General features: G+C 39.4%; 1 protein-coding gene across 2 annotated transcripts; it reads left to right on the forward strand.

The window, feature by feature from the left end:
* Positions 1–6,388: 6,388 nt before the first annotated feature.
* On the forward strand, positions 6,389–32,668 carry LOC145786704 (VWFA and cache domain-containing protein 1-like). 2 transcript variants are annotated; one of them, XM_082598424.1, is made up of 27 exons: positions 6,389–6,622; positions 7,408–7,470; positions 8,605–8,769; positions 9,206–9,414; positions 9,755–9,914; positions 13,402–13,528; positions 15,609–15,689; positions 16,770–16,913; positions 17,466–17,561; positions 18,153–18,281; positions 19,272–19,415; positions 19,793–19,998; positions 20,138–20,335; positions 20,830–21,013; positions 21,637–21,814; positions 22,450–22,579; positions 25,414–25,520; positions 26,615–26,718; positions 27,021–27,156; positions 27,324–27,435; positions 27,882–27,980; positions 28,272–28,382; positions 28,735–28,876; positions 29,430–29,597; positions 30,044–30,168; positions 30,705–30,873; positions 31,428–32,668. In XM_082598424.1, the coding sequence occupies exons 1-27, from the start codon at positions 6,485–6,487 to the stop codon at positions 32,048–32,050; spliced, it is 4,248 nt and encodes a 1,415-aa protein (XP_082454550.1). In that variant the 5' UTR covers positions 6,389–6,484; the 3' UTR covers positions 32,051–32,668. The 2 variants fall into 2 exon arrangements, with proteins under 2 accessions (XP_082454550.1, XP_082454551.1); XM_082598425.1 differs by having other exon boundaries at positions 16,773–16,913.
* Positions 32,669–72,089: the final 39,421 nt, after the last annotated feature.

Consider the following 72,089-nt stretch of genomic DNA (forward strand, 5'->3'; position numbering starts at 1 on the left):
TAAATATTTGGTTAGTGGCTGCCTCAAGCTGATCTGCCTGTCTCGACTTTCCTCTTGCTGATCTTGGAGCAGACTAGGAGATGGCGGGTCAAGCATGAGAACTAGCGCGTTTTGGTAGATAATTCATTTTTTAATTTTATTTGGGTTTGTTTGTGTGTGTGTATCTTCTTGTTGCCCGCTTCAAGAAGGGCACCTGTTTGGAGGAAACGGGCCACTGCAGTCTGACACCTCATTTGGCGGAGATGCCAGAGAGGAGCGGCCAGAGAGAGGGTAGCTTTCGCTGACCCCAGAGTCGTCTTGGAATGGGCCGCTGCAATCCTGTCATCCCAGAGCGAGTGGGACAACGGAGAGGGACGGTTAAAGATCTCCCGCTGCAATCACTCTTCCGGCATCAGGCCGTTGTAGATGAGTGAGAGGGACGGGTTAAAGGTGGGTTGTTACGCCCTTGGCTGTCTAAACTTCTTCAAAGATGATCTACGACCGTACTGTGCTAGTGAGATCCACCGCTGCAATCAGTCATCCCTACCACCGAGGACGACTGAGAGGGCGGTTGAAGAGTGGATCTCGACTGGTTCTTCTTTCTTCTGACCGTAGGAGGAGGTTTGGAAGGAGTAGAAATGTCAGATGACAAAGGAATGTTATGCTTTTGTGTTATGTCTTTCGTTTTTGTCATGATGACCCACAGGGCTTGAATGGTGGACCGTTTTGTGTCCTGTATATATGTGTCGCCTATGTCCAGAGATTTCTTCTTTTGGATGATGGTGTGCTTGGCGACATTCATCATGGTCAAAAGAATCGGGTTGTTCTTTTGTCCTCCAGGGAGTTGATTGTAAAGGATCATGTCCTTTGTTATTTCTATGTCTTCCTTGGTTAGGCCAAGATATTGTTGTTTCAGGCGCTCCCATATTCCTTGTGCAAAGGAGCACTTGGTGAGGACGTGGGTCACATTGTCTTCTGGTTTTCTGCAGAATTTGCAGTTTGTTTTTCTGTCGGAGTGTATTGATCTATTAAAATCTCCCCATTTGTATCCTCCATGTGCAATCCGAAAGGACATGGAGGATAGGTGAGGTGGAAGGAAGAGTTTGATTCCCTTGTTTTTCAAGAGGATCTCATTCCAAGGAATCTTCTTTCCGTTTTCATCAATCTTGTCAATTTTCTTTTCATTTTGCGTTTTCAGATTGATGTAGATATTTTTGTAGGAAGTGTTTTCCCAGTCGTGTTTCAAGCCTTTGAGTTTGCAAAAGGACTTGAAGATGTCCGCATACATATCGTTTGGAATTGGGGCATGCGGAATGCTGTTGGAGAACAGATGAGGATTAATGTGTCTCATTCTGTAACTCAAATTGAACATGGCCCATTCGTGCCAGATTTCGGTGGCGTCTTCTAGTGAGAAGAGGTGGCGAATTCTGTCGATGCGGCTTGTTTGAAATTTTGATTGGATGTCCACCATGTTGATGCCTCCATCTTTGACAGGAGGAAACGTCTTGCTTCTCTGGAGCTGTTCGAATGGTGAAGGATACCAGAGGAAGTCGAATAGGATTTTGTTTAGTTCTTTGATGTGTTGTTTCGTTGGCATCAGCACTCTACTGAGATGCAAAGTGACGGGTACCAAGAGAGTGTTGATGATCGAGATCTTTCCATAGAGGGAGAGTCTTCGTGGTTTGTGGATGTTGGCGATCGTTTGAGTTTTCTTGATGGCGGTCTGCCAGTTCATCTTGTCAAGTTGTGTTTTGTTTGTGCCTAGCCAGATGCCCAGGATCTTGACGTTGTTCAAGATCGCAGCTTCTGGAAAGAGCTGCTGAGCTCTTTGGGCCAGGTCCGGTTTGGACGCCAGGATCTGGGTCTTTCCCTGGTTCACTTTCTGGCCGGACATCGTCTGGTAGATGGCTAGTTCTCTGTTGATTTCTTTGAGAGATGGAATATCTCTTGTGATGAATGTAGTGTCGTCCGCATATTGCTGGATTTTGATTGTCAGCTTGGAAAAGCGAAAACCGTTGATCAGATGGTTTTTTTCTATGCGACGGGTCAACACGTCGGCACAGATTATGAAATAGAGCATGCTGAGGGGACAACCTTGTCTTATGCCCCTTTTGACGTTGATTCGTTTTGTTAAGGCTCCGTTGATTTCTATCTTGCTTTTTGTTTTGTTGTATACCAAAGACAGGTAGTTCATCATTATTGGTTTTACTCCGAGTTTCTTCAAGATTCCATAGAGGAAGGAGTGACTAACTCTGTCGAATGCTTTTTCAAAGTCAGTTATCATGACGTACAAGTCCCTGTGTTGTGTTTGAGATGCTTCCAGGGCGGCTTGTATGTTCATTGTGACATGCTCTATTCTGCGGTTCGGTAGTCCACATTTCTGATTCGGACAAATCAGGTTTGTGATCATGGGTGTGAGTCTGTTGGAAAGGATTTTACTCAAGATCTTGTAATCAGTGTTGAGTAGAGAGATCGGTCTCCAATTTTTGAGCTTTTCTTTTTCACCTTTTTTAAAGATTAACTTCACTTTTGCTTCTCTCATTGAGGGAGTCATTTTTTTTCTCAAGTAGCAATTTGTAAGCATCTCTAGAATGTCGTGTTTCATGAAATGCCAGCATTTTTGGTAGAATAATGATCCGAGACCATCTGATCCAGGTGCAGAATCCTTGTTAAGAGAATCGATGGCGGTTTTTACTTCTTTGAGACTGATCAGCTGTTCTGCTTGTTCAGCTGCGTCTTCCTCAATTTTGGCCTCTCCAAGAATGTTTAAGTAGTTGTTTTGTTCTTGAGAGTTTATGTTGTCTTTTACACCCCATAAGGAGTGGTAGAAGCTGTGTACTTCTTTGAGAATGTCTTCTTTCTTGGTGAGAGTTGTGTTGTTTGCGTCGTGTATCTCAGTGATAGAGGTACTTTTACAATTTTGTTCCTCTGCTTTGAGGAAGCTTTTAGATGGCTCTTCATCGCTAGTTGGGATAGTTCTGGATCTGATTTGCGATCCGACTGCTTTATAATCGTAGAAGTTGTTGATTTTCTCCAAGAATTCCGGGCGACGATCTTCCAGGACGTGGTCCGGATGAGCGTCCAGAGTGTGGAGCATATTTTTCGCTTGATTGTAATCTTCTCTACGCTTGAGTGCGACATCTTGCGAGAGTTTAATCAGTCGATTTTTCAACATTTTCTTGCCTTGATCCCACCTTATAAGCATGTCTGGTGGTTCTATTTGTGGTACGTTTATAGTCCAATTTTCCCAAGCCGTTTCGCTAATATGCTGTTATTGATTTTGTATGAATATTCACCCCATTTGGTGTGTTGTTGATATTGGAGATGAATTATTGGTAATGTGCAGTGGTCTGATGATGTGAAGTATTCATGTTTGATGTTATGATAATTTTCAAGTGCATGTTCATTTATGTATATTCTATCTATCCTGGTCTTACTGTTGTGGTTTTGGCGCGTGAACAGTCTTTTGTAAGGATATTCTTGTCTGAATATGTCTGTCAATTGGTTGTGATGTATTAATGTTCTAAGTGCTGTTTTATCCGGTGTAGTGAAGAAAAATTGCGGCTTAGCAGTGTCCAACGGATCAAGGATCACGTTAAAATCACCAAGTAAGACCACATGTTGATGTTCATATTCCAGCATAGCCTCGGAGAGCAGTTCAAAACATGACTTTCTCTCTCCGTTGCTCTGCGGAAGGTATGCATTGAATATGTTTATATTATTTTTACCACATTTGATGTTGAGGTGATGTATTCGATTTTGTACTATGGTGTGGTGTGTAATTTCGGATCTGTCATGTATGTCTTTCTTCATGACGAAAATTGTCCCCGCACGGAAGTGGGTTCTGTCAGGTTCAATGTTCGCGTATGTTATGTAATTGTTGTGTTGAGCCCACGTCTCGAGTTGATCGGTGGGGATTCTGTGTGTTTCCTGAATTGCCAGTACAGAGAGTCTGTGAGATGTAAAGAACTGTTTGACATCTCGCAATTTCTTGGATATTCCGTTGATGTTCATTGAGCCAACCTTGAGGTTGCCCAGTCCGGCGTCCGAATCGTCACTCTCCGTATCTGTGAACATGATTATAGATAGAGAAAAAGCAGATTAAAGTTTAAGAGTTTTGGACTAGACCGTGTAGTTGGCTGGGACGCCGTCTGAGTCCGTGAGCTCACCCACCGAACTGAAGACATTTCGATGGAGAGGAGAGGTCCCGGTCAGTTCAGCCCGCGTAGACTCTCTCGAAGAAGCGTCAGATAAGCCAAGAGCGTCAGACAGTGCACACAGGTTTACACGCTGGAATGGCCATGCAGGTATATACCTCCATGTGACATTTTCCTATTTGTGGTACGTAAGCACCAAAAATAGTACTACTGCCAACCTTGCCAAAGTGCTCTAACTGCAAGCAGTGAGCTTTGCGCAATGCATAGCAAGGTGCCCCCAGTAATTTTGCTTGTTCAATTTCATTTTGTGTTTGTGTAAAAGATCAATAAAAGTCGTTTGAGACAACTAAAAAATCTCAAAGTCTAGACAAATGCTGATCGAGGTGTATATCATATTAGTATGGGTTGCCCACAAACCTTTGAATCACTGTGGGGGTAGCCCATGGTCTGCCCATAAAAAATTTGGGCAGTCCATGATCTGCGAATACAAAATGTGGGCAGCCCATGGCCTGTCCATGAAAAATGTGGGTAGCCCATGGTCTGCCCATAAAAAATGTAGGCAGCCCATGTTCTGCCCATAAAAAATGTGGGCAGCCCATGGCCTGCCCATGAAAAATGTGGGTAGCCCATGGTCTGCCCATAAAAAATGTGGGCAGCCCATGTTCTGCCCATAAAAAATGTGGGCAGCCCATAGTCTGCCCATAAACAAAGTGGGCAGCCCATGGTCTGCCCATAAACAAAGTGGGCAGCCCATGGTCTGCCCACAAACAAAGTGGGAAGCTCATCAATATTTCATGCTTAGCCCATGACCAATAATTTTATGTGGCTAAATTTATTAAAATGCATTTATATGATCACTCATTTGAAGATTGGAAGTTTTATATTCCACCTTGTCATTTAGCAACACATTCTGCAAGAAAGCCCATATTGAGCACATATGGCAAAAACACAAAAACCCACATAGAACCCACATGCTCACAAGCCCATTAAAATAGTATATGGGGCCCAAAACCGGCCCATATGGGCTTGCTGGCTGGGACTGTACATTGTGTTTTGATTTATTGTACTGTACATCTTTTTCGCAGTGGCCAATAAACAACTATCTATCTAACTATCTCAGGAAACATGTTTTCCACCAGATGCTCAATTAGCTTATTTTTGTGAAACTTAAATTGTGAATTTAATCTGATGGAATTAGATTATGATGCGAGATTCAAATCTATACCCGAACCCAATCCGAAATATCCAGCCTGACACATACGATACCAGGGTCTTCGTATCTATCTTTCTGCCACTCTACATTCTACACTGTGAGGCTTCCAAAAACCTTTCACTCTTCGCCTCGATCGTTTCACCAACAACAAAAGGGTTTGTGTTCGACACCTTACAAGAGCATGTACAGTAGATCGGTCTTGGCAAGTCATAAACTGCGTGTTTTGACGTGTGGTTGTTTTTCTTTCCTGTCTTGTCTTTCTGTCCACTCTAAATTTTCACTGGCTGGTATAAGCTCTGGCACTTCCAAAATATCTCAAAGCTTCCGCTTCTAATCAACATAGGAATTTCAGCACTATGCATCCATCAATGAAACACAAGAAAACGTTAGTTTAAAATATAAGTAAAATGTGGAACACTTTGGAGAAGCATAAATTACCATTTATCGTAATGATGATGAAAAAGCATCCAGTGGTCTTCTTCTTCTGCGTTTGAACCTTCTTCGCCACTTCAAGGGTCGAGGGGCTTTGCCTTTTACCACCCTTGGGCAGTGGCGGCGACGCGGTCTAGATGTTTGGGCAGGTGTTGAGCAGCCATTGAATTGATTTGTCATCCAGTTCACGCAGACCAAGCACACCATTTGGCGCATGGTAGATGGCGCAGTTACGGATGGTGTGGTCTGCGGTTTGTTCTTCCGGTTTGGGGGGAAGAACAGTCACCTTCACGCGGTCCTCCCTGTAAGTAGCATCATAAAAATGCCAAACGAATACCGTCAAAACCGAACCTCGACCCGGAACGCTCATAAGCCAGTGGTGCAGACTGCAGAGTGCAGATTACCATTTTAATCCGGAGATTACAGTGCATATTGTTTTAATGAAGTTAAATTATGGTAATTTTTGATTTTGTATTCCAGCGTAGGCCTATACCACTTCTCTCCCTTAAAGTTGACTCCAGCACCTCCAGAGAAAGCTTGCACCCTCGGTTTAGAATCTCTGTATTTACCGTAATGTATGTGGTTGAATAATAAAATAAACTTTGGAATTCCTTTAAATCTAAATGCTGCTAACGTGATTGCTTAGGAAATTTCAATCAGTATCTTTTGGGCTTAATTTCGTTTCAATGCAACTCATGACGTCATGTTCTGGCGGGTTGTCATCTTGATGACATGTGTAGTGACGTCACTGACTGAGCAAGAGCCTGACATCGACGTTAGAATCTTATCTTCTTATTTGAAACAATTGAAAGATGAAACCCTGGGAGTCGGAAAAGTTCAGGTTTGAAAACAGACTGGGATTGTTTTAATTATTTTTTATTAGAATGTTAGTTACGGTACTTTTAAGTTAAAATGTTTACAAGAAAACTTTATCAAAGTTTTCATTAGAATCAAAATTCTGGTGACAAGTAATAACCATTAAAAGACTGTCCATCCTGCTCACACGGATTAAGTGGAGAATTAAGTATAGAGGAGGAATCCAGGCAGACTGCACAACAATCAGAAACACACACGTGATAATCCAATGAAAGACGATTAAGAGATAAGAGGCTCTGCAGGCAAACAATTGATTGTTGATCTCTGGGTTGGAAGATTTAATAATTAGTGCCTCGTGAATCTTTGTGTCAAACTCGGACAAACAATTACGAACAATAAATTTTATACATTTGTGATGCAAAAAAGCAATTTATCACAGCGATACTTTAATGAAAGTTTTGCAAACACGGAGCTAAGTTTCTATTTTTAACTTAATTTTCTACTGTAGGCTACTTTGACAAGTAGTTTTGTTTTAATATACTTTGTCCTTTACTTTAGCGCTCCTACATGAACTTTGACCTCGTATATGAACTTTGACTTCTTACATGAACTTTTATCTAGCCCACAAAAATGATCAAAATCTATACAACATAAAAATAGTATTTTCATTGTTCATGAGAGTATTAATATTGCAAACCCACAATAAAACTGTTTGGATGCCAAAATTTATAATCTTTCACTATTAGGCATAATTGCTTATTTTTTTTTGGAAAAATTACTGAGCTAACAGGCGTCTGGAATATTTTACAGGAAAATGTGAAAAACTTGAAGTTTGAAAACCATCGAATTGATGGAAATGCACTTGTCGATGAGGTAATATCGGCTTGTAAATAACGTATTGTTGTAAAATTACGTTGTTATTGCGTTTCTGTTATGCTTGCGGCTACGTGATTGCTGCGTGGCTTTGCTATATTGAATAATTGAATCAGTTCAACCATCGACATAGTAGTGCAGTGGCTAGAAACCGCTGCATTTTGTGTGCTCGACCAGCTCAGTGGCCAAGTGGTTATCGCCTTCTGCTCTAGTGCTCATAGATCTGAGATCGATTCCAGGTCGGGTCAATCCAAAGACTTTAAAAACGCTACCGATTGTGAATAAGTCGGGTAGTAATGTGATGACATTGTAACTAAACCTGATACAAAATTAAATATGAGCCTTGTCGCTAAAAGACCTAACCAGTTCTAGAGCGCCGATAAATAAAACCATAACATTATTATTATTATTAGGCTGAGTGCTAGTGTGAGCTTATATCTTCTTTATTGTGTTATTTTATGTTCTGTAAATAGAGATAAGATTATAAATAGTTTATCAAAACCTAAGAAAAGATCAGTACAAATAAGATGTGTTTTATTGTACCTATAGAATAAATTTAAACATATTGCGATGAGGTAACATGACAATGTAATAATAATGCTTGTTTTTATATAGCGCTGTATCCATCGCAGAATGCGTTGCCTTTCAGCGCTTTACAAAGCAGACAGTGTCAAAGCAGCCGTATAGAGACACAACTGAGTGTATTATTACCCGAATTCATTCCATTGCTCAGTGCCAAGCAGGAAATTACATTCAGTACCATGTTTAAAAAATCTTTGGTATGACCCGGCAAGGTATAGAACCACCGATTCAGAGGCAGACGCACTAACCACTAATCCACCGAGCTGGTTACCGTAGTAGGCTTAATGTAGGCTTACTCTTGGTCTTGTTGTTAAGTATGCGCTTTGGAAAAAGAAAGTAGAAAATAAACAATGAATTCAAGTTTCAATAAATTAATTTGTCCAAGTTTGAAGAAAAATCTTTTTATAGTTATAAACATTTTAGATAAATGGGAATGGAGGTAATAGATTGTTTTCACTGTCAGGATTCTTTTGACGTTTGGAATACATGGACTTGGATAGTCGTTTCATGTCTCCCCCTTTAAATTTGATTATTTTTTTCTTTCTGTCACAGTTGGTCACCTCAATATCACTATCTATGATGAAACACATTGAGGTTGTCCAGCGGTTGAAATCAGCCATTGAAGAAACTCTCAATGATGGCGACGAAGACAATTGGACAGCGTGCTGCAAGTATCCTGAAGCATTGTTACGTTTCAATGGGAACTTCAAATCAGAGGTAACTTTTCCAAGCAAACGAATGAAGACAATACAGTTTTCTGACTTTTGAAATGGATACTCACCGAAAAAAGAAATTTTCCTTATTCTACTAGTAGGCCATGATTGAACACAGATATTTAATTTTAAAAAGTTTTGTGTCTACTATTTCTAAATCTACCTGGCTGAGAAGAAAGCAAAGTTCAGTACCAGCTGCGGTATATGATATAAAAGCACGTCAATAAACCGGAAAAGGTTTAGTTTAAGGTTTTAAACGTTAAAACATTCACGAATACTTATCATGCCAGCACACAGCTAACGCAGCTATAAACCACAAAACCTGTTCAAATGTTCAATGAAGCAACAACAACAATGTACTGTATAACAAATGAATGAACAATGTTTTGCCTAAGTTGCCTGTGCATTCACCTATGCTGATATTATTCACTCGTACGCAGGTCGATACAAGCAACATGTGCGAGATTATTGCAGAGTCTGCACCAGAAAATTTCCAATCGTTGTCACCTTCAATATTGCAAATTATGTTGGAAAATCGTCGCTCGGTTCCATCGTTGAAGTGGCAGTACGTTGCTACGCGACAAGGGTTGCTGACTCTGTTTCCTGCCCAGATAACCAGGGAATGTGCGTTCCTAGACCCCAGATTTAGGTAGGAATTTTAATTTTATGTAAATTCCTACACTGATATAGGTTAAACGCTAAAGTTTGTCTATTCGATTTAAGTCGAACCATTGTCGTATGTCAGACCCAAGCGGTTGACATTTTGAAGCTTTCGCTCACTTTTATTTAATTATTCAAGAGATTTCACAACAATTTTCAATGCACTGCAGCCTCCTATTGTTTTTCAAAAATTAATGCAGAGTCTCATTCTATGACTTGTTCATGATTGCATCATTAATGACAAAATTCCTTCATTCTACAATTCCAATCTATTGTTGTGGTTTTGTTTCACAATAAACTAACCGGAGTGAACGTCTATGCCATCACAGACCTTGGTACGTCGCGACCTCCAGAGCTCGTCGATACAATGTCCTCATCCTGATGGATGTCTCCCGCTCCATGGCCGAGAAGTACAATGGTCTGCCTCTGATCGAAATATCTAAAAGCGCGATTCGTCTCGTTTTGAAAACCTTAACGCCGGTCGACAGAGTAAGTTTCAATTTATTTGTTCAGGGTTGTTCCGATTTCAGGGCAGGTGATGGAAAGCCATGTGAGTGTGGCCTATTATGCTTTCCATTGTACGCCTTGTAGATAGGACAATAATAGGGTAATGGGTAAATGGGAGATAAGCAATATAAGCATGTACTATGTTGATCATTAAATGCATTGGCCTATGTTCAAGGTATGTCTATGTGTGTGTATGGGTATGTGTGTATGTATGTGTATGTCTTTTTATGACGTCATAATTCAATGGCAAACTTTTATTGCAAAACTACAAAACTTGTGGTTGGCTTACGACCATGTGACGTCATTGTGTTCCTTGTAGCACTGAATGGAGTAGTAAGCGTATGATGATATCTCGAGGTACAGTAGTTATCTAACAATCTAAACAGCCGGCGGCAACTTACCCGCACGTTAAATACCTCAGTAGCCATAAATTGTTCAATTTTAACTTGTTGTTTGTACGTTCCGCAACGTTGATGCAATGCATATTTGTGTAACTCTATTCAATGCAAGTGAAGTGGAAACTTCCTGAAAAGTTTTTGGCCCACCACCTTCTCTGCATAAATATGGTTGGCTGTAAAGAAATGAGTAGTTTTCAGTTCCCTTTCACAAACTTTCCACAACGAGTTAAGAGAAAATGATTGAATACTGAAAAGTTTGTGTGTTCATCAGGACAATTATCGTTTTTAGCACTACTTGCTACGTTCATCTGATGAAATTGAAAGTAAAATTAACAACAAACAAAATGGTTTATTGCTTCACTGACGCTCACACATCATTGGCCAATTCTTTAAAATATTGCGTGTTTTATTTTTTGTTGCCTTCAATCGCACTGCAGTATATAACCTGGTGAAATTTTATTTTGTATGTTATTCGCTCTGAGGATGCGCATTGTCATGGTGCGCGAAACGTCAGTGAAGCAATAAACCATCTTGTTTGTTGTTAATTTTGCTTTCAATTTTATCAGATGAACGTAGCAACTAGTGCTAAAAAAGAAAATGATTATGTTTCAACTCCTTTTTATTTACAAGATTTTTAATGTCAATGTTAGCGATATTTTTATCAAATGGTTCTTGCATGGTTTTCGACTTTTTTCGTCGTATTTTCCTAATACAATTCCATGATGATATTCTCATAAAATAAACCCATTTAATCAATGACTACGACTTAGATTTTTGAAATAATTTGCGCATGTCTACATCAGGACAGTTGGAAAAAAATTCAAATGGAATTTCATTCAAAGACAAACAAAAACTACCATAGACATGTCAAAATATGTATCTTCTAAACATTCATGTCATAAGACTGAATAATAAGCAAACTGGTGGCAGCCTCTGGTGGAAGCCCTAGCAAACAGTGGTGCCACGCGGCGTGGTGTGAACAATGGTCAAGCAGCACATCCCCACTTCGCCAAGTATTCAGATCCCCGCCCGAAAACCAGCAGAGCCATGGCCTCTCTAGACTTGCCTCATCAAGGCGTAACCGTTTGCTCACTGGTGTTGCACGCTATGGTGCAGACAAGTTGCGCTGGGGCTTGGCAGAGAGTGCTGCTTGTGAGTGTGGTGAAATGCAAACGGCAGCCCACATTATCAAGGATTGTCGGCTATACAGACCCTCTCATGGTATGGAAGGCCTAGTTTCTATCGATGACGACACCAGGCAGTGGCTATAACCAACGGGAGCCCTGACATATAGCGACAACACGAGAGAAGACGAGAGAAGATAAGCAAACTGTTTAGTTTTGAATTGATCACCCCAGACAGCAAATCAGCCATTTTTTACATTGATTCAACGTCTGCAGACGTTGAATCAATGTAAGAAATGACTGATTTGCTGTTTGGGACAAAACAAACAGCTTTTCTTTCAAAAAGAAACGAAACGAAGCCAAGACAAAGAACTTTGCAATAAAATGAAATTGAAAATGTCGAATGATGATGGATTATAATTTATAACCATAGTTTACGTTAATGTAACATAATCAGTTATATAGGCTTTATTAGCCCTAACGTAGGGGAGAGTGTCCAACAGTGCCCCACTTTTTGGAAAATTGAGGTTTAGACATAAAAAAATGTTTTTCAAATTTTTTTTTTCTATTATGAAAATTCCTCCTTTTCTTTAGTATTTCCACATAAAGAAAAGTTTAAAAGTTTCACACAAATTTCATAATCAGGCGTTAAAAATCACCTGTCAAAGTGGGGCACTGTTGGATCCTACCCGGGGCACTGTTGGATACCATATCCAACAGTGCCCCTATCAAAGTAATTGGTGTTTTTAGTTGCAATGTTGAGCCACTCTTTTGCAATGATTACCCTAGGTATGAAACTTGTGTTAGAACCGGTACTGTTTCATATGATGGATCGTCAGGTCAAGACAAAACCTTTTAAAAGTGGTACATAGGCTACACAATTATCATTGACACAAAATATAACAGCAACAATTATCATAAGATGTGGGACACGCTATCTAGCCGTCGTGGTGACTGTGCCTAAACGAAAGATAGCGAATAGGTTCCAAGGAACCGTACAAACACACTGAGCTGTAGTTTATAGAACAGCCCAAGTTGATTTAATTAGAGCTGTAATTACCTTTTTAAAAGCTTTGGTGTTATGACCTAACTAACAATTTCAATGACAAGGAAGGTGTTTATTCAACAGTCAATCAGTGAAAGAACATGCAATGCAGGATATTAAAGACATCATTGATTTGGCCTGTGACATGGAAGGTATGATTAACACACGATACAGACACAACACACTTTAGTAGGCTTATATTGGCATGTGGTTCACAAGAAATGACTTGGTTTAGAGCAAAATAACCAATTTCGACAGACAAAATTACTAAACAATAGGCCTACATATAGTTCAGGCACTGGAAGCTTCTTCCACAGCCGAAACTTAGAAACATACCAAAAACTCCCCAACACCTATAATATTGTTGATATAACATAAAATGTTGATAATCATTTTGACACTGTGCATTGATTAATAAAATCTCATGGCTTCCAACAGTGCTCCACCGGGGCACTGTAGGAGACCTCAGGGTAGGGCACTGTTGGAACTACGGGCCTACAAAATAAAATGGCGTCAGTTTTTTTTACCGAGGCCTACGATCTGAAACGTTATTACTGAAACCTGGTCTAGTGACTGACCAAGCATGAAAAACTTGTGAAGCATCCCTGAAGCCACCGTAAAAACTGTAACAAAAAAAGTTACAAAGTTCTGAAAATTTACTTTTTACCACCTAAAACAAACTTTCATTTCTACCAACAACAAGCAATGACTTATTTCTGCCTAACTTGGTTTCAGCAGCTTCTACGGACCACGTGACCATGGTAATGCACGGTTTAGTGAATAATTTGTCACGGATAGCGAAAAACGATGGGAGGGGCACTGTTGGGCACGCTCCCCTACCATTTGCAACTCTGCATAGCAAATATATCCATTGTGTAGTTAAGTTGCGCCATGTTTCCCAGGTTGGATTGATCGCCTTCAACAACACAGCTGTTCGACCGGGCGGGTGCTTCAAGAATCAACTGACGCTTGCCTCAGAAACTAACCTCAAAGCGTTGAATGAAAGCCTGGATAAGTTTGAGCCAAAAGGTGAAAAATTGGCATTGTTATAAAATTCTTATTATCTTGTTGTTCTATTGTTTTATAATAGTTCGTTCCTACTGTTGTGTCATTCCTTGTCACAATCAAACACAACACGAGGTTTCAGAGTGAAGCAAATTATTGTCATCAATAAATTTGCACCTGAACGAAGTAAGACAACTTGATGGATGAGTGGAGTCTAATTCTTAATAAATTTAAAATGTTTAAATTTAAATAATTCATCATCGTCCGAGAACAGAGAAGTGAAATTTTTTCAGGCCGTTCCTCAAAGCATAATCAAGCACAATAATAAAGAAACCTGGCGCAATAGTGTCCCCTTGTTGTACACCAGTGTGAATTTTAAAAAAGTTTATTTGGCCATTTTGGTGCCAATTTTTTCTCTGGTATTTCGGTACAAGGCTAATTGCACAAACCGTCTTTAGTGACACTGACATACGATATGCTTTAAGAATGGTAAATATTATAAATGAATGTTATTCTTAGTTGGACACAGATAACGTCATGTTATTCGGATCTAAATGATGTAGTTTTTAATTTTAGATGGATTGATTGTCGATAAGTTGACAGATGTTGTAAGAACTTTAAGTCAAAGATAGTAAATTATCTCTTCTCAAAGCTACTTTCTTTGCTGTGATGGCCTATCGGAGGTTGCTATGATAGTGATGAAATTTAACGATAAAAAGGTATTGTTTTTCACTTAAACGACGGATAGTGCCACTGAAGGAAAAATTGCTTGTGGCGTAAACAAACGCATCAGGCGAAGCAGCGGACCGTAGATAAAGCAAAGCAGCAGGCAAATTTCCGTTAGTTTAGTTATTTTTACAAGTTATTTACAAACCTGTAAACCTTGGAAACGGTCCAGCAACCTTCGCATTTCAAGTCTTCGTTTTCACTTATTTGCAAAATTTAGCCTTGGCAGTGTGTCATCATCTTGTCACAACATTTCCATTATTTATATTTATTTCTCGCAAAGTTGGAGCCATTTGCCGATACATTTTGTCACAGCAATAGTTTACTTAACGAATATTTTTATTTTTCCCTCACAGTTTTTTGAATGCCACCAAGAATACACTTCGTCTGGTTTAGAACTGGATATCCTTAAATTAGCAATTCAAAACTAATCGTTTGTGTGAAAATGTGATTTCTTAGATTTATAAACCCTGGAATGCATAGTCTTCCATGATTTGAAGGAATTCCTTTTGAGGATATTTATTGTCATGGTTTCCCAAACGTTAGTAGAAATTTTTTTAAAACAAAGTAAACAATATCACACCAAATCAGAAAAGTAATTTTACTAATGTACATAATGTAGCCTACTAATGTAATGTACATCTGCGCATCCTATTGGATCATCAGTTGAATCACAAGAAAGTTAAATGAAAAGTTTAGTAACGAAGTTTTTGTTTTGGAAAAAACTTTTTTGTTTGCGTTTTCTATTTCATCCATAAACTGTTGTTAGAAAAGAAAAAGCACTGTACATAGTATTGTTACAAAACAAAAAGCAAGCGATTGTGACGTCAAAAGAGCAAACAGAAGTTATCGACGTCTACGTTGCGGTTTCCATTAACAACACACAACCTTAGTGGTTGCGTGGACTTGGCTGTGATTTACAGCAAACAAAGTTATTCCTGCTGTAAGGCAACTTGTTTTAATCTTTCAAATACATGACGTGAAGTGCTAGGTGCATCAACAGCGGATCTGTTAAGCGGCCAATTAAGATAATCGCCGGATTAATTGATCGTGAATCACTTTATGCAAAATTTATTTGTGGATCAGTAATCGGCGATTCCAATCAGCGGATTAGGCTTGGTGCATAAAAAAGAATTTAGTCTGCAGAATAAGATGATTAATCGCCCGATTTACTTAATTGTTGAAAGATACGCTGTTATGCTTCCAACATGCAAGTAGAAGCCCTACGCAAAACAAAGGTTTGAGGTAATCTTCCGTTCACTTTGCTTCAAGTAAGCACCTGGGGAGTCAATTGAAAAAAAGCGTGTGGGATAAATTCTAGCCAATAAGAAGCAAGTAGTTTGAGAATCACTTTCAACATAATTATTATCATTTACAGGAGAATCCGTCTACTCTGTCGGGTTTGGTGACGCATTCAAATTGATCCATTCCACCATGTCACGTCACGATGACACAGCTGGTATGTGTGACGTCATAAATAACGCATGCGTTGCTATTGGACTGACATAGACAAAGTGCTCATCGATGCTGTTTATTGGACCTTTCTTATAACAATTGAAATGAAAAAAATACCTCAGATAGCAAAAAGAACTTTTTACGTCCAACTTAAAGACTCTGCAGACGTCACGTGATTTCCATCCTGGCAGCAGTTATCTGGGGTATCCTCATTCAAATAGAATTGTTTGTAGATTTAAGTTTGAATTCAATTTTATTTCACCAAGTATGACTCAGAAAACTTAATGACTGCTGCACTGCAAAATTTAACACAGTGCTCAATTTGTCGCAGTCAATTTTACTACTTTTATGACGCTGGTTCTACTGTGATGCATTGAACGGGTCTCTCGCAACGGCTGCAGTTTATATCTATAAAATATGCGGTATATTCTACGCTGTGCAGCATGTAGGTTGTGTTGTGACGTTGTTCCAGACCATTGTTCACCAAATCAAACGTCATGTAAAACCGTTCAGGTCTACTGAATCTTAGCTTATTACGTAATGGAATATTTCTAAAAAATGAGCAAATTGCACTATCGCTTGCAAGACCTGTAAAACATTGCAGCTGCAGCATAACATTACATCATCGTTAAATCTTTAATTACTTGAACAGGTGTAAGCTAAACTTGAACAGCTGCTTGAATAGCTTATCATTGCTTATCATTATTACGTCACAGTAGCTGCCTACGTGCGTTTGAAATATTGCAATCTATTCTCGTCATTTTTAAAATTGTTGGTTGAAGAGTGGTCGAATATTTAACTGTTTGCTTTATAGTGCTTGCCAGCTGGACGAATTTCCATCTTTATCCAAGTAATTTGTTTTGTAGTGACAATATTAAGTTTAGTGGTGTATCGCGTTGCAGCTCAATTTCGACGGCCAGTGGGCTATTTTTTACAGAAATACAATTCTTGAATAGACGTTTTCAGAAGAGTGTTTCTTTTCGGTCATTCCATACAGACGAACGGATCCGGGAATCTTATGTTACAATTTTCCCACGAAGAGATTATGGTTTACCGTTGTGACCAGACGTATGTAATGTTTCAGAAGAATGGACAATCCTATTAATCACTGACGGACAGCCCAAAGAAATACACTTGAATATCAATAAAGTGTACGAGACCATTAAAGTCGGGAACGAGATGGTTCAAAATAAAGCAACAATAATTGTTTATGGAGTTGGTAGAAATGGTATGTTTCAACTTTCAATAATGGTAATACATAGCCTACTGACGAAATGAATAAAGTAGCAAGAATTACAGTTAAAGTCTAACTTTTGCTACTTTATTCATTTCGTCAGTATGTTTTTGTGTTGTGCCATTTGTTGCTGAGCATGTTCTGTTTACCTGTTTCAGCCCCCTTGATAAAGTCAGTCGTGCTGACTGACGAAACGTAGGTAATAAAAGCTAAGCATCATCCTTAACATCAGCCCTAGTAGCCTATAGTCACTAGAAGAACGCAAATCCTTTAATGAGAAAATAATTATGTTTTATTCTCAATATTTGTGTATTTGTAGTATTTTTAATAGACGGTTTTTGCGTTGTTATTTGACACCTTTTCCCAATAGGTCTACGTGTCAAATACCACACATATGATGTAAATTTTATATCTATTAAACGCAAAGTATTATAAACTTGGGTTGCCCAGGTACTATACTTTATTTTCAAGCTTGTTTTGTTGTTCTGTGTGACTGCCAGGTGTGTTCGTGCATGTGCCTACAATTTGTTTTCTCTTTCATTTCAGTCAACATGGAAATATTGCGCAAAATCGCCTCTCAAGACTTCCATGACGTCACAGTTCGTTCGAATTCGTCATTAAGTCGTCCTGAGGGCATCGAAGGTGATCACTGTTCGCGTCATCAGTAGTCTCCTGTCTCAAACAGTAATGAAATAGTATAAACCGGAATTGATATTAAATGGATTGTTTACTAGAACGCAATTGGGATGCTTATATCAACAAACAAGTGGACGCAAAAGTCTGTGTTCACCTTTTCCGGTTTATTGATTTTCTGCTATAACAACAATTGTAGCTAGTAATATCTTTTTCGTCCTGGACGCTTTGACGAAAAATAAAACAATATGATAAGTCTTTGTTTAATGATTTTTCTAAATAAATTTTAGTCGTTTTTGGACTGCACATCAGGTATTGTGCTTTGTTCCGCCTCGTTAAGTGATCTACTATCTGCAGTTCTACTCAATTGAGGTAATAAAAACTATTTTCCACGCTTGATAAAGACTAGATGATATCAGCCGAAAACGTTTGCAGTTTTTTTGTAGCATGGTAAACACATCTGTGTTGCTCGATTTCGTAGGTAGGCTTGTGAAATAGCATCACAATTTTGATGCAATTAAATCACACAACCAGAATCACATTTTTCTTTATTACGTTTCGAATAACAGTGCTAACGATATATTATTGTTGTAACAATAGGAGCTGCCTTCCACATCAAGGAGCCCAACATGTTACGTCACACAATAAGTTTGTTCAACAACAATCACGGTCTCAGGAACGCGGATAAGCCGGTCCTGTCGGCGCCTTATGAAGACCAAGGTGGCCTTGGTAAGTTTCAAAGTTCAAAGCTGTTCGAGCTCACTCGTTTTAAAAAGTGAAAAATTTGAACTCCAACAGATTGAGTTTCGTTTGTTGTGGCACGATCGTTTGCTTACTTCACAATGTAGATACAAACGAGCTGTTGTAGCCTGATGCTGCGAGTTTGCTGTGGTGTCTGGTGTGGTAATGGCGATTTGTCACGAGCTTTTGGAACACAGCTCCTTAGTCATGCGCTATGACGGCATCGAGTTTGTTTATCCGCTTGTGAGTGACATTGAACTTTTTGTAAAGATTAAGTGGCCTGGCCGATGTGTTTTGTCCTCGTAAAATAAAATGATATTACAAAGAGGAAGTTACGTTGTAAACTCACTTTACAAACTGCTTCTTTTGTACGTTGATTCAACGTCGGCAGACGTTCAATAAATATAAAAGACAGATATTGCTGACCAAAAAATGCTTTCTTGTAATGGCTGGTCTAATTTCACAACTCCTAGGTTGCGGCGTGACAAGGGATAAAGAGCGTTTGACTGATATTCAAAGAGAATGACGGTTTGATACAATCTGAATGCAGCTATGTCGACGTCATCATTAATTACATGTCTTGACGTCATCATTAATTACATGTGTGTTGTCATATTGGATGTGGAGTGCCACAACTTTGCTTAAACAAGCACTCCCAGCGCTCCATGGAAGGTTACCAATAGCAAGGTGCTTGCATAAATGAGGGCAAGTTGTAACGTGAAGCCGGACAGCACTCCTCTAACAATGTTGCCAAAGGTTTAGTTTTTCTGCAGTATAACGACCTTTTCCACATTTCTAGAGGGATACGTGAGTAACTGTCTAGAGCCTTTCACTCAGTTTCATGAAAGCTAAACGGTCCACATTCTTGATTGTTGTTTTGAAAGGGTCTTTAATTACAAACAAATTGGATATACCGCTTTAAATAACATTTTTTTCGTGCCAATTTACGAAAGCTAAGCTACTTCAATTTTCATCCAGGCCTCATTTTCACGGTTGGTCTTCCTATAGTGGAGAAAGATAATACTTTGTTTGGCGTTGTGGCAGTTGATATCGCCCTGCAGGATATATTCAAGGATGCCATGTATTTGAATAGCGGATCAGACTCATATGCATTTGTAATAGGTGAGACGCTTTGAAGTAATATTTCACTTGGTTCCTGGTTTGTGATATTTCACTACATTTTGTGAATTGTTGTTTGTAAAACAAAGTTTCTAATTCATTAATAGCGACACAAACGCTTGTAAATTGCTATAAAATTTTAAAGTTAACAAAAAAGGTTGCAACTGTGATCAGCAGTTAAGCTTTTTTCAGTTCAATTCAGTTAAGTGCAGCGAAAATTCCAGTGGTATTCAGCTATTCATATTCGCGCTCAATCACTTGGTAACGAGAACAATGTGTGGCATTCCAAATATATTCTGCTGATTAGCAGCAGTCTTACAGATTTCTTTATTGACGTTTCAATACGTTGATGACGTTCTCTTTGTCATGAACAAACGTAGATGACGATGGACGTGTGATCACTCATCCGTTGATGCCACAACCAACCAATTACAAAGATTCTCCGAATTTCATAAAAATTAACCAACTGGAACGAAATCACGCCTTCGATGACGTCATGGCGTCCATGCAGAGAAGGGAGCGTGGGAACAAAACGTTTCAAAAAACGGAAGTTCTTCCTATTGGAGACGCCATACAAATTTTGTTGGTAAGATTCAACTTGAGTTGAAGAGATCGTGTTTATAGCTTTCTTGCAGTGATCCTATAGCGCCACTATCGGTACTTAGTGCAAACATAAGCAGCTTAGCTTTCGAATGGATTGTGTTACGTATTGTGACGTCATTAAGGTCAACGCGACGTACTTTTGGAGACCAATTGATGGAACAAACTTATCCATTTGTTTGGTTGTGCGAGAGGAAGGTTTCAAGTTTACGCTACCCCCTGAAAACGCCTTCTCCTCACTTGGGAGGGGGGTTTCGATGTTCAGACATCAAAGATTGGATTTCGAAATTCAAACCGAAGATCTCTGCCGCCATTTTTACCATGTGAGTACAAAATGACGTCTTTTCGTTGTCGTGTGAGCATCTGGGGCCGAGAGTCTATCCATTTACCACCCCAGATTCACGATGTTCCCTGACTAAGCTGCGTTGCTTTAATGCAATTGTTTTATCATGGCCAAACAGTTAAATCCGTAATTGCTTCGTCATGAGTTAGGTCTTTGTTATAGTTCTTACAGATTGATTGTTCTCATCTATTTAAGTTCAAAAACAATGGGAGTTCATCGACGATCCTTGAAAGAGTTGCGCTTGTATAAATGCCAACCCTTCAGACAGCAAACCAAACGTTTTTCACATTAAACGTACAGTAATTCAATGTAAAAAAAAACGGTTGATTTGCTGTCTGGACTGGAGAGCGTTTGTCTCCTGACGAGTTATCATCTTTCCGCTTGTCTTTCGCTTTTCGGATTTGGTTGGTACGTGACGTCATGACAGCGTTGTCATTGTCAACAATCAACCATGAGTTTTCATTTACTTTGCAGAAATCGACAGTTTCTCAATCGACTGTACTTTTTGCTCCTCGCTCCTTCGAAAAGTCTTTCTTGTTCCCTCAGAGCGAAACATCATCGTTTGTCAGCTTGGTTACAACTTTTTTTAGCCAATTGCTGAAAGCCACGTCACCAAGTGAAGTTTACGCAGTGATTACAGACTATGCAGCTATTGTTGGTAAGTCAATTGTAATAACTACATTTCTAAATGTAACTATAAAGCAATTTAAAACTTGGGTTGAAGAACTACTTAAGTGGCAAAGTTGACTTGATGAAATTATGCAGTTTGATGATCAAAGCATGTCACAGTCGTAGCCAGGTCGATTCTGTCACACTGACAAGTGCGCCATCGCTCGATGTGCTGCTTGTTGTAGCTTTGCAAATCTTTCTCTTGCTTTTTCTCAAAAAGTTTTTTTGTGACAGGCTACAGCAGCCTATGTAGCTGTTAAAACCAAGTTTTCAATTAATAAATTCAAAAAAAAGTATATATACCGGTCATAGACTACTACTGGCATGGTGTTTTCTGCCTGTTGTTGTTGCATCACAATGATCTACTCAAACAGCCACTTTGTCTGGTTAGATAAAGTGGTTGTCTGGGTACGTACTGGCAATTAGGGTCTTCTTCTTGACCAGAGAGCTGTGTTTCCAGGGGCAGACTTGTACTTGGTAAACGTTTACATCGATTACCTCGAACGTAGGTGACACATTTGTGTAATTTGTACAGACTTGATTGGAAAACAAGCTCATGAGTTTTTGTCGTTTTAATATTTTCCAAACGCTGATCATCGACGTTTTTTTTAGACGACTTTGCCCAAGGTGTTATCTCTGACGTCATGTGGACGTCACTGGTCGATGCATTGTGGGTAAACAATACTGATGTCCATGTTGCTAACCGCTTTATTGGAACGAGAAGAGGTGTTGCCAGGATTTTTCCTGGAGCGAGACTGCCTGGAGGTTTTGACGCCACAACCAGAACATGGTAATGTGTTAAAGCATGGACTTCTAAATACAGTAGTAAAATCTGGACTGGAAACGCAGTGACCAATAGTAGGCCAAACAGTTGGTACAACAGTTGGCCAACAGTGGGCCAACAGCCAAGTAACTAACCCTGTTGGCCCACTGTTGGCCAACTGTTGTACCAACTGTTTGGCCTACTGTTGGTCACTGCGTTTCCAGTTCAGATTCTACTATTTAGAAGTCCATGGTTAAAGCTTTTGATTCGATTGGTCTTTCTTGATCAGCTGTATCTTTTAATAAGCCTAATTTTCTTCTTTCAAAGTATTTTCATGAATTAACTTTATTTTCAACGATACGCGCTACACATCATTATTGGCCAAAGAAGAACTGCTTTTTTAATTTTTGACCAAGTGTGCTTTTTTGTAAGAGCAGTTAGAGTTCTATCATAGACGTCACATACAAACATAATCACTAATGATTAACTGCCTTCTTCTTTCACTTGTTGCTCGCTTAGACAAAAACAGATGCAGTTACTGTTGGGTTGCTAGCTTGAGCTACTTCTTGGGTCTTTATAAACGTGGTAGCCTTTCAGACAATTTTTACAAAATGTTAGAATGAAATAAAGGCCTTGTTAATTTTTTTTATCGTTTATTTCAGGTACGAGTTAGCTATAGCGAATCCTGATCAATTTGTTATCACACCCCCTTACAAAGACGGGGCCGGAGCAGGAAATGTGGTCACTTTCAGTCATGCCATCATAGCCCCCATTGTGACATCACAGTCGAAGGTAATTGTGATTAGATGTGACGTTTTGTAATAGCAGACATATCTGTTCATCAGTTTCACTGATAGACTTAGAAAGAAATAGGCAGAGTTGCATATAGATGTTAAATAACATTTAATTTATATTATCCACTTTAATACCTCTTCTCTTCTGGTCATATTATGTCGCTTTTGGCAGTTTAGTTTTAACCACATTCTTTTGCTTATGGTTGTTATTTTTTCCTTGGTTACTATTTTATTAGAATTTTTCTGTTTTTTTTTTATTGCGTTACCGCTTTGTGATGAAACTGATTTGACCTCGATGGGAGCTCCACAGATAAGTTAGGCTCATAACTTGTTAACTGATGTGATAAATACAAGGAGCACCATATAGTTCTGTTCCAACAAACTTTATGAGGAAGATTAAGACAGGCCCGTAGCCAGACATTTTCAAGGGGGGGTTCCCAAATCCAAAAATATGGACCTTTTGAAAACACTTTCTTCTTGGTGTGTCCACAAGCAAGCAATCAAAACATAAGAAGCGGAAGTACATAATATATAGCCTATACCAACAAACAAAACAAACTTCAAATTGTCAACATTACAAAAATGAAGTAAATATAGGTACAAACAATTTTCACATTAACAATAGCACATCCACAGTGGAACCGACAAGGGTACCGGAAATGGGAGGGGGCAGATGCCCTTTTAAGGTTATGTAAGCTACTACACAATTTGCAATATAACAGTGTGCGCCACTGGCGGTCCAACTGGAATGTTTAGTGGTCCAAAGAGATTTTTGTTGGTTTACATAATGAACATCAATTGCAGTGGTCTATGGAATTTCTTTCTTAAAAAAATGGCAATGGGACAAGTACATGTAAGCTTCAGCGAATTTCACTGTAATTCAGCATAAAGTATATCCCACAGTCCACACTATCCACTAAACCAGGGGTGACGGACCTTTTTGCGGTCGCGGATCACTTTGTCAATTAGGCCTACACATGAGTTTTCGGGCCACACAACTTTTTAATCGTAACCTAGGCCTATACTATGAAATCTTTTAGAAGCGACTCAAGATATTATTCATGAAAAGTAACAAACGGCAGATAAAAGTAATAAAACCCACACAGTTGAAATTATCTTACGCAGAATCGAAACATACAACAGTAAAAAATAAAAACAAATCAACTTGAGCAAAAAGGATAGAGCAACAGTACTTGCACTGATAATGAAGACAGTTTAATTTTCGAAGCGTTTGCTTTCATATGAGTATGATTTCTTTTTTTTTTGGCTCTATCTTTTTTGCTCAAGTTGACTAAATGTTTCGACCATTATGCTCCGAAACAACAAATCAATTAATGAAATTTCTTTTTCAAACAACAAACAAAAGCACATGCGAATCATACTGCTGAAGCTATCTAATGCAGCATTGAAGCATAAAATATTAAAAAATAACATTGAAGCATTGAATTTTTTTGCTTAGTGGGATTTTTGGGAAGTTTTTTGTTTGACTAAGCGTTCAACATTAGGTCGAACAGACCATGTGGCAACTCTCAACTGCAAACTGAGATTTTCATCTGTCAGTCTCGAGCTGTAGCAAAGGTGTACCAGTGAAGGCATAAAGCAGCTTTGAGATGTCTTTTGTCTTTAATGCATGAGCGATTGTCAAATTGTTTTGCGGGCTGCACAAAATTCTTTGACGGGCCGCAGGTTCGTCACCTCTGCACTAAACCAACACACGTCCACAATTCCGTTGCCTGTTCTCACGTCAACTAACTTACCCTTTATCACGACAACTGTATTCATTATCAAGAGAATTATCCAGAAGGTAGAATGCAAGAAAGATTAACTATTACGTAAACTCTGTAACCGAGAGAATGCAAGTTAAACGACTTACGTCACATTCGCTAGCGCAACACAAGGCATTATGACGCAGCAATGATCAAATTTTAAGACTTTACTATTGTACAATCAATCATTTTATTTTTCGTCATTAACGCGTCCGGGACGAAAATGTTTTCAATCTTCCATTTATCTTCCAGAAACCTTTTATTTAGAACTATCTGGATGGTTTCAGCTGATCCTGTGATCGTATGTAGGCTACACTACACATTCTCCAAAATGTGGACCTTTTCGGCTCAAGGGGGGTTCTCGGGAACCCTGAGAACACCCCCCCCCCCTGGCTACGGGCCTGAGATATACATTACTTGGTTTAAACTTTAAGAAATATTTGAACCATGCGCAAATGAGAGTTTGAGATTGGGCGAGCGAAAACATGAATATTGTGGTAAAGAAGAATTTTATTTCTTCTCGTTTTTTTTTCGAAACGTGTCAGAGTAGGCTGAGACTCCTTTCTGAATTTGCTGTTTATTGTTCCATTTGATTTTTTCGTACTTCCATTTTCTCCTTCTAAGACCAATAACCTTCAATGTGTTGCAGTACTGCCATTCGTTTTGCTTCTTTCACTTTACAATCGTTGAAGGTTCATCTCGACCTTGGTTGATGTTTGATTGGTATATAAATCACCACTAACTGGTTGATTACTATGAGGTAGTTTTATGTCTCATTGACTGAACTGTTCTGGAAACTCAACGCCTGAAACCGAAGTATTGATTACCGCGCATTGTTATCAGGAACACTGATCCCACTCTCAGTTTGTTCATGATAGAGTGTAGATGCTTCATATTGGGAAATTCGTTGGTTTAGTTTTGAGCAAGTTGAGATTGTAGCTAATTGAATTGCAATAGAGTTTGGTGATTTGGTTTGCTGGTAGAAATTTCTAACCATAGAACAAATAGATGACTAAGGATCCATATTACTTTCGCTTTAAAGCTGAAATGGAATATTTTGATGCAGAATTCCTCATTGGGCTTAACGACAGAAGTGATTGGAGTTATGGGAGTTGACTTGCTGTTGGATTATCTGTTTACTATTGTTCAAAGTTTGTATCCCAGCTGTAACAAGTGAGTTTTTTTTTAAAGAAAAAGTTGGTTTTTAAGCTAGGCCTACTTGTCGCTTTTTTTAGACCTCTGCTATGTTGACATGTGTTGCTTTTGCTGAGATAATTAGAAATAAAAACAAACTGATAAAAATAAATCTTCTTCATTACACCAATGTTGTAAGTCAGTCACAAAGCTCCCTGGTTCGAAACTGCTGCAGGCAATTGAGGTATTTTGGTTTGCGAGGTTTAAGCGACACAACTGGCACCACAGTGTTTGATTACTTCAACATCTGTATGTATAAAACCGAAAAAAATCCAGAAACTCAGATGATTCCACTGTGAAATTTGGAAAGTTGGTATTAGAGTTGTGTTTTTTAGACCTAACCCAGAGCCAAGGACCGACAATTTATCTGAAGTTTAAATTCGACCTTAAAGTTAGACTTGATGGTAACACCATATGCCTTTCTGATGTAATCTAAGCTAAACTATCACAAGGTGCTGCAAGTGATAATCCGCGTTTATTCTAACGAATTTATCGATTGTAGGTATCCTTATTCTGGGATTGAAAAAGCTTCTTTGAAAGCTTTATCCTGGTAGTTTCGCATGCCTGTAGAGGTAGTTTCGCATGCCTGTAGAGGTAGTTTCGCATGCCTGTAGAGGTAGTTTTGCATGCCTGTAGAGGTAGTTTCGCATGCCTGTAAAAGTAGTTTCACATTCCTGTAGAGGTAGTTTCGCATGCTTGTAGAGGTATTAAGCCACTGACGCAGGCCCGGTCATTCTTGCAACATGGTTTATCTTAGTTTGAACCCAAAGAGCGTGGCATGTGCCTCTACTCAATACCTGGTTGTTTGTTTGTTTGTCGTTTCCAGGCTTACACCTGGTGGTTGAAGATTTACATTAAGTGGACGGTAAGGCAAGGAAGCCAATCATTGTGACCACCTTCAGGCATGCCCTTAAGTGTCTTGCCAAAGACACAGCCGCATGCTCTTGAGTGGTGTCGAACCGGCGCCCTTTCGAACGTCGTTCCAGGACTCTCACCACTAGGCAATGCCTGGTGAACAGCCTCATTCAATTCTGAGATATTTTGATCAACGTAAATTCTTTTTCCTCACACAGTGGTTGGGACTGCATGCTCGTTGACACCCGAGGTAACATTGTCTTACACCCTGACTACTCCAACAACTATCAACAAGATTCCATCATGGTGAAGCATATAGCGGGTAGGTGGAACGTGGAAGTTGTGTTCAGTGAAGCTTGCACTATTGGATTGACCTGAGTAATGTTTACAAGCTAAAACAAATGTTTTCTACATCTGATGATTAGAAAATAGTTTTATTGAATTTCTTTGTAGCAAGATTGCTAAAATATAAATTGCTTTAACACTGAAAAAGAACTCCAACACTTTCAGCTTGCACGTAACGTGATGTGGGTTAACAAACGTTTAAACTACAAAGGGTTTGAGTTATATTCTCCTATAATTGACCTTTGACATAGAAACTGAACTTGTTGCTGTTCGCTACAGATGAAAAATCTTTGATGAATACTTTGATGGAAAAAAAATTTGCCTCCAAAAGAAGATGCTTGGATCTCGATCGGAAGGTCTACAGGAGCTGGTATGAATTGGGTCCGGACACTTTTATCAACGAAATCAACTCAGGGTAAGTTCAAAATTTGAGCTTATAAACTGGGATCTCCCGGAGACGAGAATTTGCGGGATTTAGTGACTTTCTTGACGTTTCGTTTTCCAGTTTTAAGTAAAGCAATCCCAGTAACGTTTGCGTGAGGATAGAATATTCCAGAATTCCAATATTGATTATTTTTGCAGGCAACAGTGCAACCAATACTTTATGCAGAAGATACCAGGAAGCAACGTCTTCTTTGTCGCTCGTCCCAACACTTTCTTCTGCGCAATCATCCAGTGTCCGCCACCTGATCACGTGAGCGAGTTTGCTCTATGACGCAACATAGCCTATATAAAGTCGCATGTTAAGGTTACAGAGAAACTAAACGACCCTTTGCGGTCCAAGAAGAATTGTCAGGAGTGACCGTTGTTAAAATGTCAACAGATAAAGTAAACAATCATTTTATTCAATTACTTCCAAACAATGCAAAGCAAAATTGGCTAATTTCAAATTTGCTAATAACGGAACTTCTATTCTAAATTTTTAATCGACTATTTGCGCACGGTTTTCTTTTTATACGTATGGGAAACACGCGTGTATACACGTCATCCGTCCGCAAGTGTTAAATCGTCACGTGTTGTGCCCTGTGTTTGTTTTGTAACAAAACCTTATCTCTAACGCTTGTTTCAGTGCAATGTAAATAATCCTGACCTAGTCAGTTGGCTGCATAAATTCTTCACGAAACTTGTACAAATTTACAGACTTGCAGGAACAACAACTTCAATTCTTGGAGCACTGAATACAGAGAATGCCGCTGCACGTACCCCCTCCTATTCAACGCTTGCACAAATTCTATTAAGGTGGGTTTTATAAACGTTTGAAACAATGGCCTGGTTGCTGAATGAATACTATGGCCCTTTCAGTGATTCTATTTGCAAATCTGTCTCGTATGCATTTTGTATATAATTTACAGGGCTGCCATGTCATAATCGTATGTTTCTATACCTACTTTGGCTTAAATGTTGTGACTTAATTTCGTGTATTTTAAAATCTATTTTTACATAATTATTTATAATGCATTTGTGGTCTGTTGTATTAACTTAGCAAACTGTTTCTTAATACATTTCCACATTTCCAAATGAACTTTCCAGCTTGATGATGGTGTCGCTCCCTGTTTTCCTGACGAACGCCCCTTGCCAGACGACCGTGAATGCATTCCAGAGTATCTTCCTCAATGTTTCGACCCTGCTTGCAGAGAGGCGGTGAGAAACAGCTGGACAATCCAAAATTGTTGATTTCCATTTAAAATAGGCGCATGTTCAAATTACATCACAAATAAATCAATTAAATCGTCACCCAGCGGTAACGCTTTATCCGAGACGATCAAAAGAACGTAGATTCGGCGCTCACCAAGACCGCGCGGCTGTCTCTTTGGCAAGATAGTAAGTTCTATACTTGAAGGCGGAAACGAACAAAAGTTGCTCCCTTTCCTTCTCGCTTACATCTAAATTTCCAACCACCGAAAATAAGTTCAGAAACCATAAAAAAGGAGAACATTGAACCATGATGGTGAAGCTGTTATTGTTGCTTAATAGTGAGACCATTTGTTTTTAGAACTCTGCATCAAATTGTTCCGGATTAGTCGGATGTACATGGTGCTCCAGGACACTAAAAGGAAGAGATCTCATCAAGCCTTACTGCTCCCCATCAGAAAAGTGTTACAATGGACTGGAGGGCAACAAATGGGTTGGATACCGTGAGTTCTGTACAATTTTTTCTGAACATTCAAAATAGTTTTTCTTCCTCCCTAGAATAATTTGATAGTTTGAGTATTAGTTGATAAATATAGTCTTTGTCTATATTTTGTGTGATTTTTAGTTACTTTTGTGCTATTGCTACAGTTCAAATAACGGACTAGATTTTGGTACTTGCGCTGAAAATCCAAAAAACTTCTGGCAACACTGGTAACTGGAAAAAAGTTTTTATTTTTTCAATGTAAAATAAAGAGTTTTGCAGTGATTTAAGATTCAATGATCACACTCTAGCAATTTGGCTTCTCAAAACTATGATTTCAAAGAGATAAAATATAAATTTAGCTTAAGATTTCAAAATCAAAATTACTTCGGCCTTCAGTCAGGTCTCCAGTTCGCACGCTGTCAAGGCCTGTGTATATAGATCTCAATGGATATAACCAAAGACTGGCGGCTGGCTAGTCGTCTTCCAGTGTAATCCGAGAACATCGTGAAGTAAAAAGGATAGACCCTTGCTCCCAGATGTTCACACAATGAAGAAGAATGTATTTTTTTTAGAAGAAACTTCTGTATGCACGATTCCAGTGTCGACCATAAGCGCACTTCACTTGTCACTGATTTCTGTCGGGTCTTGCGTTGTCCTCATCAGTGTCTTGGCCCTTTTTATTTGTTTCGTCATAATTCCAATGAAACGAAAAGCAAAAAAAGAAGCCGAAGAAGATTTAGGTATGCTTTTTGTTCATAACTTTGATGACGCGTAAAAACATCTCTCAAACCTTTATTTTTTAAAGTTTGGCTACGAAGGTTTTGAACTAACGATGCTTGTCCAATTACCAAAGTTGTATCACAAAGTCTCCGCAAGAGGTTTGTGTTGTTATCACTTGTGATCTATTCTATTAAATGTCGTTGAAGAACTATTATGAACTCTAGGCTGGTCCACCAACTCACTCTCCCAACCAAGATTTGTTCAACAGATTTCAGGATAGGCCTACTGCCAATTACGCGTTGTCGTTGTTTGAAAAATGTTAACATTCATTTAAAAACGTTAAAGTTTTCTTCGAAAAGATTTCTACAGAAAGTTTTAAATTAAAGAAACACTGAATTTAAATTTCAATTGAAAGTTTTCTACAAAAACCTGAAACAATAAAAAACAAATTTGTCGTCAACTGCAGATGACGATTCAAATATATCGACGTTTGATGACCCTTTGGCGCAGTCAAGTGGACAGTTTTCACCTGGGACGCCATCAAGCGGTCGTAGAGGGCAGGCCAGAAAGCAGTCGGACGCACCCAGAGTAGTAAGAAAATGTGCTTTGAGAAAAAGCTAATCTTTTAAGTTTTACAAAGTCTAAAATACTTTTAGTGTTTGAATTGTCAATAACAAAATTCGAAACTGGTTTTGCTGTCGCAGCATGACCAGGTAGTTTGCACATTTTTTCCACAAGCAAAAAATGGAAAGGACAAGGAAAATTATAAAATATACTGTATTTCAAGTCAACAATTTTTATAGTCGAATTCTGGCTTGTCGTAGTTATTGGAACCTACTTTTCAAAGATATTCGATAATCGATCAATCTGAGCTAGTTTCGTTTGTAACTATTGCATTTGAGAAAAATGGAATTAACCTAATCTGCTAAATCTGCAATTTTTACAGTAAAGCTGATGGAAGTAAAAGAATCGTTGAAAATCAGTTCAGTACAGTCTAGCAATTTATATCATGACAACTTTCAAAACGATTTTTCTTGAAAGTTTTCGTTCTTTCTACAGTTTGCAAAGTACTGTAGTTATCAACTGCTCTTATATTCTTTTATTTTGTTTATTTTGATTCAATTTAGATTATTACCGTCGTGGATAGTAAAGGCTCAGAAATAATGAAGAAACCTGTCCAATTAATTCAAAGGGGCAAAGTTTACGGAGCTCCCCCGCCTGCCCGTATCCCAGAAAACAAAATGCCCCTTCAAAACGGGTCAAACGCCCTCCCGTTGCAGAAACCATTTTTAAGAAGTAAGGATGCAATTTTTCTTATAGTTCTTTAATAAACTTTAATGTTTGGCCAAAAAGCTTTTTTGAAGCTTGATTTTGTCGTTGTTGTGGCGGTGTCATATGCTTACTGAGGTTATTTACATCGTGAAGTGGCTTGCCCAAGATACAGAAGTACGTGTCCTTAACGGGGATTGAACTAACAACCTGTACACAGTCAGGCGTTTCCACCAGGGTTATGGAGACGGAGGGACTTTGACGAGTCCAGAGCCGGAGTCGGCCAGTTACAAACAAAGGAGTCGGGGTAGTATATTTTTCGTCCTACTCTACAGCCCTGTTGTCTACCACTCAGCACTCGGGATGATGAAGCGTTATTGTTAGAGCACACCTCGGTATTGAACCGGCGTTGCCTGATCCACTTCGATTGTGTTGACGCGTGCAACGATTACATATCAATTACAACGGTCAAGGAATATAGTTGAGAACAACCAACAACAAGACACAGACAAATGCATCACTTCAGTTATAAACAGAAACAATGCACTTCATATTATGACTTCACATTAACATTGTTTCAGATCGCAAGCGTACAGAAGAGAGTGAGCTCAGCAGCAACAATGAGTCGGGAATCCACAGCGATTCCACACTGCAGCCGAGGACAACTTCGACTGGTAGTGGGAGTTCGACGGCGCTTCGGTTTGAAAAATCCCGGCACAGAAGATCAAAAACCGCCGATCCCAATAATCTTCCAACCATCCGACGATCTAATGATCATAAGTTTCAACGCGATCACGTGGTTCGTCGGGCTTATCGATCACGTGAAAATCTCCATCAATCAAGGACGCGGGAAAGTGAAGACCTCGCTGCAGGCTACACCTCCATGCGCTCTGTTTCCGCTGCGAACATCACAGACGATTGTGACGTCACAATGGTAAAGGCGCTTCGGACCGCGCCAAAGACTAGCCACAGCAGATCTGTGGACAATTTAGATCGCCCTTTTGCTCCATGCGTACCATCTCTTTACGTAAAATGTCCTCAAAGAGGACCCTGTAATGCTCCTGAGATTTGGCACACCTCGAAACACAGACATTTCAGTAACCCCTGTTACTGTGACGTTTGCCATGATGACGACACAAGTGCAATACACACAACATCCAATGAACTGTCACCACGTCACAATGCATCGATTGTACACGTGTAGCCATAACGTTATTTATTCATGTATCTTCTAACTCTTCTATGCAAGGTGATGTCAGAGTATGTACCGCAGCACCGTGTATAAGCTATATGAATCAAACTGCCACAAGTTAGTCAACTGACGACATTTTTGCTTTTCATTGTCAACGTTTTTTAGACGTTGTGTGGTGATTGTTCAGTGACCGAAAAGGGGAGCTGACAATTTTCGATAATATTTGATACGTTTTAAACCAGCCATTGATGATGTTATATTAGACTTCTATTGTCTGTGACAATGATGAACAGAGTCATGTGGGTTCGATTCTAGGTGTGAACCCTTAAGAATGTCATTTTAAAACAATAAACATTAAGTTCTTGACCAAGATCAAGCCAACAAAGTAGAGTTACCCGATTATTGTTTCTCCGTATTTCTGTTGAAATGTGCTCTTGAACAAAAGTGGCCATCTCTCAGCTACGAAGACAACAATATCTACCTGCATTTCTTGTAACTGCTGCTTGACGAATTGTGTCTGTCAACATTTATGTCGTCATATATACGATTATACGGTATACAAGTACGCAGCCTTGTGGCTGGTAAAATATTGCCAAACAGAAAGCGCTAATAAACAACTAACAGCTACATTTACAACTGCTTGATTTGTCTGATCTTTTAATGGTTTAGAATTTACAGTCAAGCTTGTCTGACTCTCATGCTTCGTATTTACGGTAACTCGGGGTGTTCGCCAAGCTAGGATATCAGGATGAAATACTTAACTTTCTTATAAGGTCTGATAGAAAAAATTCATTGCAATGATCTTTGGGAACTAATTTTTTCATAACCTGAATAGTTTTCGAACCCGCAACCACTTGCTTTGCAGCTCCATGAACTAACACAATGCGCCAAGAGCCTCTCATGCAACGGATGTTTGTTTGTATTTAACATTTTTAAAGTTTCCAATAACAACCCTAACTTTCGGTAGCCACTTTAACAAGTCGAAATTCTGCCACTGAAATTGACTAGAATGAAACCACCAACCAATCATAAGCTATGGTTTAAGTGACGTAAAAATGGCGAAAAGAAGACCATAGAAAGCAAAGTAAGTGTTGGATTTTTTGTCTGCTGGTTGGCTTAGGGGATAGGGTTAGGGCTAGAAAGTAGTCATTTCATTGACGCGTGTTCAATTCTCACCACTGCTATTGCTCTTTTTCTTCTATAATTACCAAATAAAGTTCAAAACAAGCATTAACTCTCTGGATGAATGTTAGAAGGATCACAATTGGACGGTAGCCTCTTATAACACGTTCTGATTGGTTGGCGGTTGCATTGTAGTCAATTTCAGTGGCAGAATTTCGACTTGTTAAAGTGGCTACCCTAACTTTCACACAGGCATGGGCTCTATCCAAAGGGGGGTGAGGGGGGTGATCACCCCCCCACTAATTGGAGTGGGGGGGTGATCAATGCAAAATCACCCCCCACTCATTTGGCTTTGAAAAGGTTTTGTGATATTTTATTGATCAGATTTTGAAAAATATATTTTCGCTGTTAGCACATTTTGAATTTTTTATTAATATGAATATATATTTCATTTCAATATGATTTTTTGGTTTGGCAACCCTGAACTACGAGCCAGGCGTTTACACTGTGTTCTTAGTTTGCTTGGCAGCCACTTTAACAAGAAAATATTCTGCCACTGCAAATGACTAGAGTGACACCGCCAACCAATCAGAACATGTTAGAAGAGGCTACCGTCCAATTGTGACCTTTCTCGCACTTAGCCAGAGAGTTAATCTTTGTTTTGAACTTTGTTTGGTAATTACAGAAGAAAAAAGAGCAATAGCAGTTGTGAGAATCGAACCCACGTCAATGAAATGACTATACTTTCTAACCCTAACCCTTAAACAGCCAACCAGCTGCCAACTTAGTCGGCAGCAGTGGCCGAGTGGTTAGCGTGTTGGGCTCGCAGTCGAGAGCCTGAATGTTCGACTCCACCCCCCCGCACTTGCTGTTGTTTCTCTGGGGAAGAAACTTCACTATGAGTATAATTGCCTCTACTCAGTGATCGATTTCGAGTAATGGGTAGTACCAAATTTAAGTCATAAGTAGAGTAGACAACCGGAAACAGACATTGCCGTCGGCTGCAGCGTGGGTCAGGTGTACGTCAGAAGGCGTACACCGATGCATAGCGTTCAAGTCCGCTTTCTCGCAATGCAGGGTAAAAATATGAAAAACAAATAAACAAACAAAACAACAGCTGATAGAAAATCCAGCACTTAATTTGCTTTGTATCATCTTCTTTTCGCCCTTTTTCACGTCACGGAAAACGTAGTTTATGATTGGTTCGAGTTTTCATTTGCAGTGCCAGAAATATTTCTTGTTAAGTGACTACCAGTTTGCTTACCCAAAAATGCCCTTTTCGAAACATACTTTGTGAAACAACTCGGAAACCCTATGCCTCGATCAGAAAGAAGCTGATGCTGCAATGGGGGGTCTGGGGGGCGCAGCCCCCCAGAAGTTGAAATGACTATGACGATTTTAGCCCACTGTCCAAAAATCACCCCCCCGAATTCTAAAAGTGGATAGAGCCCCTGCACACAGGAATAAATATTTTCAGCCGTTTTTGTAGACAAGTACGATTTCTGCTCAAACACGTGATGTTAATCAACATGATCTTTACCAATCTGGGTAGGTAAAGTGATAGATGGACAAAGAAATCTCTCAAAGGAGACACGTCCAGTCGTGCAAAGGGAGTTACTGGATATTGTATAAAACGTATTTTTGGCACATCACTCTGTATATTAAATGAAGTGTTTCAATTTTCATTTATTGTGTTGCGCTGGTGTCTATCCGTGCAACTGCGGTTGGCACAGAGGAGTGCCTTGACCTTTGTCGCTGCGAAGGTTCTTATTGCCATGCACATTGCACACTGCACAGTATGATATGTTGTGGAGCAGGTAGTTAGCTAGCTGGCTGCGTAGCCGAGTGGTCAGAACATCTGCGCGACGTTCGAAAGGACTTGGGTTCGACACCGCTCCAGAGCACGCGGCTGTATCTCGGCAAAGACACTTAAAGGCAAGGCAAAAGAACGGGAGCAGCTGACTCGAAGACTATAGGTCACTTCGCTCAGTTCGCTGCTTCCTGTCGTCTGTTATATCGCATCTGATCGCTGTGTACTGTATGTTATCGCAATGGGCACAAATAAAAACACGATTATTATTATTCTTAGGTTCCTTTGCCCACTGGGTCAAGTAGACAGATAATTTTACGTGTTTGTGTTCCTATAAAACTTCATACAAATTATTTTGAGAACTTCGCTTTCCTAAGCTAGAGTTGTACACAAAAGATGAATTGTTTTATTGAAAAACATTTCGACGCAAACTTTCTAACATTCGTTATTTCACCAACGCAAAGAAAACCTCAACAAGTGACGCTGCCACAAACTTCTTGCGATGAAATCACCAAGTCAAATGAAAATTAATTGGATCATATTTCAAATCACAAAACTCATTTCTGGATATTCTCGGGAGTCCGATAAATGTTGAGACGTTGCGTAGTTGACAAATAAGAACAAGAGTGGCTCTAATCTTCAAGTATTTCACTCAACAAAACGGCGAAAACACAATTGAAATAGTTCTTCGTTCAAATCACTTTAAAAATAAACAAAAAATAATCGATTTCTAAAAACATCCAATCGAGCGATTGCTTTGAAAGGAGGCGGTACCATTATGACGTCAAGTTCATCATTGTGGTTGTTTTCGCTTAGATGTCCATAAAACAAAACAAATTTAAAATATTTTTTTCAAATGATGCTCAACAATAAGGTGGGTGTAATGTGCGCGAAACGGTCTACTTGTTCACTTTTCTTTGTTCGGTCTCGGTTTTCAACGACTTGCAAAAATGAAGAGAAACAATAATTGTGCACTTTTGTTTTATTAATTCAGTTTCTTCTCTCTCGTGATCAGTGGCTCCGAGAGGGGGGGGAAGTCGGGCCAGTTTCCCCCCTAGCAAAACATTGTAAAGGAAAAACGAGTAGTTTTTTGTTTTTGCACTTTTGAGGGGGGCCCATTTTTAGTACTAAAGTAAAAATGTACCAACTAAAAAATCAACAAATTCTTAAATGAAGTGCGTAGTTCCAAGTATTTCTCAATCATTGTAAATGTCACTCTCGATGCTTCTCATCAAGAACAAATCATTTTCGTGTTAAGGTAGGCGATGTTGAACACCTTCAAGACGTAAAATCTGAAGCTGAAATGATTTCTGTATCACTGAACGGTTTCGATTGTATTGATAGTTTCAATTTGAAAAGTGGCGCTATTTTAGCTAAGCGGGAACTATTTTTGCTTGACAACTGAACCATAACTTCAAAATCTGCTTTGGCCATGCATAGGATGTTGTATCCAACATAAGTTATCTGGGAAAGTTAAAGGTATCAGTCCAAGCACGATTAAAGAAAGTAAATCCTGTATATTTTTTGTTTATGGATCATCATCATCATCAGTCATTATCTCCTCATGCATCAGATTGCGCATCAACATGAGTTATTTGCTTCCAAGAGTGGCGATTTGAGCCAGCTCGCCCAGTGTCGCCAAGTTCAAGTTGAGTCCGGTCCATGATTGGATGTTGTCTTGCCATCGTTTTGGTTGTCTGCCACGTTTTCTTTTTCCTTCTACTTTTCCTTCTGTGCAAACTTTGCTGATTCCGAATTGTGATCTTTTAGTGTGGCCGAACAGTTTTAAAACTTTTGATTTTATTAACTTATTGCTGCAACTGGATGTAATTTTGTCATAGTTAAAAGATCTTTTGTTTTCGTGTGGTCAAGTAGCCTTTGTTAGTCATGCTTCTCATGATGTGATTTGGAAGGTATAGTGAGTTTTTTCTTTATTTGAGTTTTTTCTTTATGGATGTTGTTGCTTAAATCTGGTTGGAATTCATAATGTTGCCTACAGACAGCGTTGTTCAAATGTCTTATCCTTTTTGGAGTAATTGATTATCTGTAAGCTTGTGGCATCTTTAAAGTTATAGCCCAGTCAAAGGAAAATTTCTGAAAAATCTAAAGAAAGCTGTCCTATCATCTCGCAAAGAAAATTGACTTCGAGAAAGTAATCAAGGCGTGGTGCAGTCAAACCCAATGCTTTACATTACCCTTTTGCAATTGGAGCTCTAAAGACGTTTCTTAAATGCATCAAGTTAAAACCAACAAGAGCTTGATCGGAAGCTGAGTCAATGCTAAAGTAGCCTACAACTAGCAGTTTTAAATTTGTGACTGCTTTGCATTATGTGGATTACGGTCCTAAACAAGATTCACTGATGAATTTAATGAAATTAAAGGAAGATGTAATCTAAGTAAGAGAAAGCTGAGAAGAGTAGGCTACTACTTGCAAGCCAAAGTTGCAGTGGCAATTATAAATTTAAAAGAAAATGACTTTTTTTTCCTGAGGACAGAACGCTTTTATTACTCCACCTAACTAGCTGAATCATTCGAAGGAAATGTATTCTACCGTACATTGCAAAAGATTCGATAGTTGTTGGAATTGACAAATGTATCAACAAACTCAAACATATCGTCGATGAGTTTGAAGTTCCATGAAAATTTCATCATATGTCTGTTGTGCACTGTGCAGTTGTGGGCATGTGAGACAAATTTAAACCATTTGTAGGCTACAACAATGACATTTTTCAAGACATTTTGGATGAGTTGGTACTTTTGACAGAAAGCCACACAGCAAACTTCAGCTGCAAACCAAAACGAACCACCCTATAATCTCTACACAAGGAATCATTGATTGCAACTTTCGAAAGGTTTTTCCAAATAGTTTTGTTATGATTTTTTTGTGTTCCGGTAGCTACCTCTAACGGTTGTGCTTTGAGAACGTGGTTTTAGCAATTACTGAAATTTGTAAAGAAATGTTTGCGCTCCAGTAGGCCTATGACTAGTAGGCCTATGACTCAAAACCGATTGAAAAGCCTAACTAGACATGTTGTGCATCAATTCAGACGTCGCAAAATTTTATCATTTGATGCTGTGATCCGTAACTTTGCTTTGCAAAAAGTCCAGAAAGGGTTGAATGAAATCAGGCATGTCCAAAGTCCGGCCCGCGAGCCAACTCCGGCCCACGAGACGTTTTTGTATGGCCCGCTCCTGTTGTTGTAGGCTACAATGTGTTATTTTTGGCCTGCAGACACAAAAAAATTATATAAATTCAACTTGCAGTTTTCAGAAAAATTATTGTGGCTGTTGGCCCGCGAACACTTATTATCAAAACTGGCTCGCGTGGGAGAAAGTTTGGACACTCCTGAATTAAATGCTTGGTTGAACTATTTTCGTTGCCTGTCGGCCTATTGTGTGTTTACAAAACTTTCTAGACAAAATAGTTTGCCTCAGTGGCATTTTTGCTGCAAGTGTAATCCAGTGATTATATATTGATGATCTTTACATTGAACGAAGTTCTTTTCATGCTGAGGAAAGTAGGCTAACTTCAGCTTAACACGAAAATGCAATGCAATATTTGCTAAAAAATATTATGGGGCCCATTTTTCGTGTTTTTTCCCGACCAGTGCTGAAATCTCTCGGAGGCCCTGCTCGTGATGAGCAAAAAAAATGAATAACCGTCCTGTAACTCAACCAACTTAAAACTGATGCATTTTTCTCAACCTAGTCAAAAAATGAAACGTGTAACTTACAAAAAATGTGAGATCATCTGAAGGCAAGCGCGAGACTAATTTAGTTTCTCGCGCGGGCTTGCGGTGATCGAAGCCAAACGTCACACCAGCCCTCCCCCAGATGAACCATGTGATATTCCAAACAAAAATGGTGAATCGACAAAACATATGTGATGTGCACAAATGAAATCACTGGATGAACAGAAGAGATGACCATGGTACTTTTGCACGAAAGAACAAAGTATTTCCATTACATATCACTTTTTTTTTTTTGCTACGGACAAATTGGTTTCTTGGGCGAATTACATAAATCACTTTTGAGAACGTTTTTTGTCCTGCGAATCAGCAAGAAATTGATGTTTAATTTCACATGCTAAAAGATACAGTATTTCTATCAAAACCCATGACTTTAAATAATCACTAAAAAGTAACAATCTCATATTACAACAATAATGATGAACTACATGAGCTTTTGCCAAAAAACGCAAAAACCTTCAGACAACATAAGATTACACTAAGTCAACATGAAATCTAACTACACAATTCTTACTTTAGCTAACATGCTATGCAAAGGACGCAGAACACAATGTAAAACAAAAACCAACGCAATATATATAACTACTGTGACACAAAATAGCACTGACATCAAAAAGCATCTTCAATCATTGAAGTAAATCCTTTTTCAAAAAAGAAAACTATTTTCTCTGAACTTTACTTTGTTAAAATGTGTATTTGTGTCAGTGCGTACATATAACAATGAATTTTTCAACAAAATCTAATCACAAAGCATCAGTTTTGATCAGCAACATGCAGGGTTGGATGACATTGCTTTATGTAGAAGATTTCCATTTGAAACTAGCATAAATATTGCCATAACATCTCCAATTACAGTACAGTATGGTAAACATTTTAAAGCATAAATCTAAAATAAATCACATGCATATCCATCAAAACCATCAGGAATGGTTATAAAAGACATTTGAGGCCTGAACTCTTGAATTTTAAAGAAAAAACTAAACAAATTTATCAACTCTTGATTACCAATAGAATGAATAAAGATAGAATGTTTCGTTGTTATCGGGGTTTACCAGACAAATTGATCCACCAACTAAGAACGGCCATGCAACTTTCCTGCAGAAAGAGAAAATATTTTTCAAGATAACATACAAATAGATTAGGGTTTGTATCTTGACGGCGGTACAACCACGCGGCCAGCACGCGTTTGCACAAAAGTCTGCCAACTATCCTCTTCCAGAGAGCCTGGGATTGTTTGAGCATTGTTGCCGTCCTGCCCGTTGCTGACATTCCGTTCTGGTTCATCTGGTGGTTTATAAAAAACTTTCAGTCTGTCGACAGAAACTGATTTTTCTTTGCCGTTCATCGAAAGTATAAAATACTTTTCATTGCGCTTGATTACTTCGTATGGTCCGCTGAATCGGGGACGTAGTGGGACCTGTTGGTGGTCGTTTCTAACTATCACATACTTGCAAGTCCAGAGGTTTTTGTCCACATATGAAGTTACTTCACTGTGAACGCGTGGAGGTGTAGGGCGGATGCTGGCGAAGTATTCTTTTAGTTTGCGAACGAATTGGTGAGTATCCACAATCTGATTCGGGGATTCCCTAAATTCTTGAGGCAACTTCAGTGTTTCACCATAAACAAGTTCTGCAGGTGAGCATTCTAATTCTTCCTTCAGAGTGGTACGTATCATCAGTAGAACGAGAGGGAGATTTTGATGCCAAGTGTCTGGATTCTTTTGCATACGAAGGGCATCTTTAAGCCTTCTATGGACAATTTCGACGATTCCGTTGCTTTGAGGATGGAAGCTTGTTGACGTAATATGCTTTATTCCCAGGAATTTCATAGTGTCATGCCACAGTTGACTGATAAACTGGCCGCCACGATCTGAGGTTATGGATGACGGCACCCCATAATATTGGATCCAACCATGTAGAAATGCTTCGACGGTTGATTCCGCTGTAATGTCTTTCATCGGTGTAGCTGTGTACCAACGAGTGAATCGATCGATGACCGTAAGCAAGTATCGGTAACCGTTGCTGGGTGGAAGTGGACCAACAATATCGATATGAATATTGGAAAATCTACGAGACGGTAAGGTAAATTGTTGAAGCTTTGCTTTATTATGTCTAATGATTTTTCCTTTTTGACATGCGGGGCATGTTTTAACCCAAAAGGCGATCTCTTTCTTCATGAGGTTCCATACAAATCGTTGTTGAATTAACGATCGAGTTGCGTTCACACCCGGATGTGATAAGTTATGAATCTTGTCGAAAACAAGTCTTTGAAAATCGAGAGGAATAATCGGTCTTACTTTTGGCATAGATGTATCGCAGATCAAGGCCACATCGCTGTTCTCAAGAGGAAATTCCTTCAGTTTCAGGTTGGACTTTTCTGGGTTGGTTAGCACTTCACGAATATAGGCGTCTTGTGCTTGAGCTTTCGCAATTGCAACGTAGTCAATTCCTTCCTGTCTACACATAACATTGTTAATTTCGATACGTGACAGAGCATCTGCAGTAAAATTAGCTTCTCCTTTTATATGCTGGACATCATTCGTGAACTCCGCAATGAAACTCATTTGTCGTGCGCGCCTTGCAATTATGGGGTCAGATCTGGAGTAAAATGCAGCGACTAGTGGCTTGTGATCAGTGAATAAGGTAAACGTCTTACCTTCCACCAAGTGATAGAAGTGCTGCACGGATAAATAAGAAGCCAGAAGCTCCCTATCAAAAGTAGAGTACCTTTTTTGTGTGTCATCTAGTTTCCTGGAGAAGAAAGCAATTGGTTTCCAGGTTTCATCGTGTTTTTGTTGTAGAACTCCACCTATGGCAACGTCACTTGCATCCACCTGAATACTTGTTGGCAAATTATTGTCAGGATACACTAGTAGTGCTGCATTTGCTAACAACTCTTTACTGTTTTCAAAACATTCTTTAGTTTCGTCAGACCAAGAAACAAGATCCTGGTTTCTGTTTTTGAGCTTCTTCAGCAGGTCGTATAACGGGGCTAAATATTTTGACAAATTCTCCACAAATCTGTGATAGTAGTTGATAAATCCAAGATATGAACGCAATTGCTTACATTTTTGAGGACGAGGATAATCTTTGACCACCTTTACACGCTCTTCTAAGGGAAGAATTCCGTCCGGTGTTACGATATGTCCAAGAAAGTTGAGACGTTGCAAACCGAATTCCGACTTTGATGGATTAATGGCTACTCCAAATCGGTCTAAGCGTTGGAAAAGTTCTTCAAGATGACGTTTGTGATCTACTGCAGAAGAGGAAAATATTATTAAATCGTCTATGTAAGCCATTACATTGGTTAATCCTTGCAAAACATGATCGATGAATCGTTGAAATGTAGCACCCGAGTTTTTAAGACCAAAGGGCATGGACAAGTATTCGAAAAGGCCGAACGGGGTTGTAACTGCAGTCATCGGAATAGATTCCTCCTCCAGCGGAATCTGATGGTATGCCTTAACCAGGTCAATCTTTGAAAATATTGTTGAGCCTTTTAACCTGTGAAACAAAGTTTGAATTTTTGGGACCGGATATTTGTCTTCTACTGTCATTTTGTTTAACTGTCTGTAATCACCACACATCCTGTAAGTAGACCCATTTTTGCTTGATTTAGGGACCATATGTAGAGGACTAGCAAAAGGTGAATCGGACCTTCGTATAATGCCGGCTTCCATCAGATCATCGATTTCCTTCTGAGCATGACGAAACTTCTCGGGAGTCAGAGGGCGTGGTCGAGCAGAACAGGGGTACCCACTAATCACTATTTTATGCTTAATTCTATGCTTCGGTGGGTCTTTGCGGTTTGGAGGTCTGGTTAGATCAGGGTACTTAGCCAGAATCTTCATAAAGTCGTTTTGTGGAACAAATGGTCGTGGAGCTTGAATGTTGCATATCATCTTTTCCACCAGATATCCGAAACACTGTTGCTCTTGATCTCTCAAGCATTTTCGATCGAAGTCCAGCGATAAGGAAAAGTGAGCCAAAAAATCCACGCCAATAATATTATGGGACACATCTGCAATCATAAAAATCCATTTAAATGGTTTAGTAGTACCGATCTCTATTGTCACGGAACGGTACCCGTAAGTTGCGATGGGGAACCATTGGCAGCCGCCAAAGTACAATCAGTGATTTTATACTTCCGCTCAGTTTTACTCGGTTTCACCACTGAAATTTCAGCACCCGTGTCGATAAGAAATAGAGTTCCGGTACGTTGATCTTGAACATGAGGAAGTGGGCTTCTGTCTTGATTCTCCACATCCGCCACTATTGACGTGGATTCCATCCGTTTCCCTGGTTATATGCTCTTGGACGCCATTCGCATGGTGCTGTGCATCGGAATGCTCTATTGCCGAATCTCTGATGATAAAAACATAATTGATTAAGATTTTGCCTTCCTCGTGACTGAGGATGGTTGTGTTGGTTAAATCTAGGTGGGCGAAAATTGCTCGAGTCCGAATATCTATGATGAGGTGATTGGCATTCAGAGGTTGAAGGCTTATTAGAAGGTGAATGTTGGTTTAGAAGGGTTTCCATTTTCTCCTCCAAGTGACTAAGACGAGCTTGAAGGGTTCTTCGTTCGTTTTTAGCTATGGATTCGCTCAAAGCCGTATTTCCTGTAGAGGCGGAGGAAATATTATGAATTCCGGGTGATGGAGAGATTACAACCATTTTATCCGCGGCTTCCGCTAGCTGTTCCACGGAGGATTCAGTCATGGTGCACAACGAGAGGCGGATGCTTTCTGGCATGCGTAGTATGAACATTTCTTTTAGCATGCTAGGGGAGATATCTTTTCGCGCTAGAGTTGCCTTTAAGTGTATTAATAAGTCTGAAGGCCGTCTGTCACCCAAGTGTGTTGGATTGAATAATTCCGCCACCCTGCTACTCATTGATGGTTCAAACCTGTTTAATAAACGAGATTTAATGGAATCGTAGGTAGGCTCTTCAAACAGTAAATCCTGGATAACTAATAAAGGTTCCTCAGTTAGATGTGTTACTAATATATCTGTGCGGATATTTTCGTTTGTAATGTTCCAGAATTTTAGCCTGAGTTCCAATGCGGCAAACCAGATGGAAGGATGTTGTTTATTAAAATCTATGAAAATCTTTCTTCCTGGTTGGTAATTCAAAGAGGGTGTTTGTTGTTGAGATGCTACTGGTTGAAATGGGTCAAATGTGAATGGATCAGTAGCGGGATTGTTTGATTTGAAGGGAATCTTTTGAGTCAAAGGGGGATGCGAAAATTTGTAATCTGGTAGGCCTACGAGTGGTAGGTTACCTGGTGTTGTCGATCTTGATGCTCCTTGTTTCTTGTCCATCTCGCTTCCCATTGTGGGGCTTCCCATTCCCATTGTGAGTTTTGCTCGTGACCTAGTGACCATCTGATGTGACGACGCCAGGGTTGCTGTTCCTTCCTTCCTGCCAGTATATCGTAATCGATCGCACTCCTGTTATAAACTGAACTGTCGGGGTTACCAATGTGCGCGAAACGGTCTACTTGTTCACTTTTCTTTGTTCGGTCTCGGTTTTCAACGACTTGCAAAAATGAAGAGAAACAATAATTGTGCACTTTTGTTTTATTAATTCAGTTTCTTCTCTCTCGTGATAAGCAAAAAAAATGAATAACCGTCCTGTAACTCAACCAACTTAAAACTGATGCATTTTTCTCAACCTAGTCAAAAAATGAAACGTGTAACTTACAAAAAATGTGAGATCATCTGAAGGCAAGCGCGAGACTAATTTAGTTTCTCGCGCGGGCTTGCGGTGATCGAAGCCAAACGTCACAGTAAAAAATCGTTTTAATTTGATACTTCAAATTTAAATAATCCCTATTTCCGGATAAACATGAAAACGTTAATTATTCACACTACGTATTGACTTTTTGAAGCAAACTACCAACTTAGTTATGGGGACGACGTCACGTTAGGGTGCCTGCCAACAAACAGTGGCTTGTTCACCATAAAGAGTGTTTCTGACTACATTGTGGCATGTGACGCAATAATCGAAAAAATGTTAAACTTCTTGTCAAACATGGATGCTTCACTCAGGCGATTCGTTTTCCGATGCGTCAAAATGGAGTAATACTGTAGATGGTTGTGCTTTGATGCGAAACAAGACATAGCCTACACAAAAAGCAATGCCGAAATTCGAAAGGATCGCGATGCTTTGAACAGTGGTTGAACCCGAGACATCATCTGTAGCTTGATCATGCTGCTGCTTCTTTAGCTCTTTGGAGAGTTTGAATAAGGATAATCTCATCAGGATAATCAGGAGGATTTCTCCATCTTCTATGTGTGGTTCTGGAAGCCATAAAGTCCTCAAGATCATCCACACCAGGATGTTAGACACCAGGAGATGGATGAGGACGTCTTCGTGATGAAACAAATAGTCCATTGCTGCATGTTCTATAGGCAATATCACCAATTTCATGACTTGATGCACTATACCAGCCACTTGGATGCAGACAAACACGATTTTTGTGTCCGGAGGATGAAATACAGCAAGATCAGTGCAAGAGTCATCATTAGGTTGGCTATGATAAGCAAAACGTTTTGAAGAAACATTTTGAGCCGAATGACGAGGGCATGGAGCTTCATGATGACCTGAAACTCTCTGAAGAGCTGGAGATCCTTGGAGAGCTGGAGATCCTTGGAGAGCTGGAGATCCTTGGAGAGCTGGAGATCCTTGGAGAGCTGGAGATCCTTGGAGAGCTGGAGATCCTTGGACAGCTGGAGATCCTTGGACAGCTGGAGATCCTTGGACAGCTGGAGATCCTTGGACAGCTGGAGATCCTTGGACAGCTGGAGATCCTTGGACAGCTGGAGATCCTTGGACAGCTGGAGATTCTTGGACAGCTGGAGATCCTTGGACAGCTGGAGATCCTTGGACAGCTGGAGATCCTTGGAGAGCTGGAGATCCTTGGAAAGCTGGAGATCCTTGAGGAGCTGGAGATCCTTGAAGGGCTGGAGATCTTTGAAGTGCTGGAGATCCTTGGAGAGCTGGAGATGTTTGGAGAGATGGAGATTCTTGGAGAGCTGGAGAACCTTGAAGAGCTGGAGATCCTTGAGGAGCTGGACATTCTTGGAGAGGTGGAGATCTCTGGAGAGCCGGAGATCCTTGTATAACTGGACATCGTTGGAGAGCTGAAGATTGTTGGAGAGCTGGAAATCCTTGAAGAGCTGGAGATCTTTGGAGACCTTGAGAACCTTGAAGAGCTGAAGATTCTTGGAGAGCTGGAGATTTTTGGAAAACTGGAAATTTTTGTAGAGCTCGAAACTTTTGAAAAGCTGGAGATTTTTGGAGAGCTGGAGATCCATGATGACTTAGAGTTTCATGATGACTTGAAACTCGCTGAAGAACCGGACGCTGCCGTAACATTAGACATTCTTCATGGGTTGAACTATCCTGATAGACAATCTCCCATAAATAGACCAGCGACTCTTGATGACCCGAAAATCCTTGGTACATTGGAGCTTGAACACATTCTGTGAATTCGCGGTACGTTGGAACTTCATAGATCTCACTAGAGCAGCGATTATTAGAAAATATATTCTGGGAAGGCTGATTGCTTGGAGAGGTATTAGAACTAGCTTGACAATACAGCTGCGTCATCTCGGAGCTTGGATGAAGCGTATCTTCAGGGGAGTTTTCTGATCCTTTGGCTGCGGCTCCGGAATCAAGGGATTCCTGGGGACAGACTTCTGGAAGACCACGTCGTCGTGACGCAACAAATACCACGTTGTTGTAGCTTCTATACGCGAGATGATCAATTTCATGACGTGATACACTGTACCAACCACTTCGAAGCAGACAAACACGAGACTCCGAGTCCGGAGGATCAAATATTGCAAGATCATTTTCAGAGTCATCAATAATAGATCGGCTATGACAAGCAGATTGTTGTGAAGAAACATTTTGAGCTGGAACTCTCTGAAGAGCTCGAGATCCTTGAAGAACTGGATGTCCCTGATAAGCTGAAGCTCTCTGATGAATTGAAGCTTCATGAGCTGAAGAGCCCTGAGGAACTGAAGCTCTATGGTGACTTGAAGCTTCATGAGCTGAAGAGCCTTGAAGTGCTGAAGAGCCCTGAAGTACTGAAGAGCACTGAAGAGCTGAAGCGCCCTGAAGTGCTGAAGTGCCCTGAAGTGCTGAAGAGCCCTCAAGTGCTGAAGAGCCTTGAAGTGCTGAAGAGCCCTGAAGAGCTGAAGAGCCCTGAAGAGCTGAAGAGCCCTGAAGAGCTGAAGCTCCCTGAACATCTGGATACCGCGGGTGCACTGCAATGCCTTGATAGGCTGAACTATCCTGGTAGAGTGACTCATGCAAATGCACCAGTGATTCTTCATGAGCTGCAAAGTCTTGGTACATTGGAAGTTCAACACACTCTGTAAACTCGCGATAGGTTCGGATTTCCGAGGTCTCCCGTGATTCTCGATCGCAAGAAGAGCGATTACAACTTGACGAAGCACGGGAACTCTGATGGCTTGGAAAGACTCTGGAACTGCGGAAACTCCTAAACATCCACCGTGGCCAAGATGAAAATAATCCTCGATTTCGTTTTGACATTTTGATTTTGCTGGAGACTGATATCAAAGTGACCAATCAAAGATTTCAACTAAAAATTAAATCAAACAAGTTTCAAAAATTTGTTTATTTTTCAAAAACCAATTTTTTAAATCAACTTATGTTTAATCTGCAAAATACAACAGTTTTAAAGTTTAGATATTTTGTAATGTTGTTGTAATGACATCACACAATAGGCCAAGTAATTGAGATAACCACATCACAAACGAGAGCGTCAGAATGGTAATTGTCTCAACCGAAACGTAATATCAGCTTAAGTGCTTAATTCAGTATTCTTGAAAACATAAGTTATACAATGTACAGTTCCGTTCTTTCGGTACAAACTTGCAGCTACACGTATGAACAGGTAAACAATAATATTGTTTCAGCTTCTGTTCAGTTTCGTTTTGGGTTTTGGGTTATCTTCAGCTGTTTCAGTAGATCTTCCCAGTTTCGACTTCGCCTACTCACCAACCATGGTTATGGGAAGTTGAATTAATTGTTCACTTTAGTGAAAGGAAGCAATTAACGATGCAAAAAAACATTCTAGGAAGGGAACAGAGTATGTCTCCTATATGCTTTTGATAAATGCCCAGTAGTCGTTACCAAGTGGCTATGTATGCATTGTAATAGAATTATAAATATAACTGAGCAACACTACAACATTTAAGATTTCAGCTATAACATGACACGCTCTTCTTTTGTAAACTCAGCTAATCATCTAAAGATGTACAAGCTGATAACACTGGTCTACAAAAAAAGATTGTTTTTGCTCATGAACTTTGAAGATTGATTCAGAGTAATTTTGGGGTGCTGAATCCGAATCTGACCTCAGATTTATCCTACCACGTCAGGTTTGTGAGATATGTGAAAAATTTGTTACTTTTGTCAAAAGTGGAAGATTGGCGTTGCGTTTACCACCAACATATCCAGTGCTATAACGAAAGTTTAGAGTTAGACAGGTCAAAACAGCCTGAATAAAGTTACTGGACAAGCATTGCCATAGCCCTGCTTAAATTTTGTGGTTTCATGCAAAACATTGACGGGGGAGGAGGTTAGTTATACTTTTAGCCTCCCCTTTAGTATGTTATTACTGCCTTGATAATAATGTTACTTAGAAAACAAATTGGTATCAAAATTATAGTTGGAGGTTGTATTTCAGCTACTTACGCACCACATGGCCTGAATTTCTGGATATAGCACAATGTGTATGTGTGATAAATGCAACGTCAAATTTTCCACTTTTGACAAAAGTAACAATTTTTCGTTATCATATCTCACAAACTTGACGTGATAGGATAAATCTGATGTCAGATTCGGATTAAGCACCCCAAAATTACTCTAAATCAGTTTTCAAAATTCAAAGAGCAAATTTCGTGTAGACCAGTGCAATCTGCTTTTATTTCGACGTTTCGTCAATCAAACACGACTGGCTCCTTCAGGTGGCTAGACCAGGTGATGATTACGTATCTAGCGCGTCAATTTATGGCTAAAGGAAACTTCTCTACTCAAATTGCAATATAATTCGACCAAACAAACGCCAATAAAGTCAAACTTTTTTGCCTTGTCGAAATTTTATAAAACGCCTATAAACTACCTCAGGCTGATATAATGAGACGATTCAAAATTATTCATTAAATAAAACTCCAAATTCATCAGAGGTAGCAATCTGTAATCTTTAACTAAATTTTAAGTTTTTATACCAAATAATGGCTTTTATGATAACAATGAGGTAATATGCACACCACCCAATCTGTCCTCATACAAACAAACCTAGCTAACAAGACCGACAAGACCGATAGGCAGGAATTCGACTATGCACTATGCAGCCTTGTCGGCTGTGCTCGGTTCGAAGCCGTTCAAGAGCATGCGGCTGTGTCTTTGAAGATACCACATGGTATGCTTTCGAAACACCACAGAAAACCACTTTATCTGGTATAAATTTTTACCTGATCTGGTCAGATCCGTAACCGATCCAGTAAAGATATGTGCCCGATAAAGTGGCTGCCTGGGACCACTTCAACCAAGCAAACCACAGTCTGACGCTGAATAGTTGTCACAGGTAACACTTCAAATTCACATAAAGTAAATTTTTAATTTGACAAAGCATACCAAGAGAAGTATCGATCTCTTAACTGGTGCTCCTTGCAATGCGATATGTTTAATTGTAACCTAAACATCAAACGGTTGCAGTTAGCAAATCAACACAAACTGCAACTTGCAAAATCTGACCGATGTATCTCAAACCACTAGAAATATGCAAGATTACAAGAACTAGTGTTAAAGTCTTTTTTTAAATCGTTTGATATTATTATTAAACCTGACATTTAGCGCGACAAAGTACCAGAGCTTGTAAGTGATGTGATAGCCTACTATCTAGCAGTGGTTCTCAACCTTTTTGTCTTGATGGACCCGTTTTGGTGCTTTCCAAGCGGTCGCGGACCACTAAAAATTTATATTTTAAATTTTGGTATATCGCGTCTCCTTATGGAATCATATGTTACATAAGTTCCGAAGTAACACACTTAGAAGAATTTGCTGAATTCGCAACGCACTTGACGATTGATGAGATCGACGAAATTATGTTATGAATCCGCTGTCTCAAAAGAATTAAGTTGAAGATGTCAACATAGCTTTATTAAAAGGTTTAAGTCATTTATATGATATTTTTTTAGTTAAGAAACCAAACTTTTGTGCAATGTCCGTTGCAATTTTAAACAACGCACCAGTGCGTTGCAACTTACAGTTTGAGAATCACTGTAGGCTAATATAGAAACAAAGCACGAACAGTTTTTAAATTTCACAATTTATCAATCACGCTGAAACCTCAGAAACTTTCACGGACCCCCTGAAATCGCTTCGCGGACCCCCGGTTGAGAACTACAGATCTAGAACTTAGTCTGTCCCGTTAGCTCAGTGATTAAGCGTCTGACTGAAAATCACGCGGAGCTGGTTCGGCTCTCGGGGTGTGCGCTTGAGCAACGCATTTCAGGACTGCTCTCCATTCAGCGGCAACTAGTAGATGTTGAAATAATTCCCCAGCAACAACACTTCAACAATCGGAAACTTCACTCCGTCAATCTCGGTGACCGGCCCTGTGTTAAAAGCCTCCCCAAGTATGCGAAACTACCAGGAATAACCTATCGACGCTTTATCTATCGCTATCGACGCTATCGCTATCGACGCAAAAATAAAAGAACTTCTTCTTCTTCTTATCAGTCCGAGGATAGAGATTCAAAACCAAACAACCCGACCAAGTGACCACATGTAACGTCTTTTTTTGTCTGTGTGTTATACTTGTAGTTCATGTACTGTTGAACTGAACAAAATAAAAGATAATATAAATCTGACCATTCAGGAAACTATATCGTATCAACTTCGATAGCTCACTGACATCCTTTACAGATTATTCGCTGACAATCGTATACTTTGTTTACTGTTGCTCCTCATGCAACAATATCCAGGATTCTATTCTCACAACTGTACAAAAGTAGAATCAACTCTTTCAACAAAAGTAAATGAATTCCATAAATCTGAAAAGCCTTCGGGTGTCGAGGCAATTGCAAAGTGAGGTTGGACATAGGATTAAAAGTGTATACTTTTACGTCTACTCAATGTAACCAAATGTTGTAATAACGTACCTAGCTCGCAATTTGCTATGAACGTTTTGTAGCTATTGAGTTGGAATAGGTTTTGGGCTGTTTTAGGGCATTAAAGTTAAATTCACAATTCCTGTTCTTAAGCTTCTTGCAATGTGTTTGACATAAATTCGTACCAGCTGTGCCGAGTGGTTTCGCCTTTGGCTCTGGCGCTTGTAGACCTGAGATCGATTCCAGGTCAGATCAAACTGAACACTTTAAAAACGGCACCGATTGCGTACTTTGTTGCATAAAGCAGTAAGGATAAATTGGGTTATAGTATAATGACGTCGTAAACCTGATAGAAAATTAAACATGTGCCCTGTCGCTAAAGAAGCTCATGAGTTGTAGAGCGACAATATATAAAACCATAACATTATCATAACATAAATTTGTAGGCCAGGTTGATGATGATGATGATGATGGCGTATGAGCGATCTTTCCAGGCTAGATTGGAGGGCAGGAAATCTTCAGCCACTCAGCAGTCTCGCCGTCCAGGATTCTCAGACCATGCGCACCGTGTGGAGGCCGGTGGATTAGGCAGTGGTGGATGACATGGTCTGCGGTCTGTTCCGTGGCACCACACTCGCATTCTGATGAAGGAGCCAGGCCCCACTTGTGCATGTCCGAACGAAAGCGGCCGACGCCAGTTCGCAGGCGGTTAAGCCTGACCCACGCAAGCCTTGCGAGGGACATCCCTGGTGGACGGGGATCGACGTCGGGTATGAAGTCACGGAGCGTGGAGGTGTGATTTTGCCACTCCGTGTTCCACATGTGGTTCGTCCAGTGTGCCGCACTTAAACCAAGTTCTTCTGCATTCTTAAGGAGTTGTTGTGCGGCAGGCACAAAGGGGCGTCTTGATTTCAGCCGCTGCTTTATAGATGGTGGTCTCTTGAATGTTGCATGGAGGAGATGGTCCGGGTCCAAAGCACGGCGAGCGAGAGAAATCGTGGCTCCTTTACGGCGTAGCTCAGCGGGTTGGATGCCTGCTAGGCCAGGTTCAGGTCTGTGTTAAAATGATATTTAAGAAAAATATAAATTTATGTGTGGTCTTAAAAGCTCAATTGTTTTTATTTCTAATCATCGCAACAAAAGCAATACACGTCAACATGTGGCAAAGGTCTATTGAAAGGTAGAAGCGACAAAACGCGAACGTTAAAACGTGCTTGTGACCGAAGTAAGTTATTAAGTTGAAGGATTTGGTACGGTTGCAACACCTTCAGAAAATTTTAAGATAAAATGGAAATAAAATAAAAAGAAGTTAGCCACGATAGCTCAGTGGTTACTTGCTGGCCTCAAGATCACGCGGTGCTGGTTCGACTCTCGGGGTGTGCGCTTCAGCAACGCATTTCAGGAGTGCTCTCCATTCAGCGGCACCTAGTGAATGGAATAATTCCCCGGCAACAACACTTTAACAATCGGAAAACTTCACTCTGCCAATCTCGGTAACCGGCCCTGCGTCAAAAACCTCCACAAGTATGCGAAACTACCAGGAATAACCTATTAAGACGACACAAGTGCAATACACACAACATCCAATGAACTGTCACCACGTCACAATGCATCGATTGTACACGTGCAGCCATAACGTTATTTATTCATGTATCTTCTAACTCTTCTATGCAAGGTGATGTCAGAGCATGTACCGTAGCACCGTGTATAAGCTACATGAATCAAACTGCCAGATGGCAGTCAACTGATGCCATTTTTGCTTTTCATTGACAACGTTTTTTAGACGTTGTGTGGTGATTGTTCAGTGACCGAAAAGGGGAGCTGACAATTTTCGATAATGTTTGATACGTTTTAAACCAGCCATTGATGATGTCGTATTCGACTTCCATTGTATGTGACAATGATGAACAGAGTCCTGTGGGTTCGATTCTAGGTGTGAACCCTTAAGAATGTCATTTCAAAACAATAAACATTAAGTTTTTGACCAAGATCAAGCCAACAAAGTAGAATTACCCGATTATTGTTTCTCCATATTACTTTTGAAATGTGCTCTTGAACAAAAGTGGCAATCTCTCAACTACGAAGACAACAATATCCACCTGCATTTCTTGTAACTGCTGCTTGACGAATTGTGTTTCTGTCAACATTTATGTCGTCTTATATGGTATACTAGTACGCAGCCTAGTGACTGTTTGTGCTAAAAATATTGCCAACAGAAAGCGCTAATAAATAAATAATAGCTACATTTACAACTGCTTGATTTGTCTGTAAATTTCAATAAACCACTAAACGAGCAGTCAATTTAAGCTTGTGTGCAACTCTAATGCTTCGCATTTACAGTAACTCCGGGGACCTAGGTTTTTCTTTTTTTTTTGACAGAACAAAAGCAGGAAGCCTCTTTACTTCTGTTCATCTTTGGGATGACACGAGTGTTCCGGATCGTTAGTTTTGCATTGGCGGCACAGAGGGATGACCCAGTGAGGCGGACGCGTGGAGCGCCCTACCACAATGCCGTCGTGGCCCAAATCCCCAAGTATGGAGCTTCAACACCACAACGAGTTTTCAACAATTCTGTGAGTTCGAACTCTGGACCACTTGCGTTGCGAATGCAGGAACCAACTCACTCCGCCAATCAAGGATATCAGAATGTAAAGATGACTAGCAAAATGTATGTAAAGAATAACTTTCTTAAAAGGTCTGATAGATAGAAAACATTTATCGCAATGATCTTTCGGACCCAATTTTTCATTGTTGACCTTGATCGCGCAAACCTAACTTTCCGCGATCAAGATTCAAGGTCAACAATGGATTCTCGTATATCTTGATAATATTACGCATTTTAGGAAGTACATGGCATCCACAAACTTCTCATCTGCGCCATTTTGCAAGTTACAAACATTTGCAGTCAAGATTAACTGCAAGACTATCACACAGGAAAACATATTTTATCTATTTTTGTAAACATGTAGCCTACATTTACAATTCCTGGTTAAACACGTGATGTGAACCAACATGATCTTTACCAATCTAGTTCGGTAAAACGATAGATGGATATCGAAATCTCTCAAAGGAAGGAGACAGGTCCAGTCCTGCAAAGCGAGTTACTAGATATTGCATTAAACGTGTCGTTGGCACATCACTTTGTTTTAAATGAAAATTGAAACACTTCATTTGTGTTGCGCTGGTGTCTATCCGTGCAACTGCGGTTGGCACAGAGGAGTGCCTTGACCTTTGTCGCTGGAAAGGTTCTTATTGCCATGCACATTGCACGGTATGATATATTGTGGAGCAGGTTATATAAATTATTTTGAGTACTTCGAGTACTAAACCAAAGTTGTACGTGAAAGACAAATTCTTTTATTGAAAAACGTTTCGACGCAAACTTTCTAACATTCATTATTTCACAAATGTCACGTACACCTCAGCAAATGACGCTGCCACAAACTTCTTGCGATAAAATCACCAACCAACAAACATTAAGTCAAATGGCAATCAACTGGATCACAGTCCTTTAGTATTTCACTCAACTAGACGTTCAGCGGAAACACAGTTGCAATAGTTCTTCGTTCAAATCACTTTGAATGATTTGAAAAAAATAATCGATTTCTAAAAACATCCAATCGAGCAATCGCTTTGAAAGGAGGCGGTATCATTGTGACGTCACGTTTTTCATTGAGGTTGGTCCTACTTTAGATGTCGCTAAATAAAACAAAATAAAGGTGAAGTATTTTTTTTAAAAGATGCTCAACAATAAGGTCGGTTTCAGAAAATTCTTTTAACTTGATATATTAAATGTAAATACCCAATAACGGGATCATCATGAAAACATTAATTTTGACACAATATGACGTTTTAAAGCAAACTATCAACTTGGTCATCGAGATTACGTCACAAGTGCTTTCCAGCAAAACTAGTTTGTTTATCTTCGAGAGTGTTTTAGACGAGATTGCGTAATGTGACGCAATAATTGAAAACATCTTGGATACTTCATTCAGGCGTTTCTTCTCCCGATGCGTCATAATCAGCAGTGACGGGATTCGAAAGGATCGCGATGCTTTGAACGCTGCTTGAGGCTGAGACATCATCTGAAGGTTGACAATACATCTGCGTCATCCGGGATCTTGGATGAGGCGTATCTTCAAGAGAGTTTTTCGATCCTCCGGAATTCAGGGATTCCTGGGGATAGACTTCTGGAGGACGACGTCGTCGGGACGCCACAAATACCACGTTGTCTTGGCTTTTATATGCAAGATCATCAATTTCATGACGTGATGCACTATACCAGCCACTTGGTTGCAGACCAACACGAAACTCTGGGTTCGGAGGATCAAATATTGCAAGATCATTTTCAGAGTCATCATTAATAGATCGGCCATGATAAGCAGATTGTTGGGAAGAAACATTTTGAGCTGGAACTCTCTGAAGAGCTCGAGATCCTTGAAGAACTGGATGTCCCTGATAAGCTGGAGCTCTCTGATGACTTGAAGCTTCATGATGAGCTGAAAAGCCCTGAAGAGCTGAAACTTCCTGAAGAGCTAAATACCTCGGGCGCACTGCTTGTCCTTGATAGGCTGAACTATCCTGGTAGAGTGGCTCACGGAAATGCACCAGTGACTCTTCATGAGCCTCAAATACCTGGTACATTGGAAGTTCAATACACTCTGTAAACTCGCGATAGTTTCGAATTCCCGTGGTCTCCCGTAATTCTCGATCGCAAGAAGAGCGATTATAACTTGAGGAAGCACGGGAACTCTGATGGCTTGGAAAGACTCTGGAACTGCAGAAACTCCTAAACATCCACCGTGGCCAAGATGAAAATAATCCTCGATTTCGGTTTGACATTTTTATTGCTGTAAACTGATATCAAAGTGACCAATTAAAGATTTCAACTAAAAATTAAATTAAACAAGTTTCAAGAATTTGTTTATTGTTCAAAAACCAATTTTTTAAATCAATTTATGTTTAATCTGCAAAATACAACAGTTTCAAAGTTTAGATATTTTCTAATGTTGTTATAATGACGTCGCACTCTAGGCCAGGGGTGGGCAAAGTTGTTCAACGAAAGAGCCGCTCGCGGATAAACCATAAACACCAGCGAGCCGCAAAATCAGTTGACATAACATAACAGCAATAAAAACACAATGATTGTTTATCCATATGAGTTATATACTTGACTCACTAATCTCTGAAAATTTGGACGATAAGTTGTTAATGCTGTGCGAATTAATTCTTCCATTTGTCAAGGTTGCACGATGTTTTGATTTTACAAAGTTGTAAATTCTTGTAAAAATGAATAAGTAAGTTCTGGTATTACTTCTAAGCTTCAACTGATCGCTGCTTATAGCGACTTTACTAAACTTCCAATTGTTGCTGACTGAACGCAAAATGAGCCAGGAGAAGCACAATGTTGCTTTTGCAAAGTCACAATTCCATTGTTTAACAATGACTACAGTAAAAGAGAGACTCTTGTTTGATCTTTGCATTGTATTCGCCGCAAATTAGATTTCGAAGACAGTGTATAGGCTAAGTCACAAATTTTAATTTATACCAACCCATTTTTGCGCCCCTATCAATGTGGCGCCCATGGCTCGAGCCATACCTGCTATACCCTAGGTACGCCACTGCTTGGTTGACAGTCCCGAGATACATTTATAAATTATAATCTTAATTTTTTTGTAAAATTGCGATTCAATACAAGAGCCACAAAATATATGTTGAAGAGCCGCATGCGGATCGCGAGCCGCAGTTTGCCCACCGTTGCCCGTATTTTTTAAATCAACTTAAGTTTAATCTGCAAAATACAACAGTTTCAAAGTTTAGATATTTTGTAATGTTGTTATAATGACATCACACTATAGGCCAAGTAATTAAGATAACCACATCACAAACGAGAGCGTCAGAATGGTAATTATCTCAACCGAAACGTAATATCTGCTTCATTCAGTATTCATGAAAACCTGAAGTTGTACAAACTGGCAGCCACAGGAATTAACAGATAAACAATTGTTTCAGTTTCTGTTTAGTTTCGTTTTGGGTTGTCTTCAGCTGTTTCAGTTGATCTTCCCAGTTCCGACTTCGCCTACTCACCAACCATGGTTATGGTAAGTTGAATTAGTTATTCAGTTTAGTGAAAGGAAGCAATTAACGATGCAAAAGGCCATTCTAGAAAGGGAACAGATGATGTTTCTTACATGTTTTTTGATAAATGCGCAGTAGTCGTTACCAAGTGGCTATGTATGCATTGTAATAGAATTATAGATGTAACTCAGCAACACCACAACATTTAACATTTCAGTTATACTGTAACATGACACGTTTTTCTGTCGTAATCTAAGCTAATTATCACAAGATGTACAAGCTGATAACACTGGTCTACAAAAAAGAAAAAGTTATTTTGCTCCATGAACTTTGAAGACTGCTTTAGAGTAATTTTGGGGTGCTGAATCCGAATCTGACCTCAGATTTATCCTATCACGTCAAGTTTGTGAGATATGATAACAAATTGTTACTTTTGTCGAAAGTGGAAGATTTGGCGTTGCGTTTACCACCAACATATGCAGTGCTGTAACGAAAGGTTAGTGTTAGACAGGCCAAAACAGCCTGAATGAGGTTACTGAACAAGCATTGACATAGGCCTGCTTAAATCTTTGTGGTTTCTTTTAAAACATTGACGGGGGAGGGGGCCAGTTATACTTTTAGCCTCTCCTTGATCTTTTTATTACTGCCTTGTTAATAATATTGCTTAGAAAAAAATTGGTATCAAAATTGTAGTTGGTGGGTGTATTTCAGCTACTTATGTACCACATAGCCTGGATTTCTGGATATAGCACAATGAATATGTGCAATACGCGCAACGTCAAATCTTCCACTTTTGACAAAAGTAACAATTTGCTGTTATCATATCTCACAAACCTGACGTGTTAGGATGAATTTGATGTCAGATTCGAATTCAGCACCCCAAAATTACTCTAAATCAGTTTTCAAAATTCAAAGAGCAAAATTCGTGTAGACGAGTGTAATCTGCTTTTATTTCGACGTTTCGTCAATCAAACACAATTGACTCCTTTAGGGGGCTAGACCAGGTAATGATTACGTATCTAGCGCGTCAATTTATAGCTAAAGGAAACTTATCTACTCAAATTGCAATATAATTCGACCAAACAAACACCAATAAAGTCAAATTTTTGACTTGTCGAAATTTTATGAAACGCCTATAAGCTACCTCAGGCTGATGTAATGAGACGATTCAAAATTATTCATTAAATAAAACTGCAAATTCATCAGAGGTAGCAATCTGTAAAATGTAAAGCCAAATTTTAAGTTTTCACGCCAAATAATGGTTTTTGTATAATATCAGGTAATATGCACACCACCCAATTTGTCCTTAACACCAACAAACAAACCTAGCTAGCAAGACCGACAAGACCGATAGGCAGGAATTCGACTATGCACTATGTATGCAGCCTTGCCGGCTGTGCTCGGTTCGATGCCGTTCAAGAGCATGCGGCTGTGTCTTTGAAAAGACACCACATGGTATGCTTTCGAAACACCACAGAAAATTACTTTATCTGGTATAAATTTTTACCTGATCTGGTTAGATCTGTAACCGATCTAGTAAAGATATTGCATATACCCGATAAAGTGGCTGTCTGAGACCACTTCAACCAAGCAAACCACAGTCTGATGCTGAATAGTTGTCCCAGGTAACACTTCAAATTCACATAAAGTAAATTTTTGGTTTGACAAAGCATACCAACAAAAGTATCGATCTCTTAACTGGTGCTCCTTGCAATGCGATATCTTTAATTGTAACTTACACATCAACAGTCAGCAAATCAACACAAAGTGTAACTTGCAAAATCTGACCGAGACTAATGAATTGCAAACCACTAGAAATATACAAGATTGCAAGAACTAGTGTTTCAAGGAAAAGTCTTATTTTGAATCGTTTGATATTTTTATTAAGCCTGACACAGTTAGCGCGACCAAGTACCAGAGCTTGTAAGTGATGCCATTGCCTACTATAGACTGTAGAAAGTCTGCCCCGTTAGTTTAGTGATTAAGCGTCGGACTCACGATTACGCGGCGCTGGATCGGCTCTCGGGGTGTGCGCTTGAGCAACGCATTTCAGGACTGCTCTCCATTCAGCGGCAACTATTGAATGGAATAATTTCCCGGCAACATCGCTTCAACAACTATCGAAAAACGTCACTCCGTCAACCTCGGTAACCGACCCTGCGTCAAAAACCTCTACAAGTATGCGAAACTACCAGGAATAACCTATCAACGCTTTATCAGTCCGAGGATAAGAGATTCAAAACCAAACAACCTGACCAAGTGACCACATTTAACGTCTTTGTTTGTCTGTGTATTATACTTGTAGTTCAAGTGCTGTGGAACTGAACAAAATAAAAGATAATCTAAATCTGGCCATTCAGGAAACTATATCGTATCAACTTCTATAGCTCACTGACATCCTTCACAGATTATTCGCTGACAATCGTATGCTTTGTTTGCTGTTGCTCCTCATGCAACAATATCCAGGATTCTATTCTCACAACTGTGCAAAAGTAGACTCAACTCTTTCAACAGAATCAAAGGAATTCCATAAATCTGAAAAGCCTTCGGGTGTCGAGGCAATTGCAAAGTGAGGTTGGACATAGGATTGAAAGTGTATACTTTTACGTCTACTCAATGTAACCAAATGTTGTAATAACGTACCTAGCTCGCAATTTGCTATAAACGTTTTGTAGCTATTGAGTTGGAATAGGTTTTGGGCAGTTTTAGGGCATTAAAGTTAAATTCACAATTCCTGTTCCTACACTTGTTGCAATCCGCTTCACATAAATTCGTACCAGCTGTGGCCGAGTGGTTTCGCCTTCGGCTCTGGCGCTTGTAGATCTGAGATTGATTCCAGGTCAGATCTAACTGTACACTTTAAAAACGAACTTTACCGATTGTGCTCTTTCTTGCATAAAGCAGTGAGGATAAATTGGGTTATAATGCTATGACATCGTAAACTTGATACAAAATTAAAAATGAGCCCTGTAGCTGAAAGACCTCATGTGTTGTAGAGCGATAATGAATAAAACCATAACATTATTGTATCTGATCCAATATTTAAAAACAACTTCATTTTTTTGGAAAAAAACACATTTTTATTATGATTATTCCACGATCAAAGCTTTTCAAGGCTCAATACCAACAACGGATTCTCCGCCATTCAAGTTCAGTTATAAATAAATAACTTAGTACATGAACTCATAAACTCCTTTGATCTGCGTATGTGTTGATTGTTATAAACCTATTAAGTCAAGACTAATATTGCTAGATTATAAGATACGAATAAAATGTTTTTAACCATTATTTTTTTTGTTGACTTGTCCAAGTGGGTTTGGTAGCCAGCAGACAACGTGAACGAATGTTACCTTAACAAGTGTTGGAAGGAAAACGACAAATGTACCCCAAGAATTTTGCAAAAGACCAGTTCTTGAAACGACGTACGGAATGTTGCTTGAAACGTGTTTTTGGCACTTCATTCTATGCTTTAAATACATTTCCATTGATGTGTTGCGTTAGTGGCCATCCGTGAAAGCGCAATTGTCATAAGATCTTCTTAACTCTTGTCGCTGGGAAGGTTCTTATGCTTTCAGAGCAAGTGGGAGCTTTTATCTCATTGAGCCAAGTATCGACCAGTGGCAGATCTAGGCGGAAGCGATTGGGGCGAAGTGCTCAGCATTTGTAAACGACGACGAATCATATATATGCACTGGGGCACAAGGAAAAAGCACAAAATTTAGCAGAGTAGTAGATTAGCGCAGGCTGCCATGCGTAAGGTATCAGCGTTTGCATTGCAATTAGTCGTTGTTAGATGCTCTATCAAGACGAGTAGAGGTGTTCGTTTTATTCAGGGATCATAAGGGAATCAGTGGTACCACGAGAAATACTTTCAAGTAGTAAACCAAATGCAGAATCTTGCTAATGACAAATCAAAGGACAACTAAGCGTTTGATACTCTTTGAACATTTGGTTGGTTTGGTTTTGAATCTTTACCCTCGGACTGACAAAGCTTTGATAAGTTATTCCTGGTAGTTTCGCATACTTGTAGAGGCTCTTGACGCAGAGCAGGTTACCGAAATTGGCAGAGTGAAGTTTCCGATTGTCTTCTTGTTGAAGTTTTCGATAGTTCCGTTGAAGTCTTGTTGCCGGGGAATTATTCTATCCATTAGGTTCCACTGAATGGAGAGCAGTCCTTAGAATGCGTTGCTCAAACGCACACCACGAGAGTCGAACCAGCGCCGCTGATCTTGAAACTTCTTCGTTCACGAAGTCACGCACTATAACCAACTACTTCGCGTTACGAAGCCAAAGTTGTACATAAAAGATAAGTTGTTTTATTGAAAAACATTTTGACGCAAACTTTCTAACATTCGTTATTTCACCAACGCAATGAAAACCTCAACAAGTGACGCTGCCACAAACTTCTTGCGATGACATCACCAACAAAGTCAAGTGAAAATCAACTGGATCACATTTCAAATCACAAAACTCATTTCTGGATATTCTCGGGAGTCAGACAAGTGTTGAGATGTTGCGCAGTTGACAAATTAAAACAAGTGTTGCCCCAATCTTCAAGTATTTCACTTAACGAAACGACGAAAACACAGTTTCAACAGTTCTTCCTTCAAATCACTTTAAAAAATAAAAGAAATAGTCGATTTCTAAAAACATCCAATCGAGCAATCGCTTTGAAAGGAGGCGGTCTCATTGTGACGACAAGTTCCTCATTGTGATTGTTTTCGCTTAGATGCCTTTAAATAAAACAAAACAAAGGTGAAATATTTTTCAAATGATGCCTCGGTAGGTGTAAAAATCGTTTTAATTTGATATTTCAAATTTCAAATCCCCATTTCCGGATAAACAAGAAAACGTTAATTTTTCACACAATTGACTTTTAGAAGCAAACTATCAACTTGGTCATGACGTCACGTTAGGGTGCCTGCCAACAAACAGTGGCTTGTTTACCATTAAGAGTGTTTCTGACAACATTCTGTTATGCGACGCAATAATCGAAAAAATGTTAAACTTCTTGTCAAACATGGATGCTTCATTCAAGCGATTCGTTTTCCGATGAGTCAAAATGGAGTTATGGATGGTTGTGCTTTGATGCGAAACAAGACATAGCCTACACTAAAAAGCAATGCCGAAATTCGAAAGGATCGCGATGCTTTGAACAGTATTTGAATCCGAGACATCACTTGTAGCTTGATCATGCAGCTGCTCCTTTAGCTCGTTGGAGATTTTAAACAAGGCGGATAAACAAGAGGATTTCCCGATTTTCTGTGTGTGGTTCTGGAAGTCATAGGGTCCTCAAGATCATCCACACCAGGATGCTAGACATCAGGAGATGGATGAGGACGTCTTTGTGATGAAACAAATAGTCCATTGCTGCATGTTCTAGAAGCAATATCACCAATTTCATGACTTGATGCACCCCATACCAGCCACCTTGAATGCAGACAAACACGATTTTCTGTGTCCGGAAGATGAAATACAGCAAGATCATTGCAAGAGTCATCATTAGGTTGGCTATGATGAGCAAAATGTTTTGAAGAAACATTTTGAGCCGAATGACGAGGGCATGGAGCTCAATGATGACTTGAAACTCTCTGTAGAGTTGGAGATCCTTGGAGAACTGAATATCCTTGGAGAGATGGAGATCCTTGGAGAGCTGGAGATCCTTGGAGAGCTGGAGATCCTTGGAGAGCTGGAGATCCTTGGAGAGCTGGAGATCCTTGGAGGGCTGGAGATCCTTGGAGGGCTGGAGATCTTTGGAGAACTGAATATCCTTGGAGAGATAGAGATCCTTGAAGAGCTGGAGATCTTTGGAGAGCTGGAGATCGTTGGAGAACTGGAGATCTTTGGAGAGCTGGAGAGTTTTGGAAAGCTATAGGTTTTTGAAAAGCTGGAAATTTTTGGTGACATAGAAAGTTTTAGAGAGCTGGTGATTTTTGGAGAGCTGAAGATTTTTGAAGAGCTGGAGCTTTTTGGAGAGCTGGAGATTTTTCGAGAGCAAGGGATTTTTGGAGAGCAGGGGATTTTTGGAGAGCTGGAGATTTTTGGAAATCTGAAGATTTTTGGAGGGCTGGAGCTTTTTGGAGAGCTGGAGATTTTTCGAGAGCAAGTGATTTTTGGACAGCAGGGGATTTTTGGAGAGCTGTAGATTTTCGGAGAGCTGGAGATTTTTGAAGAGCTGGAAAGCTTTGGATCCCGGGAGATTTTCGGAGAGCTGGAAATTTTTGAAGAGCTGGAGATTTTTGGAGAGGTGGGGATTTTTGGTGAGCTGGAGATTTTAGAAGAGCTGGAGATTTTTGGATACCTGAAGATTTTTGAACAGCTGAAGATTTTTGGATACCTGGAGATTTTTGAAGAGCTGCAGATTTTTGGAAAGCTCGAGATTTTTGAAGTGCTGGAGATCCTTGGAGAGCTGAAGATTTTCGGAGAGCAGGGGATTTTTGAAGAGCAGGAGAACTTCGTAGAGTTGGGAATTTTTGGAGAGCAGGGGATTTTCGGAGAGTTGAAGATTTTTAAAGAGCTGGAAATTTTTGGTGAGCTGGAGATTTTTGCAGAGCTGAAAAGTTTTGGATGCCTGGAGATTTTCGCAGAGCTGGAAATTTTTGAAGAGCAGGCGATTTTTGGAAGACTGAAGATTTTTGAAGAGCTGGAAATTTTTGAAGAGCTGGAAATTTTTGGTGAGCTGGAAATTTTTGCAGAGCTAGAAAGTTTTGAATACCTGGAGATTTTCGGAGAGCTGGAAAATTTTGAAGAGCTGGAGATTTTTGGAGACCTGGAAATTTTTGAAGAGCTGGAAATTTTTGGTGAGCTGGAAATTTTTGGAGACCTGAAGATTTTTGAAAAGCTGAAGATTTTTGGATACCTGGAGATTTTTGAAGAGCTGGAGATTTTTGTAAAGCTCAAGATTTTTGAAGTGCTGGAGATCCTTGGAGAGCTGGAGATTTTTGGAGAGCAGGGGATTTTTGGAGAGCAGGAGATTTTTGGAGAGTTGGGAATTTTTGGAGAGCAGGGGATTTTCGGAGAGTTGAAGATTTTTGAAGAGCAGGCGATTTTTGGAAGACTGAAGATTTTTGGACAGCTGGAGATTTTTGGAGAGCTGGAAATTTTTGAAGAGCTGGAAATTTTTGAAGAGCTGAAGATTTTTGAAAAGCTTGAGATTTTTGGAGACCTGGAAATTTTTGAAGAGCTGGAAATTTTTGGTAAGCTGGAAATTTTTGCAGAGCTAGAAAGTTTTGAATACCAGGAGATTTTCGGAGAGCTGGAAAATTTTAAAGAGCTGGAGATTTTTGAAGAGCTGGAGATTTTTGGAAAGCTGGAGATTTTTGAAAAGCTTGAGATTTTTGGAGACCTGAAAGTTTTTGAAGAGCTGGAAATTTTTGGTGAGCTGGAAATTTTTGAAGATCTGGAGATTTTTGGAAAGCTAAAGATTTTTGGAAAGCTAAAGATTTTTGAAGAGCTGGAAATTTTTGGAGAGCTGGAGATTTTTGGAGACCTGGAAATTTTTGATGAGCTCGAGATTTTCGGAAAGCTGAAAATTTTTGAAGAGCTGGAAATTTTTGGAAAACTGAAGATTTTTGAGGAGCTGGAGATTTTTGGATACCTGCAGATTTTCGGAGAGCTGGAAGTTTTTGGTGAGCTCGAGATTTTCGGATAGCTGAAGATTTTTGGAAAGCTGGAGAGTTTTGGTGAGCTAAGGATTTTTGTAGAGCTCGAGATTTTTGGTGAGCTCGAGATTTTTGAGGAGTTGGAAATTTGTGGATACCTGGAGATTTTCGGAGAGCTGGAAGTTTTTGGTGAGCTTGAGATTTTCGGAAAGCTGGAAGTTTTTGGTGAGCTTGAGATTTTCGGAGAGCTGGACATTTTTGAAGAGCTGGAGATTTTTGAAAAGCTGAAGATTTTTGGTGAGCTGGAGATTTTCGGAAAGCTGGAAGTTTTTGGTGAGCTGGAGATTTTCGAAGAGCTGGAAGTTTTTGGTGAGCTTGAGATTTTCGGAGAGCTGGGAATTTTTGAAAAGCTGAAGATTTTTGGAAAGCTGAAGATTTTTGAAGAGCTGGAGATTTTTGGAGAGCTGGGGATTTTTGAAGAGCTGGAGATTTTTGGAGAGCTCGAGATTTTTGGAAACTTCGAGATGTTTGAGGAGCTGGAGATTTTTGGTGAGCTGAAAATCTTTGAAGAGCTGGAGATTTTTGGTGAGTTGGAGATTTTTGGTGAGCTTGAGATTTTTGAGAAGCTGGAGATTTTTGGAGAGCTGGAAATTTTTGGTGAGCTGGAAATTTTTGATGAGCTGGAGATTTTTGGAGAGCTGGAGATTTTTGGGGAGCTGGAGATTTTTGGAGAGCTGGAGATCCTTGGAGAACTGGAGATTCTTGGAGAGCTGGAGAACCTTGAAGAGCTGAAGATTTTTGGAGAGCTGGAGATTTTTGGAGAGCTGGAGATCCTTGGAGAGCTCGAAACTTTTGAAAAGCTGGAGAATTTTGGAGCGCTGAAAAATCATGATGACTTGGAGCTCCATGATGACCTGAAGCTCGCCGAAGAACCGGACGCTGCCGTAACATTAGACATTCTTCATGGGTTGAACTATCCTGATAGATAATCTCCCATAAATAGACCAGCGATTCTTGATGACCCGAAAATCCTTGGTACATTGGAGCTTGAACACATTCTGTAAATTCGCGGTACATTGGAACTTCATAGATCACACTAGATGAGCGATTATTAAAACAAGTATTCTGGGAAGGCTGATTGCTTGGAGAGGCTCTAGAACTACAAAAACTCCTAAACATCCACCGTGGCCAAGATGAAAATAATCCTCGATTCTGGTTTGACATTTTGTTTTTGCTAGAGACTAGTATCAAAGTTATCAAATTTTAACTAAATATTAAATCAAATAATTTTTAAAATAATTATTTAAATTAACTGATTTTTGACCTGCAAAATACAACTTCAAAGTTTAGATGCTTTGTAATGTTTCAATAATGACTGCTCGCCAGTGACGCAAAGCTGCTGCAACCACATCACAAATGAGAGCGTCTGAACCGCTATAACGGGAACTTCAGATTTGATTAATTCAGTATTCTTAAAAACAAACTCATAGGAATGAACAGATAAAGAATTGTTTCAGTTTCTATTTAGTTTAGTTTTGGGTTCTGGGTTATCTTTAGTTTTTCAGTAGATCTTCCCAGTTCCGACTTCGCCCACTAACCAACCGTGGTTATGGGAAGTTGAATTAATTGTTCACTTTAGTGAAAGGCAGCAATTAAAATTGCAAAAGGCCATTCTAGAAAGGGAACAGGATCCATTTACATGTTTTAATAACTGCTCAATAGTTATGATTTGTTTTGGTTTAAATCTTTATTCTCGGAATTACAAAGCGTCTGATGAGTTATTTCTGGTAGTTTCGCATACTTGTAGACTTGTAGAGGCTTTGAACCACTGACGCAGGTCCAGTTACCGAGATCGACTGAGTGAAGTTTCCGCTGGTTGTTGAAGTATTTTTTATGAATTAATCCATTCACTAGGTGCCGCTGAATGGAGAGCGCAGTCCTGAAATGCGCTGCTCAAGCGCACACCCCGAGAGTCGAACCAGCAGCGCCGCTTGATTTTAAGGTTGTTTCCTGTAGCAAATTGGCCGCTTGACCGAGTTGCAATAATTAATGAAAATGGACGCCAATAAAGCGAACACTTTTCTGTCTCATTGGAAGTTGATGAAACGTCCATAAACTAAATTTCAGATTGATACAATAGAGCAGGGGTTTCAGTTCAGTTGAATGGTTCTTATACTGTTTTGGCTGCACCCCTCTTGGCGTCACTTGTAAAACTTTGTGCACCTCTTTTTTCGTTTAAGTTATAAATTAAAGTCAAACTACGTAAAATTTACATGTTTTGGATTTCAAAACAAGTTTTATTTCCATCATACATAAATCATCAGATTAGCTACTTTTTCGAAGCCAGCAATTTAATTTGTGGCTTAGTTAAAGACAATGCACATTGCACAATTGCACATCGCATGTCAAATTCACAGTTAAATTTGTTACGGGCTTGTAGCTTCGCACTTGCAATTTTAAATCCAGAAAAGCCACTTCAACACAAAAACATTGTCACAAACAGCTGTAGGCTGTTGTTACCAACCAACGGGCTGAACAATATCGGCGAGAATAGTGTTTGAGATGGAAACTAAAACACACAAAGCAAGGCGTTACCAACATTTCTGTTCACGACTTGGATAATACAGTAGCATAAGCCAGGGGTCCGCAAATACAATACTTTTAATTCTTCGCGACCCCAAACGTTTCAGATGCATATAATTTTGCTCAAAATACTTTGCAATTTAACATCAATTTCAATACAGTCATCTCCTCGAGTCCTCGTATTAAGCCCACATCCGGACTGGACAATTTTGGGCTTATTAAGCGAGGGACGATTCTCTGCCACTCCTATATTTTCAGTCATTCCGGAATGGACCAAATTGGGCTTAATAAGCGGGACGACCTATTAACCGCGGGTTTAACAAGCGGGGACTCGGATACAACCATTGAAAGTATAAATTTTCTTGTAGCCTAGGCTACAAACTTTAGAGCTGGAGTGAATAATCTCGCCACCCAAATTTGGGTCGCGACCCACTATTTGGAGACGCCTGGCATAGGCTACCGGTGCCCTACCATACTACATTCGCGCCCCTCTCGGATAATCTTTACGCCCTCAGTTTGAGAACCACCGCAATGGAGGTTTCAAGGTTATGAACGAAATTAAACATCGACATTCGTAAGAGGTAGAAGTTTGGAAAATTTAATGCCAAATTTCAAGTTTTTATACTAAAAAAATTGTTTCTATATAATAATATTCAGTGAAATGCAATCCACACAAGTTGTTATTTAGAACAGTTGTACCTAACAAGCTCTATCACCACATTTCGTTATGCAGCCTTGTCGTCTTATTGGCAGCCTAAATCCCTTTTTCATTTTATTTAGTAATAACTAATAAGTTAAGGTAAGTCATGTTGATTGTGTCAGTCAATTGTGTCGCACCTAGTCGTAATCTTAGTGAGCTTGCATGCGCTTACTTTGTGCAGTCAGAGATTGGCAAGATCACCAGTTTTGTGATCTTGAAGATCAAGATAAAATCACCAAAACTATGTGATCTTGAAGATCAAGATTTTTTTTTCTTTAATTGAAAAAGCGAACTATAAACAGAACCAGAAAATAAACAATAAAATGTTTACAGTTTAAAAAAGTTACCTCTCTACCAAACTTTTATGAAAAAATGAAGTTTTTGAGGAATGATGTTGCAAAAAAATCAAATTTCACAAAAAGCAACCTGGTTAAAAGTATCGGTAGTTGATACTGCTAACTGTTGCTGTAAACTACTCGATCGCAGACCTAAGAATTATTATGAGTTAGTGATTGTTGCTATTAGGCTTATCAATCGTTGTCGTAGTTTGCATAGAATCGAAACATCACACCCAAGGCCGAGGGTAATTACAGTACTGAAAGTCACAAAAAACTGCAATTAGTTTTATGCTTTAAATTAAAAGAAAATCCCCTTTAAACTGCATCATTTTCACCAAATTTTTGTCTGGTTCATAGGGGAAGTGTTTATTCGTATTACTAAGTAGTTTCAACGTTCACTGGATTATATCAACGTTTATTGCATTATTTACCCATCTGGCAACCTTAATACTATTGTCTGCTATCAAAAACGTTCAAAAATCTGCTATCAGATAAACAGTTTTTGGTCTGGTTGATTTGCTGCAACAAATAACTTTTCATGACCCAAGTCGGCTATAGAGACCAGTTTTTTTTAGCAACGCCATTGTAAACCTTTGAAACATCTAAAATTGGGTCAAGGAAAGCAAACATTTTATTAGAATTCACAAAACATAATTGTGAACAAAGTTAAAACATTTTTATCATACTTCAACATAAAGTATTTACGAAAGTTGACTTATTTATTACAACCAACAAAGGAAACTTTTTGAATTTAGAAAAGGCAACACTGACAAAACTAGATTGAAGCTTCAAATCGACTTTTTTGGACACACACCATATTAACAGTGGCTTAATATTTGTAATTGCCACTAATTACTTTGTGCAGTAGCCTACGTGTTCTAAAAGAATGCCTCTATCTAGTACAGTGGTTCTCAACCTTTTTGTTTTGGCGGACCTCTTTTGGTACCTTCGAAGCGGTCGCGGACCCTTAAAATATTTTGATCTGTAATTATGGTAGGCTCGGCAATATTATTAATAATGGAATCAAATGTTTCATAAGTTTCGAAGCGACGCACTTAGAAGAATTTGCTGACCTCGCAACCCACTTATGACAATTGGTGACATTGATGAAATTATGTTATGAGCTTTATGTTGGCACACAGCATCAAAAATCAGTATTCTATATGTTGATTTGATGTTTTTTTATAAATTTTATCAAAAATAAATAGAATTTAGCGACCGTTACAAACAATTTCTCCCTTTTTTCATTTCTAATCAGTTCGTTATAATCTTTGTCATTGCAAAACTGTGAGTGGTGATAGAAATGCAAACGTTAGTCAGCAGTCTAAGTTAAACATTGATCAATAATTTGCTGTCTTAAATGAATTAAGTTGAACAAAGCCTTATTAAAAAACTAAATCATTTATATGATATTTTTTAGATATTTTATGATATAAACCAAACCTTTGAATTTTCAAAGGACATCGCATCAGTTCGTTGGGAAGTAGGCTACAGTTTGAAAATCAGGATAATACACAAATAAATCACAACCAACCAATTTTTAAATTTCGTAATTTATCAATCATGCTGCAAACTCGCAAACTTTCACGGACCCCTTGAAATCGTTTGGCAGACCCCCGGTTGAGAACCACTAATCTAGTAAGTAAACTTCAATTTTAAAGTGATTTTGATCTTATTGCTCTGCAAGATCAAGATCATAAAAAAAGTGATTTTCAAGATCAGGATCATGCTCATCTCTTTGTGTTGTGAACGCTCAAGATCACGCGGCTGTGTCTTTGGCAAGACACTTAAATCACGCCTGAAGATGGACACGAAGATTGGCTTTCTTGCCTTCCTGTCCATTTAATGTAAATTTTCAACCACATAAAAAAACACTGCAACCAAGTGAACCACAGTCTGACGTTGGATGTTGTCCCAACTACAGTACAAGCAAAATGTGTAGTAGCCTGCGCTGCTACGATAATCTAAAGCTGACCTTTCAGGAAACTATATCGTATCAACTTCGATAGCTCACTGACATCCTTTACAGATTATTCGCTGACAATCGTATAATTTGTTTGCTGTTGCTCCTCATGCAACAATATCCAGGATTCTATTCTCACAACTGTGCAAAAGTAGAATCAACTGTTTCAACAAAAGTAAATGAATTCCACAAATCTGAAAAGCCTTCGGGTGTCCAGGCAATTGCAAAGTGAGGTTGGAAATGGGATTAAAAGTGTCTACTTTTACGGCTATTCAACGTAACCAAATGTTGTAATAACGTACCTAAGTTTGCTATGAACGTTTTGTAGCTATTGAGTTGAAGTAGGGTTTGGGAGGTTTTAGGGCATTAAAGTTAAATTCACAATTCCTGTTCCTACACTTGTTGCAATGTGCTTGACTTAAATTTGTAGATTCAGATTTGGGGAACACTTTCAGGAAAAACATTAATGTATGTGTGGTCTTAAAGGTTTATTAGCTGGCTATTGAAACTAGTTAACGCATGCTAGTCCAATCATTATACAATAGGGCTGCCATTATCCTGTTTTTTTTTTCAAGAAAATTAATTACCTCAGAGGACACTCAAAAATGCTCAAATATCTTCCTTTTTTGCATTTTTAATTTTCTTGCTTAAATTTTCAACAGAAAAGCAAAAGAAACTTATTGACTTTGAAGTTGATTGTTTGTAAATATGGTACGTTCATTTCTTGACTAAACAAAGGCAGTATTAGCCTCGGTGATCACATCAGGTAGATTTTAATTGTATGACATCCATGTTGCTTATTTGGTTGAATAGACCACTTCATATGCAAAGTTCAAGTGTTTTGACTGGATGCTTATGTCCGTAGGATAACGTTCAGCTGAGTTTGAAAAATCTGGCAGAGAAAAATATTGGCATTGATGATGCTAAACTGCTTGTTGTGCAACGCACCTTGAAACTGATACATTTTCTTATTCCAAAATGATGGCAGATGGACAGAATATTTTAAGCATTGCAGAACCGTAGAATTTTTTAATGAACTTTTAAGCATCGCGCAATCCTTTGTCTGCAATAGGCGATGGCTCATATTGCAAATGTAAAACGCACAGTTCTAGCCACAAAGGCTCATGAAAAGATACGACAGGTTATTGTTGGGTATGTTTCCAGGATCTTAATAGTTGTGTTCAATGTCAATCATATTTTGTGTAAGAAATTCTGTGATCTCGTTAAATCTGCCCCTTCCTTTTTGAAAAATGTTAGGTGAGCAGCAAAAAGTTCATGGGTTAAATCTGAAAAATAAATCTGTGTTATTTTTAGCTGTAAATTTTATTGCATAGCTGCATGGGCCTACTGTTTAATTATACAAGAAGATGTAAAACACTTTTCAAACGTAAATATGCAGTTGGACTATCAGTAGCGTTGACAGGGGAGTCCAGAGGGTACTTTTAGATCTTGGCCCGGAACAATTTTAAGGGCCCTGAATCTTTTCAAAGGGCCAGGGATCATAAAGAAACTACCGCGCATTCTTTGGATACAGTGCGTTTTCTTATAAACTTTTTCACTTGGGGCTCAAGAACCTCATCGGTACCGGGCCCAAAATATCGCCTCAACATCCCTGTGCAGTATAGTTGCTTATGATACATGTCTTCTTTTTGGACGATGAAAATATGGTAGGCCTATTATACAACACAATTATTGTCTATAAAGCAGTTAGGCTAATTCTAAGGAGCCTAGCCACTGTAACCAGGGCCTCCAAGAGCCCTGCCGGGCCCCGGTGCAGATGTTGCTGCCGGGCCCCCAGCGTGACATGTCGCGTGATATTTCACCAATCACAAGCAAAATTTGCGGTGCGCATTCTTACAAAGGATAAAATAGGATAAAGTATTAACACTCCATTATTTCACAAACAATGCACTATTGTAAATATAACTTTAAATTTACAGATACACACTAGT

Source organism: Aplidium turbinatum, chromosome 17 (assembly GCF_918807975.1).
Source record: "Aplidium turbinatum chromosome 17, kaAplTurb1.1, whole genome shotgun sequence".
Lineage (NCBI taxonomy): Eukaryota > Metazoa > Chordata > Ascidiacea > Aplousobranchia > Polyclinidae > Aplidium > Aplidium turbinatum.

Coding starts and splice junctions, on each gene's coding strand:
- LOC145786704 (XM_082598424.1), top strand. CDS start 6,485: ATGTTCTGGCGGGTTGTCATCTTGATGACATGTGTAGTGACGTCACTG. Junction 15,690..16,769: donor ACGTCACGATGACACAGCTG/GTATGTGTGACG, acceptor GTAATGTTTCAG/AAGAATGGACAATCCTATTA. Junction 22,580..25,413: donor TTGTGACATCACAGTCGAAG/GTAATTGTGATT, acceptor ATTTTGATGCAG/AATTCCTCATTGGGCTTAAC.